This window comes from Arachis hypogaea, chromosome 18, assembly GCF_003086295.3.
Source record: "Arachis hypogaea cultivar Tifrunner chromosome 18, arahy.Tifrunner.gnm2.J5K5, whole genome shotgun sequence".
Classification (NCBI taxonomy): Eukaryota; Viridiplantae; Streptophyta; class Magnoliopsida; order Fabales; family Fabaceae; genus Arachis; species Arachis hypogaea.
The window spans coordinates 18220059-18271965 of NC_092053.1; the positions used below are offsets into that span (position 1 = coordinate 18220059).

Here is a 51907-nt window from a genome sequence, read left to right on the forward strand (position 1 = left end):
TCCGGAAAGTCTAAACCTTGTCTGTGGTATTCCGAGTAGGATTCAAGGATTGAATGACTGTGACAAGCTTCAAACTCCTGAAGGCTGGGCGTTAGTGACAGACGCAAAAGGATAGTAAATCCTATTCCAACTGGATCGAGAACCAACCGGTGATTAGTCGTGTTGTGACAGAGCGCGTGAGCGTAGTTTTCACTGGAAGGATGGAAGGTAGCCATTGACAACGGTGATCCACCAACACACAGCTTGCCATAGGAGGACGTGCGTGCGTGAACAAGAAGACAGAGGAAAGCAGAGATTCAGAAGACAAAGCATCTCCAAAACTCCAACATATTCTCCATTACTGCATAACAAGTAACCTTTAATCCATGCTCCATTGTTTATTTGCAATTCAACTGATAAACATAATTGATTTCCTGACTAAGATTTACAAGATAACCATAGATTGCTTCAAACCAACAATCTCTGTGGGATTCGACCCTTACTCACGTGAGGTATTACTTGGACGACCCAGTGCACTTGCTGGTCAGTGGTACGAGTTGTGAAAAGTGTGATTCATAATTCGTGCACCAAGTTTTTGGCGCCGTTGCCGGGGATTGTTCGTGTTTGGACAACTAACGGTTTATTTTGTTGCTTAGATTAGGAAAAATTTTTCTTTTTTTGGTTTAGAGTCTTTTATTATTTATCCCTTGTTAAAACACTTTAAATTTATAGCTCAATTAGTTAGAACGTGGTGTTTATGTTCATGGTAATTGGCTATCATATTTTTTAAAATCTTTTTCAAAAATAATTTTTCTATTAAATCCTGTGCCAAACTTTAAGTTTGGTGTTTTCTTGTTGATTTTTCAAAAAAAAAAAATATACTTCTTCAAAACAAGTGTTACATTCATAACTCATTTGGCTAGAGCGTTAATCTGTGTTCTTGGTAATTGGGTTAGAATCTTTTATATTCTTTTCAAAACCTTCTTTTTCATAAATAATAATTTCTCTATTAAATTGTGTGCCAAACTTTAAGTTTGGTGTTTTCTTGTTGATTTCCCTTTGGTTTTCGAAAATTTTGGTTTGGTTTTCTAAAAATTTTAAGTTTGGTGTTCTTTCTTCATGTTCTTGTGTTCTTGTGAGTCTTCAAAGTGTTCTTGAGTTTTCCTTGTGTCTTGATCTTAAAATTTTTAAGTTTGGTGTTCCTTGGTGTTTTCCCTCCAAAATTTTCAAAAACAAGGAGCATTAGATCTAAAAATTTTAAATCTTGTGCTATCTTATTATTTTTCTCTTTCCTCACTAAATTTAAAAATATCTTTTCTCTCTATTTTTAAAACAAATTTTCGAAAATTATATAAAAAAAAATTTCAGATTTTTTTAAAATTTAAAATCTTTTCCAAATCATATCTTTTTCAAAACTTCCTAACCACCTTCTCTCTCTCCTCATTTTTTCGAAAATTTTTAACCATTTTTATTTATTTTATTTTAATTTATTTTATTTTCGAAATAAATAAATAAATAAATAAATAAATAAAAATAAATTTTTTATTTTACATCATCTCCCTTTCTCCATCATGGATCTAAGTGAAAATGAACAGTCCAGGAGGACTCTGGGGTCATATTCTAACCCCTCTACTGCTTCATATGGGAGTAGCATCTGCATACCCTCCATTGGAGTCAGTAGCTTTGAGTTAAATCCTCAGCTCATTATCATGGTGCAGCAAAGTTGCCAGTATTCCGGTCTTCCACAGGAAGAACCTACAGAGTTTCTGGCACAGTTTCTACAGATTGATGACACAGTACATGATAAAGAAATAGATCAGGATGTCTACAGACTGTTACTGTTTCCATTTGCTGTAAAAGATCAAGCTAAGAGGTGGTTGAATAACCAACCTAAGGCCAGCATAAGGACATGAAAGCAGCTAACAGAAAAATTCCTGAATCAGTACTTTCCCCCAAAACGGATAACACAGCTAAGGCTGGACATCCAAGGCTTTAAACAAGGAGATAATGAATCTCTTTATGATGCCTGGGAAAGATACAGAGAGATGCTACGAAAATGCCCCTCTGAAATGTTTTCAGAGTGGGTTCAGTTAGACATCTTCTATTATGGGCTTGCAGAAGGAGCTCAGATGTCTCTAGATTACTCAGCTGGTGGATCTATCCACATGAGAAAGACAATTGAAGAGGCTCAAGAGCTCATTGATACAGTTGCCAGGAATCAGCATCTGTACCTGAGCAGTGACCCTTCCATGAAAGAAGAGGTTAAAACAGCAACTGCTGAACTCAGTCCTGTGAAACAAGCTGCTGAATTCAATCAGCAATTGGACTTCCTAACAAAGCAATTAGCCGAATTCAAAGATAGACTACAAGAGACAAGGATGGCTAATATACATATGGAAGAACAGTTTAAGCAAACAAAGCAGCAGCTGTCAAGACAAATAACAGAAGAATGCCAAGCAGTTCAATTAAGAAGTGGGAAAACATTAAATACCCCACCTCAAGGCAGCAAAAAGCTAAGGAATGAGCAAACCACCCAAAATTCACCTGAGGACAGTAAGAGCCCAGGGAAAAATAATTCTGGCACTAAAACGCCAGAAAATTGGTGGAAGGCTGGCGCTGAACGCCCAGACCATGCCCAAAACTGGCGTTCAACGCCAGAAACAAGGTAAAACTGGCGTTCAATGCCAGAAATGGGCAAGGATCTGGCGTTGAACGCCCAAACTGGGCAAGATCTGGCGCTGAACGCCCAAAATGGGCATAATTCTGGCGTTCAGACGCTAGGAACAGACAAGGAGTTGGCGTCTAACGTCACTCCAGTTTCTAACTCTGGCACTCAATTGCCCGTGAGGGATCAGACACACACAAATGCTGATAACAACCCCTCTAAAAAGGCTTCTTCAACCACTTCTGCAGGCAATAAACCTACAGCAACTACGGTTGAGGAATATAAAGCCAAGATACCTTATCCTCAAAAACTCCGGAAAGAGGAACAGGATAAGCAATTTGCTTGCTTTGCAAATTATCTCAGGACTCTTGAAATAAAGATTCCATTTGCAGAAGCACTTGAGCAAATACCTTCTTATGCCAAGTTCATGAAAGAGATCTTGAGTCATAAAAAGGATTGGAGAGAAACAGAAAGAGTTCTCCTCACTGAAGAATGCAGTGCAGTCATTCTGAAGAGCTTTTCTGAAAAGCTTAAAGACCCTGGGAGTTTTCTGATACCATGCATACTAGAAGGTAATTGCACCAAGACAGCTTTATGCGATCTTGGGGCAAGCATCAACCTAATACCTGCATCCACTATCAGGAAGCTTGGCTTAACTGAAGAAGTTAAACCAACCCGGATATGTCTCCAACTTGCTGATGGTTCCACTAAATACCCATCAGGCGTGATTGAAGACATGATTGTCAGAGTTGGGCCATTCGCCTTTCCCACTGACTTTGTTGTGCTGGAAATGGAGGAGCACAAGAGTGCTACTCTCATTCTAGGAAGACCCTTCCTAGCAACTGGACGATCCCTCATTGACGTCCAACAGGGGGAAATAACCCTGAGAGTCAATGATGATGAGTTCAAGTTGAACGCTGTCAAAGCCATGTAGCATCCAGACACATCAACAGACTGCATGAAAGTTGATCTTATTGACTCTTTGGTAGAAGAGATCAACATGGCTGAGAGTCTCGAATCGGAGTTGGAAGACATCTTTAAAGATGTTCAGCCTGATTTGGAGGATTCAGAGGACATGAAAGAGCCTCTGAACTTTCTTCTGAAAGAGGAAAAACCTCCTAAACCCGAGCTCAAGCCATTACCACCATCCTTGAAATATGCGTTTCTGGGAGAAGGTGACACTTTTCCAGTGATCATAAGCTCTGCTTTAAATTCACAGGAAGAGGAGGCACTTATTCAAGTGCTAAGGACACACAAGACAGCTCTTGGGTGGTCCATAGGTGACCTTAAGGGCATAAGCCCAGCTAGATGCATGCTGCCAAACCAGTGGTGCAACCACAGAGGCGGCTAAATCCAGCCATAAAAGAAGTGGTGCAGAAAGAGGTCACCAAATTACTGGAGGCTGGGATTATTTATCCTATTTCTGATAGCCCCTGGGTGAGCCCTGTTCAAGTCGTCCCAAAAAAGGGAGGCATGACAGTGATTCATAATGAAAAAAATGAACTGGTTCCTACAAGAACAGTTACAGGGTGGCGCATGTGTATTGACTACAGAAGGCTCAATACAGCCACCAGAAAGGATCATTTTCCTTTACCATTCATAGACCAGATGCTAGAAAGACTAGCAGGTCATGATTATTACTGCTTTTTGGATGGCTACTCAGGCTATAACCAGATTGCAGTAGATCCCCAGGATCAAGAGAAAACAGTATTCACATGTCCATCCGGAGTGTTTGCTTATAGAAGGATGCCATTTGGGCTATGTAATGCGCCTGCAACCTTCCAGAGATGCATGCTCTCTATTTTCTCTGATATGGTGGAAAAATTTCTGGAAGTCTTCATGGATGACTTCTCAGTATATGGAGACTCATTCAGCTCCTGCCTTGATCACCTGAAACTTGTTCTGAAAAGATGCCAAGAGACCAACCTAGTTTTAAACTGGAAAAGTGTCACTTCATGGTGACTGAAGGAATTGTTCTTGGGCATAAAATCTCAAACAAGGGAATAGAGGTGGATCAAGCAAAAATAGAGGTAATTGAAAAATTACCACCACCTGCCAATGTTAAGGCAATCAGAAGCTTTCTGGGGCATGCAGGATTCTATAGGAGGTTTATAAAGGATTTTTCAAAAATCGCAAAACCTCTAAGCAATCTGCTAGCTGCTGACACGCCATTTGTGTTTGACACAGAGTGCCTGCAGGCGTTTGAAACGCTGAAAGCTAAGCTGGTCACAGCACCAGTCATTTCTGCACCAGACTGGACGTTACCATTTGGGCTAATGTGTGATGCCAGTGATCATGCCATTGGTGCAGTATTGGGACAGAGGCATGACAAGCTTCTGCATGTCATTTATTATGCCAGTCGCGTTCTAAATGATGCCCAGAAAAATTACACAACCACAGAAAAAGAATTACTTGCAGTGGTTTACGCCATTGACAAGTTCAGATCATACTTAGTAGGATCAAAAGTGATTGTGTATACTGACCATGCTGCTCTTAAATATCTACTCACAAAGCAGGATTCAAAACCCAGGCTCATCAGATGGGTATTGCTTCTGCAAGAGTTTGATATAGAAATAAGAGACAGAAAAAGGACAGAGAACCAAGTGGCTGATCATCTGTCCCGGATAAAGCCAGTGGAAGGGACGTCCCTCCCCTTTCTTGAGATCTCTGAGACGTTTCCTGATGAGCATTTATTTGCCATTCAGGAAGCACCATGGTTTGCCGATATTGCAAACTATAAAGCTGCAAGGTTCATACCCAAGGAGTACAACAGGATACAGAAGAAGAAATTAATTACTGATGCAAAGTACTACTTGTGGGATGAACCTTATCTCTTTAAGAGATGTGCAGACGGAATAATCCGTAGGTGTGGGCCTAGAGAAGAGGCACAGAGGATCCTATGGCATTGTCATGGATCTCAATATGGAGGCCATTTCGGAGGTGAGCGAACAGCCACCAAGGTCCTCCAATGTGGCTTCTATTGGCCCACACTCTATAAAGATTCCCGAGAGTTTGTACGTAACTGTGACAGTTGCCAAAGAGCTGGTAATCTGCCCCATGGTTACGCCATGCCTCAACAAGGAATCTTAGAAATTGAGTTGTTTGACGTATGGGGAATTGACTTCATGGGACCTTTCCCACCATCATACTCAAACACTTATATTCTGGTGGCAGTTGATTATGTATCAAAATGGGTTGAGGCCATTGCCACACCCACCAATGATACTAAGACAGTGCTGAAGTTCCTCCAGAAACATATCTTTAGCAGATTTGGTGTCCCTAGAGTACTAATTAGTGATGGGGGCCCTCACTTCTGCAATAAACAGCTTTACTCTGCCATGGTTCGGTATGAAATTCGCCACAAGGTGGCTACTCCATATCATCCACAAACTAATGGGCAAGCTGAAGTCTCTAACAGAGAATTAAAGAAAATCCTAGAACGGACAGTAAATACCCGTAGAAAGGATTGGGCACGGAGCTTGGATGATGCTCTGTGGGCTTACAGAACAGCATTCAAGACCCCTATAGGGACCTCTCCATACCAACTGGTGTATGGTAAGGCATGTCACCTGCCCGTGGAACTGGAACATAAGGCCTACTGGGCAACCAGATTCCTAAACTTTGATGCCAAATTAGCAGGAGAAAAAAGATTGCTCCAGCTAAATGAGCTAGAGGAGTTCAGATTCACAGCTTTCGAAAATGCCAAGCTTTATAAAGAGAAATAAAAAAAGTGGCATGACAGAAAGCTGTCATCTAGAATCTTTGAACCAGGACAGAAGGTTCTGCTGTTCAACTCTAGACTCAGGCTATTCCCCGGGAAATTGAAATCCCGGTGGAGGGGACCATACGTGATTACAAGCGTATCACCATATGGTTATGTAGAGCTTCAAGATATTGACTCTGACAAGAAGTTCATTGTTAATGGACAGAGAATCAAGCACTATCTTGAAGGCAATGTTGAGCAAGAGTGCTCAAGGTTGAAGCTAGATTAAAAGCTCAGCAAGGTCCAGCTAAAGACATTAAAGAAGCGCTTGTTGGGAGGCAACCCAATTTTTATTTATTTTCATGGTTTTTTATGTTTTATTAGGTTCATGATCATGTGGAGTCACAAAATAAATATTAAAAATTGAAAACGGAATCAAAAACAGCAGAAGAAAAATCACACCCTGGAGGAAGCACCTGTCTGGCGTTCAACGCCAGAACAGAGCATGGTTCTGGCGCTGAACGCCCAAAATGGGCAACATCCTGGCGCTGAACGCCCAGAACAAGCATGGTTCTGGCGTTCAACGCCAGAAATGGCTAGTAAATGGGCGTTGAACGCCCAAAATGGGCACCAACCTGGCGCTGAACGCCCAGAGTTGTGTGCAAGGGCATTTTGCATGCCTAAATTGGTGCAGGAATGTAAATGCCTTGACACCTCAAGATCTGTGGACCTCACAGGATCAATTCAAGATCTGTGGACCCCACAAGATCCCCACCTTCCCTCCTCATAATCCTAGTTTTTTTTCCACATCTTCTTCTTCATCTATTCCTTCCTCTTTTGCTCGAGGGCGAGCAACATTCTAAGTTTGGTGTGGTAAAACAATTATGTGAAGGATCTATAGCTCAGTGGTAGAACATGTGGCTGCAAATCAAGAGATCCCTGAGATACCTCAGGGGATGCACTTCCCTCCACATAATTATTGGAAGCAACTGAGGATAGAAATACCAAAAATCACTAGGAATCAAACCACAAAGGCAAGGAAGAGGATAGAAATACCAAAAATCACTAGGAATCAAACCACAAAGGCAAGGAAGAGACATAAAAGAGCTCAAGAACATCATTGGTTCCTCAAGAAGGAAATGCCATCATCACTAAGGTGGACTCGTTCCTTGTTCTTAATTTCTCTGTTTTTCGTTTTCTCTATGTTAAGTGCTTATCTATGTTTGTGTCTTCATTACATGATCATTAGTAGTAATTAGTGTCTATTTTGATTTTATCCCCAATTAAGCTATAGTTTATTTTTCTCATCATCAGCAAACATGAATAAAGTAGTAGATCTTTTGAATAAGAGGCAATAAAATTTCGAGTTTTAATAAGAGAAATTCTAATTAGTTAAATGTGGTGGCAATGCTTTCTGTCTTCTGAATGAATGCTTGAACAGTGCATATGTCTTTTGAATTTGTTGTTTAAGACTGTTAAATATGTTGGCTCTTGAAAGAATGATGAACATGAGACATGTTATTGATAATCTGAAAAATCATAAAAATGATTCTTGAAGCAAGAAAAAGCAGCAAAGAACAAAGCTTGCGGAAATACTAAAAAAAAAGAAAAAGAAAAAGAAAAAGCAAGCAGAAAAAGCCAAAAGCTCTTAAAACCAAGAGGCAAGAGCAAAAAGCCAATAACCCTTAAAACCAAAAGGCAAGGGCAAATAAAAAGGATCCCAAGGCTTTGAGCATCAGTGGATAGGAGGGCCTAAAGGAATAAAATCCTGGTCTAAGCGGCTAAACCAAGCTGTCCCTAACCATGTGCTTGTGGCGTGAAGGTGTCAAGTGAAAACTTGAGACTGAGCGGTTAAAGTCAAGGTCCAAGGCAAAAAGAAGAGTGTGCTTAAGAACTCTGGACACCTCTAATTGGGGACTTTAGCAAAGCTGAGTCACAATCTAAAAGGTTCACCCAATTATGTGTCTGTGGCATTTATGTATCCGGTGGTAATACTGGAAAACAAAGTGCTTAGGGCCACGGCCAAGACTCATAAAATAGCTGTGTTCAAGAATCATCACACTGAAATAGGAGAATCAATAACACTATCTGAATTCTAAGTTCCTATAGATGCCAATCACTCTGAGCTTCAATGGATAAAGTGAGATGCCAAAACTGTTCAGAAGCAAAAAGCTACTAGTCCCGCTCATCTAATTAGAATCTGAGCTTCACTTAAAAACTCTGAGATATTATTGCTTCTCAACCTATTAGTCTTCTATTTTATTTGTCTAGTTGCTTGAGGACAAGCAACAGTTTAAGTTTGGTGTTGTGATGAGCGGATATTTTATACGTTTTTTGGGGTTAATTTCATATAGTTTTGAGTATGTTCTAGTTAGTTTTTAGTCTATTTTCATTAGTTTTTAGGAAAAATTCATATTTCTGGACTTTACCATGATTTGTGTGTTTTTCTGTAATTTCAGGTATTTTTCTGGCTGAAATTGAAGGAGCTGAGCAAAAATCTGATTTGGGCTGAAAAAGGACTGCTGATGCTGTTGGATTCTGACCTCCCTGCACTCAAAGTGGATTTTTTGGAGCTACAGAACTCAAAATGGCATGCTTCCAATTGCGTTAAAAATTAGACATCCAGGGCTTTCCAGAAATATATAATAGTCCATACTTTGCACAAGGATAAACAACGTAAACTGGCGTTCAACGCCAGTTCTCTGCCCAATTCTGGCGTCCAGCGCTAGAAAAGGATCAAAAGCTGGAGTTGAACGCCCAAACTGGCACAAAAACTGGCGTTCAACTCCACAAATGGCCTCTGCACATAAATTGCTTAAATCTCAGCCCAGCACACACCAAGTGGGCCCCAGAAGTGGATCTCTGCATCATCCATCATAGTTTACTCATTTTTTGTAAACCTAGGCTACTAGTTTAGTATTTAAACAACTTTTAGAGACTTATTTTTACATCTCATGACATTTTAGATCTAAACTTTGTATTCTCTGACGGCATGAGTCTCTAAACCCCATTGTTGGGGGGTGAGGAGCTCTGCTGTGTCTCAATGAATTAATGCAAGTATTTCTGTTTTCCATTCAAACACGCTTGTTCCTATCTAAGATGTTCATTCGCGCTTAACTGTGATGGAGGTGATGATCTGTGACACTCATCACCTTCCTCAAATTATGAACGTGTGACTGACAACCACCTCCGTTCTATATACGATTGAATGAGTATCTCTTAGATTCCTTAATCAGAATCTCCGTGGTATAAGCTAGAACTGACGGCGGCATTCATGAGAATCCGAAAAGTCTAAACCTTGTCTGTGGTATTCCGAGTAGGATTCAAGGATTGAATGACTGTGACGAGCTTCAAACTCCTGAAGGCTGGGCGTTAGTGACAGACGCAAAAGGATAGTAAATCCTATTCCAACTGGATCGAGAACCAACCGGTGATTAGCCGTGCTGTGACAGAGCACGTGAGCGTAGTTTTCACTGGAAGGATGGAAGGTAGCCATTGACAACGGTGATCCACCAACACACAGCTTGCCATAGGAGGACGTGCGTGCGTGAACAAGAAGACAGAGGAAAGCAGAGATTCAGAAGACAAAGCATCTCCAAAACTCCAACATATTCTCCATTACTGCATAACAAGTAACCTTTAATCCATGCTCCATTGTTTATTTGCAATTCAACTGATAAACATAATTGATTTCCTGACTAAGATTTATAAGATAACCATAGATTGCTTTAAACCAACAATCTCCGTGGGATTCGACCCTTACTCACGTGAGGTATTACTTGGACGACCCAGTGCACTTGCTGGTCAGTGGTACGAGTTGTGAAAAGTGTGATTCATAATTCGTGCACCATCAACCCATCAGTCTTGTTTCATTTTCCATTCCATTTGGGCTGCGGTATTGAAACAATAAATAATTAGTAACATGCAATTATTAATAATCAACACTAATTATTTATTTTGCCCAAAAATAATATTTGTCATCATTAATTAATTTAGTTGATTTCTCAACTCAACCATCTCCCCTTTGATGACAAACATAATTTAAGCAATAAGCAAAAGGAAATGAATTGGAGTAAGGTTTAGAAACTTCCTTTGATTTTTGTCATTTGCTTTTATGTTGCTCCCCCTTTGCTTTTCAAGATTAGCTCCCCCTGGATTTATGCTCTTCTCTTCTTTTCTGTTTACATATGCTTATTTGGATCCAAATAGATACTATATACTAACCAAAGATGCAGCAAACAGTGATAGTTTTAATAGCTCATGACAGATCATGCTTTAGCCAAAACTGAACATTAACACATCAGGGTCAGGGTTAAGACAACAACATATCATAAAGCAAGTTTCCAACCTCATTTACAACAGTTCACAATATTAGCAAACATTTGGAAATCAAGATTATTAAAATCTGCAGTAGTCAAACAAAATCCACAAAAACAGTAATCAAAATCAACTTTAGTCAATTTAGCATTCAGCATTCCAGCTATTGCACTTATTATTCCCCCTTTTGTCATCAAGGGTGGATAATAAGCAAGATCAACAAAAACATCACCTTAAATCCTACAGGAAAAAGTTAATGCATAGTCCAAAATATGAAGTAAAGTAAACATAAGTGCAGCAGTATTTAGAATATTACAGTCATCCAAAACAATAAAAAACTAGTTCAAAAGTATCAAGGTAAACAAAATTCATGAGACAAAATGAGCAGACAGCGGCAGCTTCATGAAACAATCCTAGGCATCTGAACCATTTCCCTCCGAACCAGCTTCCTCTTTAACATCAGTGGCAAGATCTTCATCCTTTTGAAGATTATCAATGAACGTCATGAACACAGCCACTCTATCCCATGATTTCCGGAGGAAATTTTCATGCTTGCTGGCTAACTTCCTTTGTTCCTTGCTCATAGCAATTATGTGATTTGATTGGGAGACAAACTCCTGAACAACATCCTTGATAACATTCAGTAGAGCAGATTTTTTGCCTGTAGAGATGGAAGTACCCTCGGAGGAAGGAGGAGAAGATTCAACGGGAATGAACTCGTCATCATCATCATCTAGAACCACTCTCTCAGATCGAGTAGGTCCTTTTGGCTGCTTCACTGCACCACCTCCCTTTAGATATGAATGTCTATTTTGATAATCCCCATTGGTAAAGTCAACACCAAAATACTCAAATATGAAAGTTAGAAACATGCCATAAGGAAAGGCTTTGACTTTCTCACTTCTAACAGAATCAAACATGTATCTAACCATCAAATAGGCAAAAGAAATTTCTGATTTAGTGAGCAGGGCATATAAAACAAGAGTGTCAGTATAGGAGACCCTTTGATATGAACCACTTTGAGGGAGAATAATGTGGTTGACAATACGGTGCAACTGAGCATGTTCATATCCTAGGGCTTTGTGAGTGGGTGTAATGCCATCAATTAAGGAGACATATTCACATATATGAGCCAAAGCATCATGATAAGAAATACCAACTCCTTTATCCCACTTAACAGAGGTATAAGCACACGGCCCAACATCAGTATACTTCAATGAATCACTGATAGTTTCATTATTTAAAACTATGTCTCTGCCCTTAACATAAGAATGAACAGCACCTTCATGATATGTCATGTTTGCATAAAATTCTTTGACCAACAGAGGATAAACAGGTTTTTTGATATCAAAAAGGTTATTCCAATCTAAAAATTCCAAATTTTCAACAAATAGAAAACCTTTCTTTTTCAAGTTTGGTAGATCAGTAAGAAAAGAGGGACATATGGTACGGTACTTAATAACACCTTCATAGAAATCATTGTTCATGGTAGACCTAAATCTAAAAGGATTATAGTTGGAGTGAGAAGTCATGAAGTGGGATTTATGAGCAAAAGGATCAATGTCTGGTTCTCTAAATGATTTAAAGAGTAGATGAGTATTACCTCTCTGTGAACGCAAGGGAACAAACCTTGACCTAGGTTGTGTTGGCTCGGAGGCAGGTTCAGTTGCAGCTGGCCGTTTCCCTTTCGAAGTACTAGGCTTTGACGACCCTGGTTTTTATTGAGGTTCCTTCGGAGGTTGAGGGTTTGGCGTCGACTTGGCTGAAGAATGGAACCTTGAAGGGTTCTTGGTGCGAGCCATGGGATCGGTTCTAGGAGGCGAGGTAGGAGGAGAAGGAGATGAAGTGAAGGTTCTGTCCTAAGAACGTGTTGAGGGTTTGGATTTTGCAGGAAGCTTGTGTATCTTCTCTCTAGGAGGTTTTTGCACGGTGGTTTTCTTCCTCATTTGGGGTTTTCTGGCTTAAGAAGAAAGAGGAGTAATGGAGGTAGTGGAGGAAACCGAAGAGTTTGAGGAGAAGTTATGGAGGGAAGAGAAGGATTATTGGTAACCGTACCTAAAAGAAAATTTCTTAAACCATGCAACTGCATCACCTTTTGATATGACTTGAAAAGACATGACCTCATAAAAGAAAGATTTTATTTGATTTTTAAAATAAAACAGAAAATTATTTTTAAATTTTGACAAACCTTTTTGAACAAAAATTAAATCAACCTGAAAGCCTTTTTGGACAAAAATCTGAAACACACAAGCTGAAAAAAAAATATTAACCATAAAATGTAACATTCATATTGGGCCCAGAGATGGTTGGATTTAAGAAAACAGATTGGACCATTCTAGATCTGATTTTTGAGGTTGGCCTAAATCAATTTTCACTTGCAACAAGCTCAGTACATGCTGATTGAAGGGAACGTTCTTCAGATGTCCAGAATTGTCTCATACCTATTTATGAGACAAAATCTCCAACAAACATATCAGCAATTTTCAAACAATGAATCATAGCTCAAAATTCCTAGGCTAGTCCTAAGCATGCAGAATCTGTCCTCAGCAAGTGGTTTTGTGAAAATATCTGCTAATTGCTCCTCCGATTTAACAAATTGAATGCTAATATCCCCCTTTTGGACATGTTTTCTAATTGAGTGAAATTTCACTTCAATATGTTTAGTCCGAGAGTGCAAAACTGGATTTTTAGAAATATTAATGACACTCATGTTATCACACAGCAAGGGAATGTTTTCAGCATTTAATTTGTAATCGGCAAGCTGTGTTTTTAACCACATAAGCTGAGAACAGCAAGAAGAAGCAACTATATATTCAGCCTCTGCAGTAGATAAAGCCACTGTTGGCTGCTTCTTACTTGACCAAACATTCAAGGACCTTCCAAGGAAGCAACACAAGCATGATGTGCTCCTTCTATCAACTCTATCACCGGCAAAATTTGCATCACAATAACCCACTACAGAAAAATCATCAATCTTAGGATACCAAAGACCAAAATTGGATGTGCCATGGACATATCTAATGATCCTCTTAACTGCAGAAAGATGTGACTCTTTTGGTTTAGATTGGAACCTTGAACACAATCCAACACTTTGTACTATATCGGGTCTAGAGGAAGTCAAGTACATAAGAGAGCCAATCATTCCTCTATACCTAGTCTCATCTACATGTTTCTCACTTTCTCCCTTATCTAATTTTGAACTAGGGTGCATGGGAGTTCCCATGGGTTTGGCATTTTTCATACCAAATTTCTTAACTAATTCTTTGGCATACTTCTCTTGATGAATAAAAATACCATTTTTAGTTTGTTTAATTTGTAGCCCAAGAAAAAAATTAAGTTCACCCATCATACTCATGTCAAATTCACTTGTCATGAGTTTTTCAAATTCAGAACAAAGGGATTCATTTGCTGATCCAAAAATAATGTCATCAACATATATTTGGACTAGAATAAAGGAGTCATTAGAATTCTTGATAAATAGAGTTGTGTCTGTGGTGCCTCTTTAAAAACTATTTTTCAAAAGAAAAGAGCTAAGTCTCTCATACCAAGCTCTAGGAGCTTGTCTTAAACCATAGAGAGCTTTTGATAGTTTAAAAACATGGTTAGGATGCTCTTTATGTTCAAAACCAGGTGGCTGCTCCACATATACTTCTCTATCTATCACACCATTCAAAAATGCACATTTCACATCCTTTTGATATAATTTAAAACCACAAAACACAGCATAGACTAAGAGAAGTCTTATAGCTTCCATTTGGGTAACCGGGGCAAAGGATTCATCAAAATCTATTCCTTCTTCTTAGTCATATCCTTGTTCCACTAGCCTTGTTTTGTTTCTTGCAATGTTGCCATCTTCTCCTAACTTGTTCCGAAATATCCACTTGGTGCCGGTCACTTTTTTTTCACTTGGCCTTGGAACCAAAGTCCACACTTGGTTCTTCTCAAACTCAAGAAGCTCATCTTCTATTGCTTTAACCCAAGAAGGGTCACTAAGGGCTTCCTTGACATTTTGAGGCTCCATTTGTGAGAAAAGGGCAATGTTAGTTCCTTCATTTGCCTTTCTAGTTGATGACCGAGTTTTCACCCCATGAGAGACGTCCCCAATGACAAATTCCTCAGGATAATTCTTCAAGAATCTCCATTCACGAGGTTTGGTGGACTTGGAGGCAGATTCAGTCACCAAGGAATTCTGGGTGCTGCTGGTTTCAGGGTCTCCTTCAGATTCATGAGACAAAATGGAATTGTCTCTTGAATTTTTAGCAGCTGTAGTATTTGGTTCAGCTTGTCCAGAATTTCTATTTTCTTGATTTTGCATAGTTTCAACTTCCTTTTGAGCTTGATTGCTTGCATCACAGTCTTCCAAAATACTTTGCACCACGTTAGTATCACAAAATGTAACATGTATGGACTCCTCAATAATCCTAGCATCTTGATGATAAACTCTATATGCTTTACTAGTTGTGGAATATCCTACAAACAAACACTCATATGCCTTTGGATCAAATTTACCCAAATTATCCTTGTTATTTAAAATAAAACATTTGCATCCAAAGATGTGCAAGTAGTCTAAGTTTGGTGGGTAACCTTTCCAAAGTTCATAAGGGGTTTTCTTCAAAAATTTTCTTATGATTGTTCTATTCAAAATGTGGCAAGCTATGTTAACCGCTTCATCTCTAAGGAATTTTGGAACATTACTCTCACAAAGCATAGCTCTTGTCATTTCTTGTATGCTTCTATTTATTCTTTCCACCACACTATTTTGTTGTGGTGTCCTTGGACAAGAGAAGTTGTGAGATATCCTAAATTCCTCACAAAAGGATTCAAATAAATTATTTTCAAATTTAGTTCCATGAACACTTCTTATAGAAGATATCTTTAAATCCTTTTCATTTTGAATTTTCTTGCAAAAAGGTTCAAAGGCCGAAAAGGCTTCATTTTTATGTGCAAGAAATAGAACCCAACCAAACCTAGTATAGTCATCCACAATCCCTAAATCATAATGTTTACCACCTAGGCTTTGAGTTCTTGTTGGACTAAATAAATCAATGTGTAGTGACTCAAGTGGTCTTTTAGTAGAGATGTCTTCCTTTGGTTTAAAAGAACTTTTTGTTTGTTTTCCTATTTGGCAAGCATCACAAGTGATGTCTTTGTCAAACTTTATCAAAGGAAGACCTCTTACTAATTCTTTCTTTACAAGTTTGTTTATTTAAAACATACTTGCATGGCCCAATCTCTTGTGCCATAACCACTTTTCAGATTCTTTAGAATGAAAACAAGCTACATTTTGATCCTTTAGTTCATCAAGAGTAAGTCCATACACATTATTAAAACGCTTGGTAACAAAAAGCACTTCATTTGTCTTTTCATTTATAACACAGCATTCAAGCCTTTTGAAAGTCACTAAATATCCTAAGTCACACAGCTGACTTATACTCAAAATTGTGCTTTAAACCACATACAAAAAATACATCATCAATAAAAGTAGATTGTTCATTACCTACTTTTCCAACAGCAATTATTTTACCTTTACCATCATCTCCAAAGGTCACAAAACCTCCATCATACTTGTTTAGTTTGATGAAGTAAGTTGACCTTCCAGTCATGTGCCTTGAGCATCCACTATCCAAGTACCACATATCCTTTTTGTTCTTGGATGCTAGGAAAATCTCATCAAAATTATTGTTTCCAGCCATGAAACAGTCTTTGTCTTCACCTTCAGAGTCTTCTTCCTCATTGGAGTCGTTCTCGAGATCCTCCCAAGCTGTCATGGGCACTTTCTTCTTTTCCTTCTTTCCTTTGTCCTCTTTTTTGAGCTTTGGACAGTTTAGCTTGAAGTGTCTAGCCTCCTTGCAATGATGACACGTCACCTTGCTCAAGTCTATCTTGTGTTCCTTTGAGCTTGAACCCTTGTATTTGCCCTTGTTCTTCATCATCCTTCTAAATCTCCTAGCAAAAAATATAAGCTCATCATCTGAAATACCATTACTAGACTCACTCTCTTTTGGTTCTATTTTTTACTTGAGGGCTATTCCTTTTTTCTTTAAGTCTGGGTTTGTGTGTGTGGTTTCATAGGCAAGGAGTTTTCCTCTCAGCTCATCATAGGTTATAGGGATTAGGTTGTTGCTCTCAGTTAGGACAGTGGCAGTGGTTTCCCATTCTTTTGTGAGGCTTCTAAGGAGTTTTCTCACTAGAATTTGTTCTGAGTAGTTTGTACCCATAGCATCAAGGTTGTTGATTATGATTAAGAATCTCTCAAATGCTTCATCAATGCTTTCTCCATCCTTCATGTTGAACATCTCGTATTCTTTTCGCAGCATATCAATTCTCGTTTCTTTGACCTGTTTAGTGCCTTCGTATGTAACCTGGAGTTTTTCCCAGATTTCTTTGGCTATCTTGCATCTAGACACCTTTCGGTACTCTTCAAACTGATAACACAGTGAAGAAGGTTGATGGCTTTAGCATTCAGCTCCATCTTCTTCTTGTCGTCCTCATTCCATTCAGCTTCTTCTTTTGGAGTCACCACTCCATCAGCACTTGTTTTTGTTGGAATCTTGGGACCGCTCATAACAATCTTTCATATGTTGTAGTCAATAGATTGGATGAAGATCCTCATCCTCTCTTTCCAGTAGGCATAGTTCCGAGGTTCTGAAAACTGAACCGGTCATTGAACCGCTCTAGCTACTGGTTCACTGGTTCATAAGTTCAACCGGTTTGACCGTGGTTAAACCGAAAAAACTGTTTTATAATAAAATAATAAATAAAATATAAATAAACACATGAAAATATAATTATAGTCTAATGTAAACTTTAAAATATCATTCAAATTAAAAGAACTACATAAACCAGAATGTTATAATCTCATTCAAATACAAATTCAAAAGTCAAAAAACAAAACAACCAATCAAACATAACATAGCAACATCAAAATGATCCAAGTTTGTCATCAATAATCAAAATCCTCCATAACTTGCTGCAGATTTGTGAAGATTCACATATTCATTTTTCTTGTTAAATTCCAGTAACATAATTAATGACTCACCTCAAGATATCGCTTTCGTGCTTCATCTACTCCATACAGTTGAGCTTCATAGAGAAAGCACCATATGTACTCTTCGGTATCAATTGGATTTTGTGCAACATCTAGCCGAAACTGCTCAGCTCCTTCTTCAAATCTACGACAAAATGGGAATCCAATTCAGTCCCCCTTTTTACAGATTCATAAGCGATACATTATAAATAAGCAATTCCATGTGAATAGTAATTAAACTCAAATAAATAACAAAAGAGTGTAGAGTGAGTACCTATCAAGGTAGTAAAGGGAGAGGCCCCTTTGCCAAAGATCTGGTAACAAACACAATGAGCACAACCAAATTTCATGTAACTTGAACTCAATTTACAATCATTCCAATCCAAAGTGCTGATATAACGCTTTTTTTTTTCTTCAAAATGCTTATAAACATACACGCCTTTTGACGAGGGTCCAACTCAATTGCCCTGTCAAACTCCACCAAAGACCCTGAAACATCACCCTTCGCAATTTCACAGGCATCAAGTCATATATTCCTTCAACAAAGTGTTTATGAATGCTAGCATGAAAACAGAGTTATCCTAATTTTCAATCCAAAACCATAACTTGAGGTTGATAGTAAACAAAGCAAAATCAAAGAGCTACTCAATCAGAGTTCACAGTCACAGTTTAGCAGTTCATCATGCACAGTTATTCAATGATTCAATCAAACAATCATAAGTTCATAACTAAAAAAAAATTACATGGAAATCTTGGAAGCTCGAAGGCACTTTCAAGGCTTCAAGTACAGAACATGCAATAGGGAGAGTGGGACTTGGGAGACAGCGACACCGGGTGATGGAGGTGATTGGCTGGGCGACGACTTCAAGCAGTGGTGGAGCACCTTCAAAGGACGACGGCTGCTGCGTGATGGAGGTGGCTGTTCCGACGAACAACGACTACTGCGCGACTGAGGTCACTGGTCGAAGGAGGTGACTACGCGACAGAGGTGACTGCGCGACGGAGGTGACTGCTCGACGGAGGTGACTGGGCGACGCCGAACCCGTGACGCCGAACCTTGCTCGATGAGAATTGTGAAGGGCTGAACTACTACGTGTTGAAGCCAATTAGGGATTCACATAATTGATTTAGGGCTTCAGTGGCGTAAACGGCAGCGTTTTGCTGTCCAGCCCAAAAACTGGCCGGGTCACAGTTCGGTTTGACCGATCGGTTACCGGCCGGTTCACCGGTTCAACTCCGGTTTTCATTTTTTGCGGTTTTGCTGATTGCCCGAACCGTCTTCATGCCTAGTTTACGGTTTGACCGGCCGGTTCGAACTGGTTTTCAGAACATTGCATAGTTCTTCCCGTTGAAGAAAGGTGGCCGGTTGTTTGACTGGCCTTCAGTGAGGGTGTAAGCAACTGTGGTTGTGCCCAAGTTGTTCGCCATTGGATCTTTACTCCAAGCGGTTAAGCTTGATTCTTGAGACCTTAGCTCCTGATACCAATTGAAGGTTGTGGTAGGCTTAGAGAAGGGGGGTTGAATCTATGCCTTTCTTTTACGTTACTGAAATGACCCTTTAAAACAAACTTTCAATTCTAATTCTGTTTGAACTCAGCAGCGAAAATTTATGAGACAATTTATTTTTGTCTCATGAATATCAGAAAATAGAACACAGCAGAGAAAAGATAAGCTTACACCAGCATGTATCCTGATTCAGTTGCCTTGTGCTATGCAACCTACATCCAGTCTCCTCCACAACAATGGAGGAATTTCCACTATAGTTAAAAGTATTACATACACCAATTCCACAGGATTGACACAATCCTTTCACACTCAAGTTCTAACCTAACTTGACATTGGCTATGCTAATACCTAACTATTCACTCTTAGTGCTCACCCAACTAAGAAAGGGATACCTCACAGGTACAAGATACAAGACATAAACATACCTAAAGAAATCTGAAAATAACTCTAGGCTTTTCTCTCAAGTGTATCTCTCAGCCTTTTTCCACTCATAGCTTTTTCTTAAGCTCTCTCAATATGCCTTTTCACTCAAGAAATTACAGAAAGATAAACATTAAAAAGTATATTACAATCTATAAAACATGAAGGAGATTGACTTCATCAACAACCTCTTTGCTATGTGATAAACCAGACTTACAAGCCTCTGATTTAGTTCTTCAGTGTTGGCCGAATGCTTCTTTGAAAGAAAGCATTATCCAAGTAGAGGAACTTCTTCAGGGAACTCTTCACAGAACGTAACTCACCAAACTCTGGTTTTCTCTCCTTGGCTTCTGAATGAACAGCAAACCTCTTTTATTTCCTTGCATGTTCCTGAGTTCATCTTCCTAGGTCAACTTCTTGAGCCTTGAGCTTCACCAACCCACAAACTCACTTTTTCTCATCAATCCTCAGAGTAGAAACTTTGCCTCTGACCTTTCAAGGTTGACCGAAAGCCATAAAATAGCAACTACAAAAATCTTCCAAAGGTAAAACTGATCTGAGCCATTGATAAACTACTTGGTCCCCAAGAATCACTTGTGATCGTAGATACACAGCAGTGAAGAACAGAAATCAACTTTCCTTTGTATCCCATTTCAGACTGAGCAGAGAGTTAGGAAGAGGAGAAGAAACTGAGATGCATGTATAAGGAAATGGGTTACCTTTAACCTTTTCTTAAGCTTGATTTGGTTTGAACTTGCTGATTTGACATCTGCCTTTCAAGCCTAATCTCTCTCTCTTTCTTTCTTCTTCTGTGAATGGCGTGTGGAAGAAGCTCTCTCTCTTTCTTCTGTGTTTTCTGACCAAGAGAAAAAAAAGTGTACGTTAAGTGGGTGAAAGCAAGTGAGAGGGAATTTGCTTGCTGAGTATCAAATCGGGCTTGGGTTAGATCACTTCATTTGGCCCGTTTTGATTTCTCATCTTTGTTTCCTTTTAGGATTCATTTGAGTTGTCAACCCATAAGTCTTATTTCATTTTCCATTCCATTTGGGCTGCGGTATTGAAACAATAAATAATTAGTAACATGCAATTATTAATAATCAACACTAATATTTATTTTGCCCAAAAATAATGTTTGTCATCATTAATTAATTTAGTTGATTTCTCAACTCAACACCTTTGCTCATAGATTATGTTGATGCTCCATATGCCACAGGCAGGATCCTCGTATGGGTTATGTTATTTTGAACCTCGAAATGTTTAGATAGTAATTATAATTTGGTTATGTAAGACTTATGGATTTAACTATATACTCTAGTTATCAACTTGATATATATATATATATATATATATATATATATATATATATATGATAAGTATTTTGGATATATTTGATTGTGAATATGATTGGTATATGTTGTCGTTGTTGTCTCTGGAAATGGATGTTTATTATTGATACAAGAAGATAATTTTTATATGGGTAAGATCCTAGAAACAGAGGAGATTATGTCCGTTTTTCTGAAAATTAGGTCGTTTGGCTAGCTGAGGGACTTGTCCCTTGAGCGCCAGTCATAGCTTGGTTCGGGTCATGACATTTATTATCCCTAGTATCCGGATGGTTATTCTGGATAGTATGGGTGTATTGTGTTTGAAAAATTAGTAGTATTTTATCCTGAATGTTCATTTTTTAACTTATATTGGACCAAATAAATAGCTCATTGTACACATTGTACAAATACTCCATTGGCTCCCTAGCGGGATTCTTGGAAGATTCATAGTTCAGAGTCAAAACCTATTATGTTGATGCTATGTGTTGTTGTAATTAATTGTTCTAAAATAAATAGAATAATGTTCTGGAGTAGGGAGCGTAGAGTCATTAAAGGAGACATCATTAATTATTATGGAGGCCTGCTACACATACAAGCCTTTTTGGCTTACAAGCTATACAAGTTGGCCCAAGTCCAAGAAAAAAACACGCGCACCACTCTTTTAGAATCGAGCATCCAACGCACGCGCCTTAATCACCCTTCCACAACACGTTCACTCTTCCTATTCTTCCTCAATCAAAACGCAAACCGTCAAGATTTAAGCGACATTCAAAACAAACTATGATTCTGCAGAAATGTTCCAACTCCTCGCGAATAGTAGAAGAAATCAAGAAGAAAAGATACAAATCTCCATAAAAAATCACCAGAAAAAATGAAGAAACATTATTCAAGATACTGTTTTACGGTTCTTCTAGGTTTTTTTTTCTAGATTGTCTCTGCCATGTGCCTCATCCTTAACCAGCAAAACATTAAAAGATTTCAAGAAGAAATATACTGTCTCTCCCATGTTTTGGGTGTATTTCTTAAATCTTTTGGGTGTATTTTTGTAATCCTTTGGGTGTATTTCTGTAACCGTTTGGGTGTATTTCTGTAATCGTTTGGTGTATTTCTGAAGTTCCATTATCTTCAAAACGATTTCAAAGCTTGATTTCAGAAACCATGAAAATCGAAAAAAAAAACGAAACAAGAATATATAGAGAGAAAACGCACGTAAATGACGAAGAAGAAACCAATGATAAACGCAGGTAAAACAACGAATAAAAAGGCAAAGAGAGAACGCACGAAGGAGATCCAACAAATTTGGCAAGAAACTTGAAAAAAGAAATGAAATATTTTGAAAAATGAAAGTTATATATTTGCGCGTTAATTGAGTTGAATTTATTTAAAAATCTGTTAAAGAGGCACGTAATATAAACAGTACGTTTAGTGGGTTTTGTTCTCTTCAGACTTGTAAAGCTTGTAATCACAAAACACTTGTATGTAGAGATTAATCCATTATAATTTGGGCTAAATAGTCTTCTCTTATCTAAGAATTGGCTTACTAAGATAATATATTTTCTTACCCCATGACGATATCAAAAAGTAAATGAGTATCTATTTGTTTCATTTCAAAGTTTGATTCTGTATAATTATTTTCACTGGATGAAGATTAATGCGCTTAAAAAAAAAAATAGAGAATCATGTTTATAGCGTCATTTTTGTTGTCACAAATTTTAAAAAATGAAAAAAATATCTAAACCTTTTAAAAGAAAGAAAATTAAATATCTGCGTATACTGAATCGCACCGAAAAGAAGTTCAAGAATCCCTATGATATTTTGAGCTCAAATTCAGAGATTATTATAATGTAATTGAGATTTAAGAGATCAAATTGATAAAAGAACTTGAATATGAGAAATGAAAAGTTAGTCAGGTATTCATCAACTAAGTCCAATGATTTCTCCTCTATCCATAAATTTTATGTCAAAAAAAAATTCATAAAATTATTCATGCGTCATTAGTTCACAATGATAATAACTAGTAAGAATCTATTTGTAACTGAAGGTTAGATAACCAATAAGCTAGTATTCCATCCCAATATGAAGCTATAGTTCTCTATAATTTGGTGAGCTAAACAAAGTTGACATTAATAACTCTCTCTTGAATCTTGATGAAAATTAAAAAAAAAAAGACTCTGCAATATTACAAATTATATCAAAGCGTCTTGGCCAATGTAAGATCACTCTGTGTTTAGAGCCTGTTTGGAAAGATTCAAAAGTATTTTTTTTTTTTAATTTTTGATTTATGAAAAGTAGTAGTACTAATGTCTGGTATAATTTTTAAAATTAAATTGCAGCCTTCTAAGAAGCTATTTAGGAGTTTATAGAGAAGTTAAAAAAAATAACTTCTCTCATAATACTACTACTTTTTATCACATTGGATAAAATACTAAATTAGTCCCCTACGTTTGAGCGTAATCCTGTTTTAGTCCTTCAGGTTTAAAGTGTCCTATTTGAATCCAAAAAGTTTCATTTAGTTTCAATTTAGTCCCACCGTGAAGTTAAAGATAAATAATTAACGAAATATCCTACATGACAGTAGTATAAGAACAATGTCGATAATTTGGAGAATAAGTATAAATTTCAGAGGCACAAAATCAACCATGGATGCATCAATACATGTATTTAACAATTTTTTTTAGTTTTATAGAAAATATTTCATTTTGATTATAAGAAACTCGATAAATAAATGTATTGATGTATCCACGTTGATTTTGTACCTTTGGAGCTTGTACTTATTCTTTAGATTATCGACCTTGTTCTTATACTGCTGTCATATAGGAAATTTCGCTAATTATTTATCTTTGACCTCCGATGGGACTAAATTGAAGCTAAATGAAAATTTATTTTATTCAAATAGGACACTTTAAACCTTAAGGACCAAAACAGAAATACGTCCAAACGTAGGAGACCAATTTAATACTTTACCCTATCACATTTCTATAAAATAAGCACTTTTAGAATTAAAAACTCAAACACATCAGCTACTTTTAATATAGTCATTTATTGTTTAAGCTTTTTTTTCAAAAAGAGCTTAATTAATCTATTTACCCAAACTGAACCTTAATCTAATAAGATATAAACACAAGTTAATAGTGCTACAAATTCTAATCAAGAGGAAAATTTTAACTTGAATTTAAAATTCAGTAAGGTGTAGCTTTTGCCTTGTTAATATACTGTTGATTTAAGATTTGCCTTATAAAAGCCAAGATTTAAAGTAGGAAAATGTCCACTGATAATACCGATTTTTTTTAAAAAAAATCATTAACTTCACGAGTGACGTTCGCTTATGGTTCGACCCACTTCTATTATCCAATATGTCAAAAATCTTATAGAAGATATTATCAATCAAGCACCCTTCATAACAATATTACACATGACAATTAACTATCAGATTGTCTCATAATTAACATTAGCAAGTCATTTAATAATCTGTTCATATTTTGCTAAGACATATGCAGTATATATGTTACAAATTTTTAAGCAATTCTAACGTGGTTCTAAAATGGACATACTTAATTCATTAGTAGAAAATAAATTACTCTTATTTGGTGAAGAATATTCTCGAACAAAAAGAGCTGGTTGTTTTGGCTGAGGCAAGCAAATTTCACTACCTAACATCATAACCACAGATGACATGCTTGGTCTCTCATGTGGATTCTGTTGGAGACACAGAAAACTAATTTGAATGCATCGCAATGCTTCAGAGCCATTGCAAGATTCTTTTAGGTCTTCACTAATCAAGTCTAAAGGCCTCCCTTCCATCCACAAATTCCATGCCTGAAAAAAAAAAAATCAAATTAAGAATCAATAATATCATTAATTCACAATGGACAGTAAGAATAGAAATAATAACAATATATGTTGTGCTTACGTATCCAGTAAGGTTTGTATTTTCTTTTTCATGGCCTCCTGTGTTTTTCTTTCCTGATACTATCTCCAACAAGAGAACACCGAAGCTATAAACGTCTGATTTTACTGAGCAGTTTCCATCAATTGCATATTCCGGTGCTATATATCCACTAATTTAATAATATATGATTAAAATGAGAAGCAGTTTACATAATAGCTAAACTACATATTAGAAATCAAGAAATGTTGAGTATCCTTACTATGTTCCAACAATGCGATGCGTAATTTCTGCAGTCTTGTCTTCTCCCAAGATTCTAGCTAAACCGAAATCTGAGATCTTTGGATTCATCTTATCGTCAAGTAAAACATTACTTGCTTTGAGATCTCTATGAATAATTCTAAGTCTTGAATCTTGGTGAAGATAAAGAAGGCCTCTCGCTATCCCACATATTATATCGAATCTTGTAGGCCAATCCAAAAGCATTCTTTGTGTTTGATCTACTAATATTACATGCAAGATAATATTTGCCACATTCAAAGTAAGAAGTTTTACAACTACTATTAAACAATTTCAAATATGCATATAAAGAATTTAGTGTTCATACCAAATATAAAGAAATCCAAACTCTTATTAGGCATGTATTCATATATAAGTAATTTCTCTTCATTCTGAATGCAATATCCTTTTAGTTTGACAAGATTACGATGCTGAAGTTTAGCAATCAATGCAATTTCATTCTTAAATTCCTCGGCCCCTTGTCCAGAACCAGTTGAAAGCCTCTTAACTGCTATTCTTTGTCCATTTTCCAATGTTCCCTGCCATTTATCAATTGCAATTTAGCCTTAAAATTTTCATTTTCTATTCTAAGATTCTTACAAAAGTAGCTTAATATGTCTATTACCATGAAGACAGGTCCAAAACCACCTTCTCCAAGCTTGTTTTTATCAGAAAAGTTATCTGTGGAAGAAGCTATAACTGATAGGTCATAGAATTGAACCTCTGTGTCTTCCTCGGAATGATCCACGAATGCTACAATAGCCTCTACATTATCTTAAGACAAGTTAATAATTACTCTTAATTATGATTCAATAATTTACTTATTGCTCAAGAAAATTAGATAATTCTTACCTTTCAGAATGGCCCTTTTCCTTCTTTTCCATATCAAACACAAAACTAAGAGAAGGCCACATAATACGCCAATTGTGACTCCAACTGCAACTCCTATTTTGACCTTGCGTCCGTTGTTTGTCTCTTCAATGGTTTAATGTCACAATACAAACATAGTTTAAACCATGTGGCATAATTTAGGATTAAAGAAAGATTAAGAGCAGTTTAAGGCCAAGTAAATGCATTACATACCTAACTCTGAAGCAGGAACTCTAATATAAAGATCTTGGCCTGCATCTGGTAGAATCCTCAAGTCATTAAGATCACCAAACCACAAAGCACAACCACTACCTTCACCTCTAATATCCGAATTCGCATAAGCAACACAGGAACAATTCCTCAAGCATTTGTCTCTGCAGTCAACAAGGTTCATGCTCTGATTCAAGTACCAACAATTCTCAGTGTCCGGCACTTTCATCTTCTCATACTTAACAAACTCATCACTTTCACATTGTAGCAGCTTGTCGCGCAAGCAACCTCCTGCGCTGTTAGGCCTGAACCCTCTCAAACAAGCACAAGCATCAACTGCGGACGTGTTCCAATCACAATTGGAATTAGGACCACAAACACTATATCGCTCGCAAGAGTCTCTTGGCAGGGAAACATAGACCTGCCATTGTTGGTCAGAATCAATCCAAACAAAATACAGACGCTTGTAGGTGGCTTGATCCAACACCATCCTCACGGGAACTGAGTTGTTATCAAGGTGGAATGCGAAGTAGACTTCATCCTCATTGGAGACAAAAACTAAGCTGAAAAATGCTTGGCGCTTTATGGTTGGTTTGCTACCATAACCCACTCCAATCCACGGTCCAGAGTTGAACTGTTTCATTGATCCTATTCTCTGCATTGGTTCTGGCCACTTAGTCACATCCATTCCCCAATTTAACGTTCCTGGCGAAGGATCTTTGTTATTCTTCCACGCAGTTACGCGCCTATCCAAACCAGTCTTCAAATCCTTACCAAGCTTCATCCCTGGCAAGAGTGTATCACCAGGGTAATCAAAGCTTTGCCATAGATAATTCTTTTCTTCCGTCAGAACAAGGTTCCCTGAATCCAAGAGCTGCAGGATTGGATTCTTGGGTTTTGTTGATACGCTCACAGACCATAGAACAGTATTGTTGTCTTGACTAAGGAGTAGTGTGTTCTCTGTTGTGTTGTTTATGATCAATAGAAGAGAGTTGGGTTTGGTGGCGGGTTTTTCGCGGTTTGCGACCCATACAATGGTTTGACCTGGGATATTTTTGTACCATATGCCAAGGTAATAACGGTTGGTGGAATTATCAAGAGTGAAGAAACCAAGCTCAAATTGTCCGGTCTTGGAAACTAAGGTCTGGTTTTTACTTAGAGACTGGAAGTGAGTGATGGTATCAGTTTCTGCAATTGTTTGGAAGATTTGAAAGAGAAGAAGGTAGAAACTGATAATTGGTATAATAGTAATAATGAAGTTTCCCATTGTTCGTGAATTGTGATGGCCCCTTTAATTTGCGAGGGTGCTCAAAAGAGATAATATAACATATACTGATATACCGTTAATCACAAAATGATTTGACATATGATATTTCTTCAACACATATAATATGTGGGTATTTTAACAACGATTTCTTCGACTGCGTATTAATTCTTGGTGTTGCTGTTGATTAGTAGCTATTGGAGTCAATGCTAACAGAGGTGATTGCGTATACGCATTGATTACTGTTGGGTCTCCTATTACCTTGACTACAGTTCACAAATCAAAATTATCACCACAAATTATGCTCTATTTCATTCTAGTTTTAGAAATGAAACAAGTTTCTAGTGGTTAGATATTTAGTATAATTCAATTTTGATGCACAGAAAAGGTCATATACTTAAATTCATTGTTTTTTTTTTTAAAACAAAAACTATGGCAAATTAGGTAGCTTTTGTTTCAATAAGATTATATGATAGAGACTCAATATTGCACTTTGGTGATAAAAAATTATGTTGATTCTGAGACACAAAATTTTAGTCCTTTTAATACTTTTAAAAAGTGAGGACTCATAGAATTAAAATTTTTTGAGATTGACATTGAATTTTAATAACATTTCTTTTAAAAAATATCTTCATTTAACTTTTCAAATTCTAAATTTACTATTCAATTTCCATATTTATCTTAAACTAAGGGCTTGTTTGGGTGAGCTTTTAAGAAAAGATCTTTTTTCGAGTTATCTTTTTTTAAAAGATCTTATGGAGAAGTAAAAGTAATTTTATGTTTGGATATCTCATACAAAAAGATCTTTTTATCTATCAATTATGTTTGGGTATAACAATATAAAAGTACTTTTTTGTTTATTTATTACATGAAAAACATCTTTTTTTTAAAGAAAAAAGATCTTTTAAAAAAAGATGTAAATTACAACTTCTCAAAAAAGATCTTTTTTTGATTTTACTAGTGCTTTTACTTTTACTACTAGAAATTTGCCAAACATGCTAAAAAATAAAAAAAAGATCTTTTTTCAATGAAAAAAGATCTTTTTTTAACAAAATAATGGCGCCCAAACATGTACTAAATATAATAATGAGATATCATTTCCGTCAATATATTTTATACCAGACTTAATTTAGTCAGTCTCTAAATCTTTGTTTTCAATCTTAATCTTTCGATCTCAATCTCCTTTCTAAACGCAATCTTATAGTTTTTTATCAATGAAAATTTTAAGTTAGTGTTGTGAACTTTTCGCAGAGTAATTCAATTTTCTTCAATTTCTTTTGTTTCACAGTGGCATATTATTGATAATAGTTTCAAAATAGTGACAAGTCCAATAATAATTTTTGAGAAAATTTTACCCTAATAAAATCCATGTTGACTTAGAAAAGAAAAAAAAAATTCTTTCATATAATTTTTGTTACCGAGCTTCCATCTCTGTAATGCTTAATTCGTTTTTACAAGTACTGGAACTGGAACCATCAAAAGGTTCACAAAAGATAAATGTAGGAGCTTTGGGTTGAGGCAAATCAACTTCGCTTCCCAACATTAAAACCACAGAAGACATTGTTGGCCTATCATGTGGATATTGCTGTGCACATAGGAGGCCAATGTGAATACAACGTTGTACTTCACTCAAATTCCATGAATCTTTGAGGCATTCATCCACCAACTCCAGTGACCTTCCTTGCTTCCATAAATCCCACGCCTATATTAAACACACATATATCAACCGTGTTATTTATTCCATTCATCAGTTAAGAATATTAAACTTAAAATTGCAACACACTTACGTTTTCATACAAGCTTTCATCATTGTCACTTGCATAAAATAATCTTCTATTTCTCTTTCCAGATACTATCTCAAGTAATAAAATGCCAAAGCTAAAGACGTCAGATTTTATCGAAAACAGTCCATTAACAGCGTATTCTGGAGCCATGTATCCGCTAGAAATATATATCAAAAAAGATAATTAGAACAATAATATTACTAGGAGTATCTTCTTATTGTGATTCAAAGAGAAAAAATTAAATATGGATATGACTTACAAAGTTCCGACGATTCTCCTTGTATTTGCTTTACTTTGATCGCCTCCAAAACTTCTAGCTAGACCAAAATCTGATATTTTGGGTTCCATCTTGGTGTCTAATAAAATATTACTTGTTTTAAGATCTCTATGTATAATCCTTAACCTTGAATCTTGTTGAAGATACAATAAGCCTTTAGCAATTCCGCTAATAATGTTAAAGCGCTTGGACCAATCTAAAGTACTCCTTCGTTCTTGATCTGTCATAACATGCAACAGTATTGTAGTAAGTAAAATATCATCATAAAGGAGTTACAAGTCTACTAACCAGAGATTTAGCTAACAAAAGTATTTTAATGGATACAAACCAAAAATAAAATAGTCCAAGCTTTTATTAGGCATGTATTCGTATATTAGTAATTTCTCCTCTTCTTGAATGCAACATCCGAAAAGCTTTACAAGATTACGGTGTTGAAGTCTAGCTATTAGCTTTACTTCGGTTTTGAATTCATTTAAACCCTGGCCAGAACTACTTGAAAGCCTCTTGACAGCAATTTGCTGTCCATCTTCTAATATACCCTAAATAACAGTACATCAAAAGTAAAATTTCTTAGTTGCAGACGTATTAATTGTCCTTTAAAACATAATTTAGGAGCATATCTAAAAAACTAACCTTGTATACAGGTCCAAAACCACCTTCTCCAAGTTTATTGTTGGGGGAGAAATTATTAGTGGCCATTGCTATTGTTGATAGATCAAATAATGGAAGCCCCATATCTTCCTTTTGTACATTGGTGTGATGAGTAACAAGCTCATCAATCCTTAAATGTTCCAATGCTATGTATTAAGGAAATAAAAGAGGACAATTAGAGTGTATTTGGGAATGCCACTAACAATGTATCCTCTAAGAATTGATTAAAAAAAAATGGCAATTCAATTTAGGCAATGAAGTGAGCAGCATGTCCATTGTTCCCATTATATTCACATCAATGTATGTACCTTTTGATGCTGTTTTTTTCCTAAGCATGTACCATGAAGCAATGATTATCATGAAAATCACAATAATGCTCCCGACAACTATTCCAACCACCGCTCCCTCCTTTCGTCCATGTTTTCTCCCTCCTGACTTCTCTGCATCATTCTAAATACTATAATACTAGAAAGACAATAACATAAAGTTATTTTATTTAATATAAATATAACTCTATAATTATATAGTTATTACATCTAGCTAATAACCTTTTTAAAATGAATAATCGATCAACAAAATTAAATAGTTCATGAGAAAAGATCAAAAGAAAGAAAAGAAAAATTTAAAAATAAAGTGGAATATTAGTTGATTATTTTTTGTTCATAAACCATAATTAAAAAGAAGACGACGCAGTACCTTGTTCCTCTGAAACTGCCATTCGAATATAAAGATCTTGTCCACCTTGCTTGACCAACCTAACATCAAACAAATCACCATTCCACAATTTGCATCCACCCAAAATTACGCTATACGCCATACAAGAACAGTTGCTCTTGCATTTTCCCATGCAATCCTGTTGGTTGGACAGAGAATAACCACCACTTGGTTCTTTAAGAGAAGAATATCTAACAAACACATCAGTGCTACAATTCAAAGGTTTGTTTCTCACACATCCCTGTGTAAAGTTCAAGTAATAAGCATAATCAGTTGGGGACTTAGGAGTGAAACCATCCAAGCAAACACAAGTTTTTGCCTCATCGCAGTTCCCGTTTGGTCCACACACTCTACTGTATTGGTCACATATGGTGGTGCTATCATTTTTATTTAACCCAGAAGATGAAGAATTAGAGGAAGAAGCTTCCACAAACATGTAGGTGTAGGAAACAAGAACAAGAAAAATAATAAGAAAATTTTCCATCAGTGTAATTGTTACAGTGCTTTTTCAACCTTTTGGAAATAATCATATACGGGGCAAAAATATCAAGAAAAATTTCCAAATTGAACATAAACCAGGCATACTAAACAGTTTTATATTCTATCTATCAATCTATGTCTGGCCTTTAAAGTCAAACCGACGTTATTTGATGTTGACTAATTTCATTGACGTATTCAAATTAAACTATATTTGTTTGTTTACACATATTGTTATGATTGGTCCATGAAATTCATTTCATCTAATATTTTATTTTCAAATTACCCATTCACATGCATGCTTACAATTGGCACTAAATTTATAATCCCCTCCACTCTTGTTAATAATTACATGACTGGAGAAGAGTACACCTGATCAAGACTCATTCTTGGTGATTAAGTAACCTATAATCTTTTGGAGTTTATTAATGTATGAATATTACTGGTACTCCTAAGTACTCTCTCTTTTATTGGATTTTATTAGGTATTGTGTGACATTAGTTGATCACAGATGTATAATAGAATATGAAGAGATAGCTAGTATAATTTTTATTTTTTTATTTTTCTTTTTTTCTTTCTTTTTGGCTATATATAGCTGTATCTTTTATCTCTGTAATCAAATAATTTATCATTAATGCAAAAGACACATTTCTTTCTTCTTTAGCTTGCTTTTCACTAAGAAATCTGCAGTTCACAGATTTCATCATGGTGCGGTGAGCATGGAAGAGCTGCAAATATTGTTAAGCAAGGATTGTGAACTTTACCCTTCCTTCTGCAACATCCATAGTAGATCGAGAAGCTGGAGTAGATAATCCAGAAAATTTGCAACCACAAACATTTTTAGTGAGTGATTTACAAAATCTCACAAAATTGATGAATCAACTTGCCAGCCTTCAAACGCAAGTAGAAAGATCAACATTGAACTCGATTCAAGACCAGACAAGTCCCTTCTACCTCCATCCAAATGAAAGCCCAGGTTTATCACTAACTCAAACTCCTTTTACAACTCGAAATTATCACTCATGGGCGAGATCAGTTTGGCTATCCATCAAATCAAAGAACAAGTTGGGATTCATTGATGGAAGCATTCTGAAACCTGAAAAACTGACTCAACCTATGAAGTTTGGGACAGATGCAACACATTTGTACTATCGTGGTTGCATTCTTCCCTAAGCACGGAGATTCTTCAGAGTGTTCTTTGGTGTAACGTGGCCTCGGAACTCTGGAATGATCTCAAGCACAGATTCTATGAAGGTGATTTATTTCGGATAGTTGATCTTCAAGAAGAGATGTTTGCGATGAAGCAGGGAGATCTATCCATCACTACATATTTCACTAAATTTAAGGGAATTTGGGAAGAACTTGATGAGTTCAAACAAATTCCATCCTGTGACTGTGGAGCATCATGCTCATGTGGACTGAAGATCATCAGAGAATATAGAGACCAAGAACATGCTGTTAGAATTTTGAGAGGGTTAAATGATCAGTATACAACAGTAAAATCACAGATTATGTTGATGGTGCCACTGTCCAGTGTGAATTCCATCTATTCTTTACTTTTGCAACAAGAAAGACAATTAAGCAACTCAGATCAAAGTGAAGAAAGGATGCTAGTTAATGTTGTCAATATTGGAGGAACTGGTAATGAAAACAACAGAGAATTTGGTATGACCTTGAATGCAAATTCTAGTATCACAAATCGAGGTGGCAGAGGTGGACGTGACCGAGGCCGAGGCAGAGTTAGTAGTGGAAGAGAAATGATGAGAAGTTGTTCTTATTGCGGAAAGGCTGGACACACCATAGAGACTTGCTACCATAAGCATGGATTTCCTCCTCATTTGCAAAAGAAATTTGGAGTAGCAAATGTGAACAATATGATTGTTGCTGAAAAAATATGTGTAGATGGCAACGTGACTGATGTGCATTCAACTCAAGAGGAGAATAGTAAAAGCCTAGACAACTTGTTTTTCGAAGATAAAAAACAAGCATTGATTTCTCTATTCCAACAACATAAAGGTGATCCTGCTCATAGTTCTCTTCAAACACAAGCCATAAACACAATGATAGCTCCTTCAGCAGGTATATACCATATTTTATCAGTTTCTCACATTCCTTTGCACACACATGACTGGATAATTGACACTGGTGCCACTGCACATGTTACTTTTTCTCTTGATACTTTTCACTCTCATCACACAATAGATCCTATGTTAATCAAATGTCCAAATGGAACTGAGACCACAGCAACAATTAGTGGAACTATAATTTTAACCCGTGATTTTTACCTTACAAATGTGTTATATGTGCCCTCTTTCAATTTTAATCTCATATCTGTGTCTGAAGCAACTGATTTTTTACCTTGTCAATTTTTATTTAACAATACACATTGTGAGATACAGGACAATCTTTTCTTGAAGATGATTGGTCATGCTAGACAAAGAGGTGGCTTGTATATCTTCAATACAGATGCAATTTATGTCAACTTAGGAGCAAAGAATAGAGAACTAGTCAACACCAGCAATTCAGTTAGTGTTGCTGCTGTCACATATACTATAAATCATGAAACTTGACATTGTAGGTTAGGACATGTTTCAATTGATAGGTTACAAGAAATGAAAAAGAATTATCCTTTTATTGTATGTCCATTAAAAGATGAACCTTGTGAACCATGTCATTATGCAAAACAAAGAAGATTGCCTTTTCCTTTGAGTCAAACAAAATCTGTCAATTTATTTGATTTAGTGCACATGAATATTTGGGGACCTATTTCTACTCCATCTTTTGCTGGTCATAAATATTTTTTAACAATAGTAGAAGATAAAAGCAGGTTCACTTGGGTATTTTTTATAAAAAATAAAAGTGAAACTTATTTTTTTATTCAACAATTTGTGCAACTAATTGAAACTCAATTTCAAACAAAAATAAAAAATATCAGAACTGATGATGGAGCTGAATTTATCATGAATTCTTTTTATGAAAAACAAGAAATAGTTCATCAGACTTCATGTGTTGAGACACCTCAACAAAATGAAGTTGTAGAACGAAAACATCAAGATATTTTAAATATTGCTAGAGCACTCATTTTTAAGGCTCATCTTCCTAAAATTTTTTGGAGACATGCTGTACATATTCTCAATAGAGTGCCTAATTCATCTATTAATAATAAAAGTCCTTATCAGATTTTTTTTGGTAAAATGCCAAACATTCAACACTTCAAAATCTTTAGATGTCTTGCATTTGCTTCAACTTTAGTTGCAAATAGAAAGAAATTGGATAAAAGAGGAAGAAAATGCATTTTTCTTGGCTTTAAAACAGGAACAAAATGATATCTTTTGATGGACATAAATAACAAACAATTTTTCATATCTAGAAATGTAATTTTTTATGAAAATTTCTTTCCATATAAGGATAATCAAGTTTCTCATCGATTTGAATATGTTTCCAATTCTAATCAAGACACTAAACCTACATTACATAATCATGATCCTATAAATGTCTTTGATAGCAGCACATTATCTTTCCATACCTTAGATTTACATCCCATTCAACATACTTTACCAAATACTCCTTCCAACACTATTGATGTTCAACCACAGCCAACCTTACCCATGTCTTTGAGTTTACCAGTAGCACCAGCATCATGTACTACACCATCATATGATGAAAATTCATCCAATTCTCAACCCACTCGTATTAATCCACCTCCTTCACTAAGAAGATCTCTTAGAGAAAGACACAAGCCAAGATACCTTGATGATTATGAATGTATGCAAACCACTGTCTCTGATAGCATGATCCAATCATCAATCACAAAAAGGTATCCTCTTTCCAATTATTTGAGTTACAATTCCCTGTCACAATCACACAAAGCACTTTCCATTACAATTTTCACAAATCCAGAGCCAAGAAACCATGAGCAGGCTATTCTGAGTGATTGTTGGCAGAAAGCAATCAAAGCTGAGCTTCAAGCATTGGAGGAAAGCAAGACCTGGAAACTTACTACTCTACCGAAAGGGAAGCATGCAATCGGATGTAAATGGATTTTTAAAACCAAGTATAACTCTAATGGTACTATAGAGAGACACAAAGCAAGGCTTGTGGCCAAGGGCTTCACTCAAACACAAGGGTATGACTATTTTGATACTTTTAGTCCTGTAATCAAAATGACTATCCTTCGTGTACTCTTAGCAATTGCAGCCAATAAGAACTGGTTTATTCATCAATTAGATGTGACCACTGCTTTTCTTCATGGTGATCTACCTGAAGAAGTCTATATGAAGTTGCCCCCTGGTTTAAATGCACAGCCAGGAATGGTTTGCAATCTGGAACGATCCTTATATGGCCTTAAGCAAGCAAGTCGCCAGTGGAACTCCAAGTTATGCTCTGTCTTGATTGCTTCAGGTTACTCACAATCAAAGACAGATCATTCTCTTTTCACCAAATCTTCTCCAATATGTTTCACTTCTATTCTTGTTTATGTGGATGATTTAGTTCTAGCGGGAGATGACATAGAAGAGATCCAACATGTGAAGATGAAATTCGACACTTTGTTCAAAATCAAAGATTTAGGCGAACTAAAATTTTTCTTGGGCATGGAAGTTGCAAGGAGGAAAAGGGAAATAGCTTTATATCAAAAGAAGTATACTTTTGATCTCCTAAAAGAGTATAGATTATTAGATTCAAAACCAGCCAGCACACCTACGAATTATTCAATTCATCTCTCAAAGTCATCACGAACATTGTTGGATTATGCTAAGCCATATAGAAGACTCGTTGGAAGGTTGATATACCTCACTAATACCAGGCCTGACATAAGCTTTGCTGTTAGCAAGTTAAGTCAATTTTTAGATTGTTCTACAGATGAGCACTTCAAAGCAGCCTTACATGTGTTGAAATACTTGAAAAGAGCTCCTGGATAAGGATTACTTTTTGAGTCTATTTGTAACTTGTCCCTCCGTGGTTTTTCAGATTCTGATTGGGGTACATGTCCGAATACCCGAAGATCAGTGTCCGGATATTGCTTCTTTCTTGGAAGATCTTTGGTGTCCTGGAAAAGTTAAAAAACAACAAGGAATTTGGCTGATGTACATCTTGAATGACTTCAAAATCAAGTTACCAGGTCCTATGACACTATTTTGTGACAACCAATCTGCTAGATATATTGCGACTAACCCAGTATTTAATAAAAGGACAAAACACATTGAGATTGATTGTCACAAAGTTAGAGAAAAAGTTCAAGACGGTTCTTTAAAACTCATGCCAATTCCATCAAGAGAACAACTTGCTGATGTCCTTACAAAGGCACTTCCACCAGGTCCTTTTGAAGAGTTATGTAGTAAGCTTGGAATGTATAATTTGTACACTCCTAGCTTAAGACAGGCTATTAATGTATGAATATTACTGGTTCTCTCTTTTATTGGGTATTGTGTGACATTAGTTGATCACAGCTGTATAATGGAATATGAAGAGATAACTAGTATAATTTTTTTTTTTTTTTTGGCTATATATAGCTGTATCTTTTATCTCTGTAATCAAGTAATTTTTTATTAATACAAAAGATATATTTCTCTCTTCTTTAGCTTGCTTTTCACTAAGAAATCTGCAGCTCTGGACGGATTTCATCAGAGTTCAAGATGATTAAGTGTGAAAGGAAGCTTGATAAGACAAGACCGAACCTTATTGGATCAAATTGGTGAATAACTTTCTTGATCCATTATTTCCAAATTAATTAAATTTCAATTTTATACCATAAATTTAGTTGTTGAAAAACATACATAATACTTACATTAATTTGGGGGTAGTGGTTGAGGCCATATATAAGACGTTGATAGTTTTACACTCGGTTATTTAAGAAGATTGAACGAGTAAGAACATATCAATACATAAAAGAAATGTAGAAAGCTTGGTAAGAATTTTTAAATCTTTATTTGTTAGTAGGATCGGAATAGTAGTGAAAGTAGGGTAACATAGTGCCAAAAGTGTAAATTTTCCATTGAAATGGTGGTAAAAGAAAGTGTAGTGATTGGAAAATTCATAGTTCAAAGTTAGACCAACTCTGTTGACTCTTATGCTATGTGTATATGTTCTGGAGTGGGGACTGTATATATTATAATTAGGGCTAAATATTCTTCTCTTATCTAGGAATTGGTATATTAAGATGATGTATTTTCCATCTAGATGACGATACCAAAAAAAGCAAATGAGTATCTATACTATACTTTTCCATCTCAAAGTTTGATTCGGTATAATTATTTTGGCATGTTTGTACTTTATACTGTGTATTTTCTTCTTCTCTTTTCTTCTAGTACTTCACCACTCCTAGCATAAAAACTAATAAATGCATTACCAATTGAAAAATCAAAATAACCAGAGATACAACTGTTCATGAATTTGCTGTCCTTGATTAAGACCTTGAATACCTGCTCATGCACTAATTGAACTTGCAAATCTTATATTATCATATTAAATTCCTTGATCATGCATTTCTTCAAAGATGCTAAGAACTTCATATTATAATTAAACTGAGTTTTTAACGTTTCAATTACAATTAACTAGATTTTGTAATATAATTTGAAGTGTATTTAATTATTATCCAATTATAGTATGAATTTAAACTTTGATTTGGATTTTAGATTTTAATTATTATTTTTTGTTGTATTTGATTATAAATTATACTTCGTGTTTATTAAAATCAATCATCAAAATTTCATTAATATAAAATACATGTTAAAATATAAACATACATTAAAAATAAATTAAACAGATATATTTATACACAAATACATTAATGGCGTATATGAATAGTATTTTTTGTTTATTATAATTTGATTAAACAATGTACATTTTTCTTGGGCATGTAGGACTACAAGTTCGCGCACCCCCGACTAACTCTATAATTTATATAGAGTTTGTCTGACTCGGACGGCAAACTTTAATAATAGCAACTATTATCATCGTCTCCAGAGTATATAGGAGTACATAAGAGTACATATCATACTTTCTTTTTTTGTTTGTGTTTGGTCGATCATGGTATAGTAATTAAATTGTATAGTAAAGAATAATACTTTTATAAACCAAATAAGATATTCACAAAGAAATTGATGTTCAAACAGTCTTGTTCATCACAATCATCAACACTGAAATAAAGATCTCTAAGTTTGAAAAATGCTAGAAAATTTTAAAATACGCTAAAAAATCTGGAAGACCGTAAAAATTCTAAAAAATCTTATAAAACCCTAAAAAATACGGTTTTTTATGATTTTTTTAGGATTTTTAGAATTTTTGAAGGTTTTATGAGTGTGTGTTTTCTGTGCCAAGTCAAACTTAAGGACAAAATACCAAGAGTTACGGCTAGGTTTAAGGTGCAAAGTACCAAAGAAAAGAAAAAAAAAGCTTTTGTAGAATCTCTTTCCAAACAAAGTTAATTTTAAAGAAAAAACATTGAAGCAACCAATGATAATGATCTATCTAACGAAAAAAAAAAAATTGCTCTATTTTTAAATTGTGAGCCGTTGAACTTTGAAAAAGTTTCTAGAATAACAACCGGAAGAAAGTAATGGATGAGGAGGTTCATGTCATTGAAAAGAATGCCATATGGGAGCTGACAGATTTACTTGCAGATAAAAAGCCGATTGGAGTAAAGTGGCTTTACAACACTAAGTACAAACTCAACTTGTATTTCTCGTTGGTGCCGACGATATTGAATAAGCCATGTTTGTTGTCGGTATACTTTTGTGTATTTTTATATACTGTTGGAAATGCTGATAATGGGCTAATGGCTTAAAAATTGAAATTTTCGAAGATTTGGATGAAGTTCGCCGGGAGTGCGGCGAATTCTATAAAATTATAGAAGTTAGCCGGGATTGAGCGAACTCACTCTAATACAAAAAAATTACATTTATGAAATTAAAGTTGAAATATTAGGTTTAGAGAAATAATAATTTTTTTTATTTTATTTTAAAAAAAAAGTCCTATTTGATTATAATTTAATTATATAACATTGAACTTTAATTTAGATTTTTAAATTTGATTATTATCTTGAATGTGTTTGATTATAACTGAATTTTATAAATAGTTTAAAACATGTTTGATTATAATCTAATTATAACATGAGTTTAAACTTTGATTTAAATTCTTAAGTTTGATTATTACCTTAAACACATTTGATTATAATCAGATTCTGTAACATAATTTGAAAAGAGTTTAAAAGTATAATTAGGGACATCTAATTCCAAAACAACTTGTCTAAAAACACTAGAATTTAGAGTGATTTCGACAATAATCAAACATAATTCTGTATAATTAAACATAAAATCAATCAAATTATTACCGGAGCAACAATTTGTAACCAAATTATTATATATACTCAAAGTTTAAGTTTGTATTTTCTCAACCTCACATATAGTATTAGTAGTTTCAACATACAAGAAATCTCATTGTGTAAGAATATAAACTAACTTAAGACTAACAAATATAAAATCAATCAAATTATTATAGGAGCAACAATTTGTAACCAAATTATTATATATACTCAAAGTTTAAGTTTGTATTTTCTCAACCTCACATATAGTATTAGTAGTTTTAACATACAAGAAATCTGAAATCTCATTGTGTAAGAATATAAACTAACTTAAGAGTAACAAATATTAAATAACTTGAATCAATCAAATATTGTTCTGAAAATTAATCATACAGCAATATATTGATAACCTAAAACAAAAAAGTAACAAACTAGCACTAACAACCACAAAAAAAAGCCAACCTCCAATAATATTTAATTATTACAACTAGGTATCCTTTAAATATTATTTTTTATTCAGCTTTTAGAAAAGAAAAAAATAAAAAACAAATAACTCTCTTAATTTTTTGACCAATTAATATGTAAAAATGAATATTTAAATTAATTAAATAATAATAAATTTTTAAAAAGATTGACTAAAGACTAAAAGTTAAAAGACAATATACATCCCTTCCCTTTATTGTAAATGGTTTTTGGAATTCCTCATTCATTGGTACTTTTAAAATTAATTGTGATGCTAGTTATTTTGATTCGGGTGATAGTGTTGGCTTTGCTTGTATTATTGGAGATTGTAATGAGAGTTAGCAAATAGGATGTTTGGGAATGATTGAGAAAAATAGTATTTTTCAAGGGAATTTGTTTGCTATTTTGAGAGAATATCTCTTAGCTTGGGGTGTGAGTCAGCGAGATGTTATTTGTGAGACAGATTGTGTGAAAGCGTTTAATCTTGTTACTAATCACCAAGATAGTTTTGGGTTTATTGATCCGTTGGTGTTCAAAATAAGGAATATCATGCATTAGAATTGGCGTGTTGACTTTCGTTTGATTACGAGAAATATAAACACAGTGGCAGACATCATGACAAAGATGGTGATAAGATTACAAATTCATGATGTAGAACTTCATTCTCCTTGAAGGAAGTTTAAAAATAATCTTAAACGAGACTGTTATTCTATTCAGTTCCTTTATTTTTCCTGTTTTTTATTATTTAATTTATTTAAGTCACAAAAAAAAAGTTAAAGGACAACAAACATTTCTCATATTTGATATGCATAGCTCTTTTAATGTAGCTATTGAAATGACATTATCAAGTTTAGTTTAACTTGCCTCCAAATCAAATTCTTAACATTTTTTTTACCGAAGATATGGAGACTCGAACTCGCAACCTCTTAATTGAGTATGAGAAGATTATGCTATTTAAGCTATTGCTTCTCGGCAAATTCTTAACATTAATGCTGAGTCTATACTAATTTGAATTCAGAAAGCATATATTCGTTCACCATAACTAACTAAAATTTATATATTATAAATCTATCTATTTATCTATTCTTAATATATAAAAGTAGGTACATAGGTTTACCCACATTACTTCTAAGTTATTTCTCTTCTTCTACTAACGCCATATCAACACCATCGTTTACTTGGCAAAATTTTAGAATCCACCATTCAAATCTTGCCAAATCAACTTTTATTTTCAAATTAAAAAAAAACACAAAAAATAACTAAAAAACACAATAAAAACCAACGACTTAACTTTTTCCAAATCAATCCTTATTTCTAAAACAACAAAAACACAAATTAACATTTACCCAAAAAAAAAAGCTCTGAAAACCAAAGAGCTTATTACCTTTTTCATACTTTTCGAAACCCTCTTTCTTTTGGCACCTCTCCGTACCAAGATCCTATTTCCTCCATCCTCTTCCGGTCTCATGAGCCATTGTTTTTTTCTCAAAACAAATTGTCCATCACGATGTCCATCTCCGGCGGAGCCGCATTGCATAAATTGCAAAAACCAGAGCAAACTCCATTCCTCCTGTTGCGGTTTTCCTGTCAGAGCTCGATTCTGGGTCTCAGACCAATGTCACCATTCGGCGCCGCCAACGTAGGAAATTCGTCCCAGGTATCTTCCTAAAGATTTTCAACTTTGCCGTTTACTCTTCTCATTCTGTTGTTCAATATCATTTTCAATAGCCCTATTTATTGCATTGCATAAATTGTAGAAACCAGGGCAAACTCCATTCCTCCTGTTGCGGTTTTCTGTCGGAGCTCAATTCTGGGTCTCAGACCAACGTCACCATTCGGAGCCGCCAACGTAGTAAATTCGTCCCAGGTATCTTCCTAAAGATTTTCAACTTTGCTGTTTACTCTTCTCATTCTGTTGTTCAATATCATTTTCAATAACCCTATTTATTTGTTATAAATAATAACATTTTAATTGTGAATTCATTGCAAGTAGCACAGGTTTATGTATTCCTCTTTTTTAAACGGTTCTGTCCAACAATCACAACCAAAATTAGGTTTACCCACATTACTTCTAAGTTATTTCTCTTCTTCTACTAACGCCATGTCAGCACCATCGCTTACTTGGCAAAATTTTAGAATTATCTATTTATAATCTATCTATTTATAATATATAAAAGCTGATACTAACTTTCTCCACAATGAGTTTAAGCCATCTTTTCTTTGCTAATGATGCCACATCAGCAATTCTAATGACTTGGCAAAAGATGAAAATCAATAAATTACTATTTAGTAAAATATTTTAAAAAAATTAAAACAAAAAATTCTTATCTATTATTATTCAATTGAAACATCAAGCACTAATTAAATACAATAAACATACATTAAAAGTGTCATAATAATAATTATTATAAAAAATTTCAGTTACAAATATTCAAATTCTACCACTTATATATATTAAGACTCTTTATTTCTTAATCTCTCATACTAATTGTCAAAAATTTTTTAAATTTAATTTAATATTTTTATATGTTTTTCATTCTCATTCATTATTTTTTTAATTATTTACAAACAAAAAAAACACAAAAAAAATAAAGTGTAACAATTAATGTAAATCGAAAAATAAAAAAAAATGAAAATACAGTTTTATATAATTCTAATATAAATAATCTATATTTTTTTTAAAAAATAAATTTAAAATTTATTTATAATATGTTCTTTAAAATATTTTTAATATAGTATTTATTAAAATCTATTTATAATATAAATAATTTACTGCATGGCATCTCACTCTAGTATATATAAATTTTAGTATTAGGAATTACCGGACTCATTGGCTCTTACAAGAAGGCATCAAGATCCAGGAGAGTCGTTGAGCTTGAAATCAACGAATAGAGGCCATTGCCTAAGAGAATTGCATTTGCTGCTGTTAGAATATAACTAGGATCAATTATGATTCTCTTAGTACCTATAAATACCTTTTCATATTGTATCATTCTAGACAACTTGAATAAACATACACTTAATAATACACAAATCTTTTCTCCAATTTAGTCTCTTATTTCTAACACCTGCACTTTGATTTTTATAGAACTTTCCTTTTCTTCTTCTACCATCATTCTTGCACTGTATTATACTTTCTCTCTCTCACCACCAATGCAATGTTGAATAAAATTTCTTGTTAGTTGCGGTGCCTTTTTTATGATCTTTTTTGCAGTTCTGAATATAATTTGAAATTGGGTATTTAGGAGAAAAGAAATAGCTAAAATCAAAAGAGAAGAATGATAACATGCAGAAATCAAAGGGAAAAGAGAAAAAACTCACTAAATTGTACTTCATCAAAATGCAGAAGTAGAAAAGATGAAGATGGTAGCGGGTGTGACAGGAAGAAGAGTGGAGGAGGAGGTAATTTGGCGCGTGTGACTTAGAGGTATGAGAGAGGAGGAGCGTGTGTGAATGAGTGAGAATGAGATTGTTTTTTCAGTTTTTAGATTTTTGTATTTGTATACGTATAATAATAAGGCAGCTACTTTCATGAAGATGCCAAAAACATCTTTTCATGATGATATTTGTTTAAAAAGTGTAATTTATTTATTTTGCAACACTTTAAATAAAGGTAACATTTTTATTTCAAATAAAATCAAGCCTTACAATCTATCATCCAATGGTCAAAATAATATATCTTCACATGATGACAATCATTAAATCTTCATTGGAGTAGCCACCAATAATAATAATAATAATAATAAACTAGCGTCACGAATTTTAGAAGAACGAAAAGGTTATCAAAACTTTTTGAAAGAAAGAAAGAAGGAAAGGAAGGAAATTACATAACACCGAAATTAACTGGTCATCGTTACAGTACAAAGCCATTTAATCTGCTCTTATTTTGCTACACAATATATATACTCCCTAACGAGCTTCTACATTGGAGATACTTAATTCATTGACAGAAGCTAAATTACTCTTATTTGATGAAGAATAATCCTTATTAGAAGAAGAATATTCTCTAACAAATAGAGCCGGTTGTTTTGGCTTAGGCAAACCAATTTCACTACCCAACATCAAAATTACAGATGACATCTCTGGCCTGTCATGTGGATGCTGCTGCAGACACAGGAAACTAATATGAATGCAACGCAATGCTTCAGAAGCATTACAAGATTCTTTCAGGTATTCACCAACCAAGTCCAATGGCCTCTCTTGTATCCATAAATTCCATGCCTATAAAAGAACACATCAAATTATGTGTCATTAATTCATAATGATGGTAAAATACAGAAGTTATAACAGTATATTATTGCAGTTAAATTGCTACTAGTCCTATAGTTCAAAAGTTTACAGCCAAGTTCTTCTATTGCATTGTTAATTGAAAGCGATAGTAAACAAAAAAGGAAATAATAACAATAATATATTTTGTACATACATGTCCAATAAGGCTTGTACTTTCTTTTTGATTGTGTTCTCCTCTGTTTTTCCTTCCTGATATTATCTCCAACAGCAAAACACCAAAGCTAAATACGTCTGATTTTATTGAGAAGTTTCCATCTATCGCGTATTCTGGTGCTATGTATCCACTAACAAACAATATAAGATGACAATCAAAGACCGTTGTTAAAATATTCTAAACTATATAGTGAAAGTCAAGAAATGTTAAAAGATCTTACTAAGTTCCAACCACCCGACGTGTAGAATCTGCAGTTTGGTCTCCTCCCAAAATTCTAGCTAATCCAAAGTCTGATATTTTAGGATTCATCTCATCGTCTAGTAAAACATTACTTGCTTTAAGATCTCTATGAATTATTCTAAGTCTTGAATCTTGATGAAGATAAAGAAGACCTCTTGCAATGCCACAAATTATATGAAATCGTCTTGGCCAATCCAATACTGTTCTTTGTGTTTGATCTAGTAAGATATAAACACAAGTTAATATTGCCACAAATCCAAATAAAGAGGACAATTTTAACATGAATCTGGAATCTAGATTTCTTACCAAATATAAAGAAATCCAAACTTTTATTAGGCATATATTCGTATATAAGTAATTTCTCTTCATTTTGAATGCAATATCCATGAAGCTTTACAAGATTACGATGCTGAAGTTTGGCTATCAAGGCAATTTCATTCTTAAATTCCTTGATCCCTTGTCCGGAACTAACTGAAAGTCTCTTAACTGCAATTCTTTGCCCATTTTCTAATGTTCCCTGCCATTTATCAATTTCAAATATTGTAAGAGACACAAGAGAATTTCATTTGTTATTCTAAGATTGTTAAAAAGAAAAGTGGCTTAATATGTCAAATTACCTTAAACACAGGTCCAAAACCACCTTCTCCAAGCTTATTTTTGTCTGAAAAGTTATCAGTGGAAGAAGCTATAACTGATAGGTCATATAATGGAACCTCTGGATCTTCCTCTTGTTCTTCCTTGGACTGATCCTTTAATGCTGCATTAGTCTCTACATGATCTTAAGACAAGTTATTAATTAATCTTAATTATAACAATGCAAGAAGTTACTTTATGCTCAAGAAAAGCAGAGAACTCTTACCTTTCAGAGTGGCCCTTTTTCGCCTTTTCCATATCAAACAGAATGCTAAGAGAAGGCCACATAATACGCCAACTGAGACTCCAACTCCAACTCCTATCTTGACCTTTCGTCCATTGTTTGAATCTTCAATGGTTTATTGTCAGCAGAGAACACAAACATTTATTCATGAGACAGTGAGAATGCCAGAAACCATGTAGCATAGTTCAAGATTAAACCATGGACCTCATTGTTTGTATAAAATCAAACACACCCTAGTCCTAACAGTGAGACAATTTATGTTGGGTACAAAGATCTTGCAAAACGTAAGCTAAATGGACATGAGAATATGTATTATATATATAACCGTAAGTATAAATGTAACTGGATCATAAAGTACACATAGCTCAAATAATATTTCAGCAAAAATACTTTTGATTGTAAGACTTGATTAAATAATTTCTTTCGTTGTAACATTAATAAATACCCACAAGTATCTAAGCAGTACCAGTAATTTGTAAATTTTAAATTGTAACTACTTATCAAGAGTCAAGTCAACCATTTATTAAGAGCACGCACGCACCTAACCTTCAAAGGAGATAATCAAAGAAGCATTTATATAATAGAAACAGCAAAGATGTTAGTCCATAAAATTAAAAGCTAAAATTAATGGCATACCTAACTCTGAAGCTGGCACTCTAATGTACAAATCTTGGCCTGCATCTGGTAAAATCCTCAAATCGTAAAGATCACCAGACCACAAAGCACAACCACTACCTTCACCTCTAATATCCGAATTCGTATAAGCCACACAAGAACAATTCCCCAAACATTTCGTTCTGCACTCATCAAGATTCATGCTCTCATTCAGGTACCAACAATTCACAGTATCAGGCACTTTCATCTTTTCATACTTCACAAACTTATCACCTCCGCAATTCAGTGGCTTGTCACGCAAGCAACCGTCAGAGCGGTTCTGTCGATTCCATTCTTCCGGCGACTTGGGCCTAAACCCTCTCAAACAATCACATGCCTGAGCAGGCAACTTTGACAAATCACAGTTCCCATTGGGGCCGCAAACGCCGTATTGCTCGCAAAAATCTCGCGGCAGCGAGTTATAAGCCTTCCATTCTTGCGAACCGTAGTCCCAAACCGAGTACTGACGCTTGTAAGAAGTTGCATCCAGCACCATTCTTGTTGGAACAGAGTTGTTAACAAGATGGAACATGAAGTAAACTTCATCCTCATTGGAGACATAGACATAATCGAAAGTTGGTTGGCGAACTCTGGTTGGCATGCTGCTGTAGACCAATCCATTCCACGGTCCACTGTCGAATTGTTTCTTTGATCCTGTTGTTTGTATTGGATGTGGCCAGGTTGTAACTTCCATCATCCAAGTTAAGTTTCCCAGTGAAGGATCATCCACGGTTTTCCACACGGTCACGCGTCGATCCAGGCCGGTTTTCAAGTTCTTCCCTAGCTTCATCCCTGAAAGAAGCGTGTCAGAAGGGTAATCAAAACTCTGCCATAAATAGTTCTTTTCAGTTTTATCATCTTGTTCTCTCAAAACAAGGTTCCCTGAGTCCAGTAGCTGAAGAACCGGATTGGAAGCGCGTCTCGACGGCGGTGTAGACCATATAACAGAGTTGTTCTGGAGGACGACAAGTGTGGTGCTGTTTTGTGTGGTGTTTATCTTCAAAACAGAAGGGATGTTTGTTGTGATTGGTTTCTCTCGGTTCGCGACCCATACCACGGTTTGAACCGGGAGATTGTTGTACCATATGCCGAGGTAGCGGTTTTTAGAGTTGTTAGGAGTGAAGAAACCAAGTTGGAAGGTTGTGTTGATGGAAAGTAAGGTTTGGTTTTCGGTTAGAGACTGGGAGTGAGATATGGTGTGGTTTGCAGCAGTGGTTTTGGGGATGGTAAAGAGAAGGAGGTAGAAGAAGAAGAAGAAGAAAGTGATGACGGAAATTGGCATATTAAAGAAAGAGTTTGCCATTGTATGTGCCCGCTATGAATGGGTGTTCATATTTTAAGCGATTACCAACCTTCCAACAAGGTTGATCATATTTTAAGACGTATGTTATGGTCCCAGAAAAGGACCTTACATTTCTGTAAATTGGAATACTATTCCTTCCTATAGTAATATTAGTCTTCCTATCAACTTCAAAGTGTTGTTTATATACTATACTCAACTATTAAAATCAATTATTATGTATTTATTTATGAATTACATGTATTATTAAATTTATTTTTAATATATATTTTATATTCTAAGATATATTTTAGAAAAATATTAAAAATAATCATTAATATTTAAAAGTATGTCATTGGATTATTAGATTAATAAAATTAAATTAAAAAAATTAAGTTGATGATTAAAGCTGTGTTTGTTCACATAAATACAAAATTGTATTTGACAAAATGAGACATCGACAAAAATATTGTGTTCACAGACATTGAATTAATATATTTTGTGTCCATCTTAATAAAAAATATATAAAAACATTAACAAGGGACACAACTTATTTTTATTTTTTTAATTATTTTTATTAATTTTTATAATTATATTTTTTATTATTATATATTTTTTCAAATTTTTTAAATAAAAAATGAGAATAAATTATATTTTCATAATTTATTATATTTTATCATAAAAAATACAAAAATACTAAATTATATGTCTCTATTCTTTATGTCTTATTTTTATTGTTTTATCTTATCCAATTTTTATAAACAAACGCAGTCTAAATAATAACAAAAAATAATAAATTTTAATAATCTCTTAATATTTTTTTATTTTTTATACTAAATAACTAATTTTACTGGTTAATTTTGATGTTTTCGTAATATAATTGTATCAAATTTATTTTTAACCAATGTCACCAAAAGTATATATACCACACCATGTTCACACTTGTGCTCGTTATTTTGGTTGAATTAGGTGCCTTTTCTGCTTTTAAAAACTTTTTTTTTGGAATAATCTTATATATAAATTTTTTTTTACTAAATCTAGTTAAGTTAACATAATATTAACAAAAATTATTTTTATTATTCTCACTCATTCATTCCTCTAAATTTATTATTCAACCTAGTTAACTTAGTTTACAAAACAAACTTATATGCATAGTATTTTTTTTCTTTTTAACGGATTTACTTAAGAGTCTAATAACATAAAATTTTTGAAGTTATTGATATATTTAATTTAATAAAAATGTAAAAATTATCTTTTTAATGATTTTCAGTAAATTATTTTTATAATAATTTTAAAATATTTCCTTAAAACACATATTAACAGGATTTTTTTTAGTTTCTTTTTAATATCTTACCCTAATTAATACAACACATCAATTCTATGAAAAACAACCCAACTTTCCTTTGCAAATTTTCCTAAAAAACAACACATATTTTTTTTTTTGAAAATAACAAAAAAAATCTACAAAAGCGTAAGATAGAAATTATATATCCATTATGCATATATCTTTGATCGTATGCAATTTATATAAAAAGTATATATTTTAATATTTCATAAATTTGAACGCACAACTTTTAATTAGTATGTAAATTTACTTATTTTTTATTGGCTTCACAATCATTATTAATATTACACATATTTAATTATAGATAGATTAATACACATGTTTATTTTTATAGAATTTGGATGAGTTAATATTTAAAATGATCCTGAAATTTGATCCCGATTTAATTTAATTCTCGAATTTTTAATTGACCCAAATTGTATCCTAAAATTTTAATGCGTACCTCGAGTTGGTCCTTCTGTCCATTTTTGTCATCGAAAAATTGACCTGACACAATTAAACGACGTCGTTTTGCTATTTGTTCGAAAACAACGTCGTTTTACTCTCCCTCTTCTTCTTCCTCCTCTTCAAGCAGTCATGGCTTAGGTACTACTTCGAGTTTCAGAAACATCAGGTATGGTCTCATCCTCCTTTGGACTCATCTCTTCTTCTTTTTTTATTTTTCCTCCGTATAGTCATTAAATCCATCACTCGCACTCTCTCCTTTTTTCTGTGATTTCTCTTCAACCCATTTTCAATGATCAAGTAATCATCATCACCTTCATCTATACATGCATGAGCAATTGTTTCATTCACAACAATAACCACAATCTCTTCTACTTCTTTCATTTCACTTCAAAGTTCAAACTGATTCATAATTGTCGTCATTATTATTATTATTATTATTATTATTATTATTATTGAAAAAGAAAATACAGAATGGGGGTAGGGTTCCAGGGCAACACTATAATCTCAACTCACCATCTTCCTTTATCGAGAGTCCCTTCCACGTTCTCAAAGTCGTCGCTGCCAGAACCACTGTCCCCTTTTTCATTGACTACTCCAACGCTCCCATCTCGAACCCCAGCACATACGATTCTATCGCTACCGTCATTAGTGCTGCTCCACTTTTCTTCACTTTCTCTATATTGCATTTACAAATAGAAAATAAGAAAACTTTTCATGTAATTGAAGTGGCTGATTCAGAGGCTAATTATTCTGGTCAAGACAAAATGGATAAGAGAAAGAACAGAAAAATACAGTATAAGAAAGAGGAGGAGAAGGAAGAAACGACAAATATTTCACATCGGTGCAGTGGCCAAGATTGCACGACCAAGGAAGATGTGGCAACGATTATAAATACGGCGGTGGTGGAAGAATGTTGCAGGAGCTTCTTGTTGGTTTGTTTGGATTTGGCATCATAGAAATTTGAGGACCCCTCCCTTCAATAATGAAGGAACAGAGAATTGTGTTTTTGAAAAAACGATGTCATTTTTTTTGTACCACTGTCAGGTGTCAATTAAATTTGTCACGTTATTTTTCCGATGATGGAAATGGAAGGAAGGGCCAACTTGAGACATACGTTAAAATTTCAGGGTACAATTTGGGTCAATTGAAAATTCAACAAATTTTAGGGACCATTTTAAGTATTAATTCAATTTGGATCCTCTAAATTTTAAATTTTCACTTTAGAGAATAAAATATAATTTCTCACTCTTAAATGATTTTTCTCTCATATATTTTTTTATCTCACCTATAAAATAAATTGTAAAAAATCACAATTTATTTTCTAAAATAAATTCAAAATTTAGAGCATTCAAATCCATTTTTATAATACGCATTACCTATATATAATTCATGTTATGACTTTTGAGTTATGGTATGAAAGAAGAAGAGGAGAAGCATGACAAAAGGAAGAGTAAAAAGATGACGCAGAAGAGACAGATAAATTTTAAAAATTGTTAAGAGAATAAGTTTGATTAAATTCTGTTCGTTACCTGAGGTTTTCGGGTATTCGACGGGTCGGGGGACGGTGAAGGGATGAGATGGCGAGACCCTGAAGTAACTCGGAGTGGGCTCTTGGTCCAGGGTCGGAGGTCGGCGGGAGCGGCGGTAGTACGGACAAAGGGGGATGGCCACCTACAAGGACATTCTGACGATCAAGTCAGTGCCCGTACGAGAGGATAGCCAAATTAGGTAAGATGATGTGTACCTTGGAGGAGTGCTGACCTCTCCCCTTATATACTGTGCTGGGCGGACCCAAAGATGACCTAGCCCACTAGCGAGGATGCTTGAGTTGTCTCTGTCCATGTGGGAGGAGCTAGTCGTCCTGGACTCCGGGTGTGGCCCCGAGGAAGCCGACCCGACCGGGTTGCTAGGTGTAGTGTGCTGGGTTGCGCAAGTGGCGAGGCCGGGTGTCGGCCGGGTCGGGTATTGAGAACCGACCCGTTGGTTTTTCCTGATGGGAGATAGTTTGGGCCTGGGTCAAAGGTGGTGCCCCGACCCGCCGGCTAGTTGGACTGGACCTGCAGTGGTCCGTAATAAATTCAAAAGGAGATTAATGAGCTTCTTTCGTTGATAATAGGAAGAAAACATTTGATACCACCAGTTAGCTTATCGAAAAGTAATTTCTAGACTAACTTTATCTAAAAAAAATTAGATATTCTAATTCACAAAAAGAAGATTACTAAAATCGCTCTAGATTTTTAAATATACTAAGAAAAATATCCTTTATTTTTATTAATAATTAAAATTATTTTTAAAATATAATAAAAAATTCAATGTTAAATATATATTCTTAAAAAAATTAATTTAAAAATAAAATTTTGATACAATTTTTTATAAATATAATTAAAAAATGAGATATTTTTATTTTTAAAATTTGATAATTTTATACTAAATTTTTTTTTTGCAATTTATTTTTGTTAAAGACCAAGAAAAATGAAAAAAAAATTTTTCTAGAGATAGAATTTGT

General features: G+C 34.8%; 4 protein-coding genes across 8 annotated transcripts; 1 reads left to right on the forward strand and 3 right to left on the reverse strand.

Annotated features, from left to right (window-relative positions):
- Positions 1-24319: 24319 nt before the first annotated feature.
- On the reverse strand, positions 24320-27726 carry LOC112769122 (G-type lectin S-receptor-like serine/threonine-protein kinase At4g27290). 4 transcript variants are annotated; one of them, XM_025813536.3, is made up of 7 exons: positions 26191-27726; positions 25960-26082; positions 25733-25872; positions 25436-25646; positions 25091-25331; positions 24853-25000; positions 24320-24758 (listed from the first exon to the last, which is right to left on the reverse strand). In XM_025813536.3, exons 1-7 carry the CDS (start codon positions 27452-27454, stop codon positions 24468-24470), a joined length of 2418 nt encoding a protein of 805 aa, XP_025669321.1. In that variant the 5' UTR covers positions 27455-27726; the 3' UTR covers positions 24320-24467. The 4 variants fall into 4 exon arrangements, with proteins under 4 accessions (XP_025669321.1, XP_025669322.1, XP_072081990.1 ...); XM_025813537.3 differs by having other exon boundaries at positions 25091-25328; positions 26191-27630; XM_072225889.1 differs by having other exon boundaries at positions 25091-25328; positions 25733-25881; positions 26191-27612.
- Positions 27727-28824: 1098 nt separating this feature from the next.
- LOC112769124 (G-type lectin S-receptor-like serine/threonine-protein kinase SD1-1) lies at positions 28825-31441 on the reverse strand. Its single transcript, XM_025813540.3, has 7 exons — positions 30860-31441; positions 30472-30603; positions 30146-30309; positions 29841-30051; positions 29495-29732; positions 29239-29392; positions 28825-29153 (listed from the first exon to the last, which is right to left on the reverse strand). Exons 1-7 carry the CDS (start codon positions 31359-31361, stop codon positions 28866-28868), a joined length of 1689 nt encoding a protein of 562 aa, XP_025669325.1. The 5' UTR covers positions 31362-31441; the 3' UTR covers positions 28825-28865.
- Positions 31442-31972: 531 nt separating this feature from the next.
- Positions 31973-34074, forward strand: LOC112769687 (uncharacterized). Its single transcript, XM_072225892.1, has 2 exons — positions 31973-33433; positions 33754-34074. Exons 1-2 carry the CDS (start codon positions 32644-32646, stop codon positions 33786-33788), a joined length of 825 nt encoding a protein of 274 aa, XP_072081993.1. The 5' UTR covers positions 31973-32643; the 3' UTR covers positions 33789-34074.
- Positions 34075-43921: 9847 nt separating this feature from the next.
- Positions 43922-47799, reverse strand: LOC112769120 (G-type lectin S-receptor-like serine/threonine-protein kinase At4g27290). 2 transcript variants are annotated; one of them, XM_025813533.2, is made up of 7 exons: positions 46313-47799; positions 45659-45781; positions 45417-45568; positions 45106-45316; positions 44780-45017; positions 44539-44689; positions 43922-44336 (listed from the first exon to the last, which is right to left on the reverse strand). In XM_025813533.2, exons 1-7 carry the CDS (start codon positions 47631-47633, stop codon positions 44025-44027), a joined length of 2508 nt encoding a protein of 835 aa, XP_025669318.1. In that variant the 5' UTR covers positions 47634-47799; the 3' UTR covers positions 43922-44024. The 2 variants fall into 2 exon arrangements, with proteins under 2 accessions (XP_025669318.1, XP_025669317.1); XM_025813532.2 differs by having other exon boundaries at positions 45417-45577.
- Between the last annotated feature and the right edge of the window lie 4108 nt (positions 47800-51907).

Bases quoted from the DNA above. Each gene is read 5' to 3' on its own strand.
- LOC112769124 (XM_025813540.3), bottom strand. From the start codon at position 31,361: ATGGAAAATTTTCTTATTATTTTTCTTGTTCTTGTTTCCTACACCTAC. The intron at 30,052-30,145 runs GTTAGTTTTTTA...ACTGTTATTTAG, and splicing joins GTTTTGGACCTGTATACAAG to GGTATATTAGAAGATGGACA. The intron at 29,154-29,238 runs GTAAGTGTGTTG...TGTTTAATATAG, and splicing joins ATGAAAGCTTGTATGAAAAC to GCGTGGGATTTATGGAAGCA.
- LOC112769687 (XM_072225892.1), top strand. From the start codon at position 32,644: ATGTTTGCGATGAAGCAGGGAGATCTATCCATCACTACATATTTCACT. The intron at 33,434-33,753 runs GTATATACCATA...TGTGAGATACAG, and splicing joins AATGATAGCTCCTTCAGCAG to GACAATCTTTTCTTGAAGAT.
- LOC112769120 (XM_025813532.2), bottom strand. From the start codon at position 47,633: ATGGCAAACTCTTTCTTTAATATGCCAATTTCCGTCATCACTTTCTTC. The intron at 45,782-46,312 runs GTATGCCATTAA...AAACCATTGAAG, and splicing joins AGTGCCAGCTTCAGAGTTAG to ATTCAAACAATGGACGAAAG. The intron at 45,578-45,658 runs GTAAGAGTTCTC...ACTTGTCTTAAG, and splicing joins AAAAAGGGCCACTCTGAAAG to ATCATGTAGAGACTAATGCA.
- LOC112769122 (XM_072225888.1), bottom strand. From the start codon at position 27,454: ATGGGAAACTTCATTATTACTATTATACCAATTATCAGTTTCTACCTT. The intron at 25,332-25,435 runs GTATGAACACTA...ATGTAATATTAG, and splicing joins TTTGGATTTCTTTATATTTG to TAGATCAAACACAAAGAATG. The intron at 25,001-25,090 runs GTAAGGATACTC...TTATTAAATTAG, and splicing joins CATCGCATTGTTGGAACATA to TGGATATATAGCACCGGAAT.